The sequence below is a fragment of the Dipteris shenzhenensis genome, chromosome 7, assembly GCF_047967505.1.
Source record: "Dipteris shenzhenensis isolate YYH24624 ecotype China chromosome 7, Dip_SZ_1.0, whole genome shotgun sequence".
Taxonomy (NCBI): domain Eukaryota; kingdom Viridiplantae; phylum Streptophyta; class Polypodiopsida; order Gleicheniales; family Dipteridaceae; genus Dipteris; species Dipteris shenzhenensis.
The window spans coordinates 29713752-29785840 of NC_141602.1; the positions used below are offsets into that span (position 1 = coordinate 29713752).

The 72089-nt window shown below is 41.2% G+C and overlaps 1 protein-coding gene and 1 pseudogene across 1 annotated transcript in view; both read right to left on the reverse strand.

Annotated features, from left to right (window-relative positions):
• LOC147900200 (putative serine carboxypeptidase-like 23) overlaps window positions 1-4634 on the reverse strand; it is a 9946-nt gene extending 5312 nt beyond the window's left edge. The window contains exon 1 of the mRNA XM_087376599.1: window positions 4587-4634. Coding sequence (XP_087232725.1) covers window positions 4587-4634 — 48 coding nt within the window. The remainder of the gene's footprint in view (window positions 1-4586) is intronic.
• A 12946-nt stretch (window positions 4635-17580) lies between these two features.
• LOC147900201 (uncharacterized) lies at window positions 17581-43446 on the reverse strand (annotated as a pseudogene).
• Between the last annotated feature and the right edge of the window lie 28643 nt (window positions 43447-72089).

Genomic DNA, 72089 nt, shown 5'->3' on the forward strand with positions numbered 1-72089 from the left:
CAAGTTAATTTAACATTTTAACACTAATCCCACTAATGGCTCCCCCATGGGAGCTTTTCTTCCAAGTTCAACTAGATGCTAAGCTTATGTTCTCTTTAGAACCTTGGACACAAGCCTCTCATCCAAGAGACACAACTCCATGTGTCAATTGCTAGCCAGCCATGTTGGAGCACCTACCCACCCATGTTGATACCTTTGCCTCAATTTCTCGATAACATTTGCAATTATAGAAAATGAAGCCAGACATTGATTGCGTGACAGGGATGCCTATCTAAGAAGAACCGAGTGACAAAGTGCATATGGAAGTAGATGATTAGGCAATATTAGTAGGGTCAATGTTTGCTTGGGTGTAGCCAATCGCAAAACTATTTTAAAGGCCACAACACGATGCACATTTGGGTGAATATTTGAATTTTACGTGAACCCACGCTCTTGTCGCAAATTTTTTCAACATCATGAAGGCGCACTAGCGTAATAATGAGACGCAATCTATTTGTTTAAAACACTGCATAGCTCGACACACGGCATCTCTGCACTATTTCACACAGCGCAGTCTCTGGCCTAGGCCACGTGACCACTTATCATCGCGCCGCCTTTTGTCGCATCTTTGCCACCTGTCACTGGGCACCGAAGAGACCACCGCACTGGTTCTTGGACAATCTATCATTCTGAACACCGTTGTAGCGTAGTCTCTGTCCTGACCACCTGTCGTTGTGTAGCGTTTTACCGCATCTTTGCCCACAGCCCATGTAAATCATAGGTTGGCTTGGAGAGACCACAGGGCTAGTTTTTGGCAGAATAATGAGACACAATCTATCATCGCCCAGAATTCAAGGTTGTCTTAGAGAGACCACCGCGTTGGTTCTTGGAGTTATAGCTCTATTACCTTATTTTATGTATTAGAGGAGCAGGTCTATGACAACCAGCACGCTAGCAAATAGAAGGAGATCTATAACAGCCACCGCATTGGTCCTTGGAGTTATATATTTATGTACTAAGGAGAATGTATTCCGTTGTGTAACCAAGCAAAATACAATTGACAATATGGCCTTGGAGGGGTCCCTTGTAGGGGCAAGGACCATATCGACATGCATTATATAATATCCGGGCAAGGGCCATATCGACATGCCATTTCTATCTAGTGGTATCCTGGATATTATATAATGTATGTCGATATGGTCCTTGCCCCTAGAGTAAGGTCCATATTGTTAATTCTATTTTTTGAAATTTTTATTGTATTTTTCTAGATAGATCTCCATGCAACTACAACGGTGGGTCGTTGGAGTCATTTTAGTACTATTTTGATCATAAACCAAGGAAATCGTAGTCATTTTTTCCTGGTATTTTAGTCCTTGTTGCAGTAAATATAAATGAGGGCAAACGGATAATTTATCGAGTGAAAATTGAGAAAAAGAGATTACAATGTACATCTATATTGTCCAATAACACGTATTATAGAAATTAAAAACTTATACCGAGCAAAAATTGAACAGAGGATCTTACATTTATAAAACTCGGCAATTGCTGAAAGCCTTAAAGGCACAACTAGTGACCATAACCATTCAAATATAAAAGTTAACAACAGTGCATACTAAGAGCCTCAAATTGAACAAAAAGAGATTACATAAATGTAATAAAAACTCAGCAATTGCTGAGAGCCTTAGAGACCAAAACATTACATCCAATGAGCAAAAAGATTGTTGAGAGCCTTAGAGGCCAAAAGATTAATCCAGCCATTGCTAAGAGCCTCGTCTGAGCAAGAGGGAACTTGTACAACTCAGTTTTCCACCAGCCTAGCCTGTTACATTAAAACAATTTAGGGATCCAAAGGAGGATATGATGGAGAGGCCGAAGACCCTATGCACATTGCCAGGACTCAAATTACGGTCCCCCCAACAAGTCGAGAGTACTATGCTCTGAAAATACCGAGGCCTTCGTTGACATCTAGGGGAACCCATACAACACAGTCATAAAGAGGCCCTCTGTGAGCATGTCATCTAAAGTGGTGACATGCAGATGTGGGGGGAATCAACTGTGGGAACGAGGGTCTCCACTAGTGCTAGCATTTCTACTCCAAGTGAGTGCAATGCAATCACCTTATATGAATCGAAGGCAAATAACGTTGGGATTATAGAGCATCGATGGGGGCTGGTGGTACACATGGTGATGATGAGTGGGTGAGTAGTAGATGAGCAAGGGAGCATATGAGTGATCAGAGTTGGAGGAAGGAACATGGACCAAAGTAGAGCAAGGGCGGAAAAGAGCAAGAGGAGGGGTGTGGAGCAAAGTAGCAGAGCGTGTGGAGAAAAGTAGTAGAGCATGGGCAAATGAGAGCAACGTAGTAAAATGCTAAATGCCACGGATCTTATATATTAGAAAGTTCGAGCCACCATGGTGGCTTTAGCCCGGGGTTCCATCCATATTAATTGCAGGCTACCACAGTGGAGTCTTAGGCACCACCTTAGATGGGCTGGTAATCATGAAGCCATGTGGTGGGTAAGTAGGCCACTCCGGTGGCTGGTAGTTCACTGCCAGCCTGGTGGAATCTTAGCCACGACAAACATGGCTAATGAGAGCCACCACCATCGGGTAGTAATTCCCACAAAGGTAAATCATGAAGCTCTAATCACTCATTACCATGCACTCTAGTTCTATACTGAGCATGTGAGCTCGGTGACTGGTAATTTTTACTACACTCGTAGTGATCATGCATGCTTAAGCCCGATGGTGGGTAAGCAATGGCTAGTAATTTTAACTGCCAGCCCAGTGGAATCATAGCCACGACATACGTGGCTATAATCACTCATTACCATGCACTCTAGTACTCTACTGAGCATGTTGATAGTGAAATTGAGAGAGGGAGAGAGATAGGAATGCACATGATATAGCTACCTATACACTAAGTGTATTGACAATGAACATGAAGATATACATGTGAACCCCTTAGGGTTAGGGTTTGCCCCTATGCCCTATGTGGATAGTGCAATTTACACTATCTTTAACACCCCCTCTTAAATTGCACTGGGTAAGTTGAGGGTATGCACATGTACAAGACCTTTTTGTGGATTTCGTTTGGTGCGTATGCTAGCATCCAAAACTGAAAAGAAATCAGAGTAGTATGTGTGTATGTGAGCACAGTGACTATGTAGCGGAAGCATGTACAATGAGTACAACTTACGATCCTATACATAACATGGATTTCCCTCTCTTAAGTTGTGGGTCATCCTTCGCCTTTGGGACTAAAATGCAAAAGATAAGCCAAAAGTAAGAGGTAGGAAATATGCAAAAAGTCAAGTCCACTTGGATCAAAGGCTGGTCGATCAAAAGATGACTGCGTGAATGACAGTATGGCTGTGTGCTGAACATGTCAAGGCTGAACATGTCATAAGTCACCTTGGACTATGCAACTACTATGAGGCATCTGGATGGGAAGCTAGTCGATGTACTATGGCGATGTGATCCAGGAGGTTGTGACATACAAGGATGTCACCAACACAAAAGAACTGACAGAAATGTGCAAGGTATGCTGCAGTAATATAATCTCTGTCGAATGATGCGGGGTCAAAGAAGACAACATAGTCAGTGTGGACAGAGTGATCTAGGGGTAGAAAATCTGGGGCCGAATGTGCAAGTATGATACACTGCTCTGTGGAAGAATAGGCCCATAAAACTGACAAGGTATGGTAACCTGTCAAACCTATATACTCAACTGGCATGAGCTAAAGGTCATCTGTTGTGTGCATGGCTAAACATCTGGAATCGGCATGGGATGCAATGTCTGTCATAGGCGCGTCGAGAAGGATCTGACAATAGAAAGGCCTAGAAGCCTAAAATACAATTGTGAAAGCATAATATGTCCCTAAGGCATGCGTGGTGCTGAATGCTAATGAAGGGATTGATCTGTAGTCCTAGATCCAACCACTAAGCTACATCAAGTATGGACTGTATAAGACAGCCATAAGTGCATGCTGAAACACTAAGTCTCCCCCCCAGGTTGCGCTATGGCTGTACCTGCTGATGTACACTGCACTGATGGAGGACCGCACTGATGCATAGGTGTCCTCGTGCTCATGAATGATATGCTGATCGAAAGTGGTGGTGGTGATAACTGGATCCAAGGATGCAATGCGGCATGAGTGAGCCGATGCTAATATGTCCTAAAGACTGATCTGCTATTCTAAACTGCTGAAGGGAGCTAAGTCCATGTTATGCTCCATGTCAAAGGTGAAAGCATCAGTCACCCGATGCTGGAATGGAATCACCTGAAGAGATGAATGCGCTATGGCATTTATCTCTGCATCCATGCGAAAGAAGATGGGAGTGCCTCTTACTGAGGACTTACCTGCTGAATAACTGCATGTTCATAGGTGAACTCCTACTAAATATTTGCATTTGTGTCAAAAGATGGAGTCGGATCCATGCATAAATGTGATGGTTATACATCACTAGAATCAGACTGTGCTGATGTAGATGAGACCGTATTAGGAAAAAAGGGAGCTCATTTTGGGGCCCTGAGAGAAATTCACGATTTTTTCATTTTTCTTTCCTCTAAAACAATAAAATATGACATAACCCCACTGACGTACGGTGGCTCTCCGGGCCTTTTTGGCCTTTCCCGATGTCCGAGAGCCCATTTTCGGCGTTTCAAAAGTCTTTTTGGGGGTTTTGGCCCGCTGCATCAGTGATGTCAAAAATACCAAATTCTGCACCGTACGTCAAATATAATAAAGAAGCCAGAATTTATAGCAACCTCCGCTAGATCCACATGTACAGATTTAGCCCCTAGCTGATTTAGTACAACCTCAGGGTGTGGATGAAGTTGTCAGGCAAGAAATTCAAGAGATACACGCAGCCAAAACAGTCCCGAATTGGTTGCTTCAGACTCTCAGGGAGAATAAGCTTGAGGCTCCATTGCCTGGCAGGACTCGTAGTGCAGTAAGGCACGCAGGGGGGGCTCTTTCAGTTGAATCAGCTTATGCAACTACTCTTCTTGATGAGGAGGAGCTTGAGACATTTGAAGAAGCAAAGGATAATGTGCATTGGATGAATGCCATGCGCGATGAATTGCAGTCCATTCATAAAAATCAGACTTGGGATGTCATGGATTTGCCACTAGGCAAGAATGCCATAGGTACACGTTGGGTTTTCAAAGTCTAAAGAAAGCCATATGGGTTTTCAAAGTCAAAAGAAAGCTGTTGGATGCCTCTTTTATCTCTACAATACACGACTTGATATTCAGTTTTCAGTTTCTCAGTTGAGCAGGTATATGCACAGCCCAAAGATTATGCATTGGCAGGCTATAAAACACATCTTCCGTTACTTGCAAGGTACAAAGTCTTTTGGCTTGATGTTTCCCAGGGGGTGACTTGTAGAGGCATGCTTACAATGACTCAGATTGTGTGGGGGTTAAAGGTCACTGTGCCTTAACCCCAGTTATGTACAATACTCAAACACATATATAAATGAATGAAAAAGAAGATTAGGGTGGTTCTGCACCCACCAAAACTTGTGTGGCTCTCTGTCTCTCTCTCTCGCTCTCTCTCCCTCTTCCGTTCTTGCTTCCGTTGAGAGCACTCTCAACTGGTATCAGAGCCGGGGTGATCTAGCTGAGCGTGCGTGAATGCTGGAAGCTCAGCAGCTCTGTGGGAGGAAGGAGAAGCTCTGTGGGAAGCTTTATGGGTGACTTTACTTGCATCCGAGTGTGCAGAGACCTTGTAGGAACCTTTGGAAAAGTCACTTTGGCTTTGCGAAGTGGTTTCGAGAGCCTGTTAAGAGCTTTCAAAGAAAAAGTCGTTTTTTTAGCTTTTCCCTGTTCCGTTCGATGACAGAGACTCTGTATTGACTTGTAGAGGCAACTATTGCTTGCTTTTGGTGTCCACATTACTTCAGGAGCTTGGAAACACCTTCATTCTTGAATCTGGGATCATTTCAGTGGATTTCTGACTCACTGTATCAGTTCCTGCGTTTTTTGCCCGGGTGTTGGAACTCAAGTTTGGAGCAACCATTTGCAGATCTGTCAGTTCCGGTGGACTCAGGAGGTCCTAAAACTTCTATGTTGCTCATCATTCGCACTCCGGTGGAGTTTACAGATAGCTCTGTTTCCAAAAACGTTTTTCAGTCCGTGTGTTGGACCCAGTGATTGAGACCACGGTTTCCAAAACCGTCTGTCCCATTGTGTTCCGGATGCCCAAAAACCCCTACCTATCAGTTCTTGCGTGATTTGGTGGAGGATTTTCAGAGTTATAAATCTCTGTGTATTCGATTTCGTCTCTCTGTTGATTTATGCCACATGGCAGTGGATAAGTGTTGACTCCCATTTCTCACTCATCGGTTGGGATTTTGGAGTTCTGGCAGAAGAGAGATATTTGCAGATTTTCTTGCTGATTCCGATTATGCAATGGCGCCCATGTTTTGAGGCATCTCAGGTCCTATTTTCAGTAGCGCTCATTACCGTGGGACTATGATTTCTTGAGCATACCTTATGCAGATCACTCTGGTTGCAGTTTGAGCAGTGTGCGCTCATTCGTGGTATGCATTGGGTTGCAGTGGATGATTTACAGGCCATTTGGATGCATTGCGGTCCTTGTTGGATGCGCTGATAGGCCCAAATTGCCTTGTGGGATGCTATTTTTTATGGACGCTTTGCACATGGATGCTATTTTAAGCTGAGGGACAGCTTTGACACATTGCAGGTGATGCACTGATAGTGCTATGCTCTCTTGGATGGGACATTATTGATGCATATGCCAGTGGACAGTGTTTATGCTTGAGTCATTTGGCACTTATTGGCATTTTCTTTTGGGCCAGATTTGCTCATATGGATGCATAGTATATGCACATGAGTCAGATGCATCTTTTGATGCTTTGAGCTTTGAATTTTGGTGATATTTCAGTCTATTGTGGCATACACATTTGGTGCACCTAGTATTTGGTGTGATTCTCTCTTGCAGGTACTAGCATTTGGGATTTTGCTTTATTTGCATCATGGCATCCTCTTCCATGCCTGAAAAGGAGTTTTTCAGCATTAAAAAGTTTGATGGGATAAACTTTTCTTTGTGGAAAGAACAAATAAGGGATGTGCTTATTCAAAAGAAGCAGATTAAACCCTTGGCAGGGATTGAAGCTAAGCCTGCAAATATGTCTGAGGATGATTGGAATGAGTTGGATGCATTAGCAAAGTCTACTATTAGACTTCATCTTGCAGAGTCAGTTTATTTCACAGTAGTAAATGAGCAGACTACGGAAGATTTGTGGAAGAAACTGTGTGCCACTTATGAGAAGGAAACTGCCTCTAATAAAGTTTACCTCATGAAGAGGTTGTTTGAGCTGCAGATGAAGGAAGGGGTCTCCATTGCTTCTCACTTGAATGAATTCAATATTATTGTCAGCCAGCTTCAGGCTCAGAAAATGAATTTTGATGCGGAGACTAAGGCAATATTTCTCTTATGTTCATTGCCATCCTCATGGGATACCTTCCGTACAGCTGTCAGTAACTCTGCACCTGGTGGAGTACTGAAATTTGATGATGTTGTGGTAGCTTGTTGTCCGAGGAGATTAGACGGAAGTCTATGGATGGCAACAAGCAAGATGCAGCCTTAAATGTGCAAAGGGGCAGATCACAGTTCAGGGGGAAGTCCCAAGAAAGAGGGAAGTCTCGTAGCAAATCCAGGGCACGGAACATTGAGTGTTACCATTGTGGCAAGAAGGGCCATATGAAAAAGGATTGCTACAAGCTGAAAAGAGAGCAAAAGGATAAGAAAAAGAATGCAAATTGGGGTGCAAATCAAAAGGAAGAGAGTCCAAGGGAGGACAAAGGAAAAGTGAAGATCGAGGAGATCAATGCAGTCACACGTGATAGTGACAATGATGTTCTCTTCATGTCTAGTTTATCTGCAGAGTTGCTTGCCACTTCAGATGATGCATATTCCCAGGATTGGATTTTGGATTCTGGTGCTTCATTCCATGTTACTCCCCATAGGGAATGGTTCTCCACTTATGATAGTGGAAAGACAGGTTGTGTGCATCTTGGAAATGACTATGCATGTGACATAGTGGGAGCAGGTGACATAAAGTTTTCTTTTGCAAATGGGTCTGCATTTGTTTTGAAACATGTGAGACATGTGCCTAAGCTGACCAAGAGTCTTATTTCAGTGGGTCAGCTAGATGATGTTGGTTTTCACACCACTTTTGGCTTTCAGAGTTGGAAAATTCAGAAGGGCTCTATGCTTTTGGCCAGGGGTGCCAAGTGTGGGACTTTGTATCCCTTACATGTATCAGGGGTATTTGATCATGTTGTTGCAATAACCGAGCAGCCAAGCACTTCTTTGTGGCATTGCAGGTTGGGGCACATGAGCCAGAATGGAATGAAACTCTTATGCCGTTTGGGTTATGTACCACATTTGAGTTTCTCTGATTTTGAATTTTGTGAGCATTGTCTCTATGGGAAGCAGACTAAATCAGCCCATAAAAGAAGGGGAAAGAAAGAGTTTGAAATGCTTGATTTGGTGCATTCAGACGTATGTGGTCCCATGCCTACACGGTCATTAGGCGGGGCTGAATACTATGTGACATTCATTGATGATGCAACTAGGAAAGTGTGGGCTTATGCTATAGCTCGGAAGAGTGATGTGTTCCAGGTATTTCAGAAATGGCTGGCCTTGGTTGAGAATCAGTCAGGTAGAACGCTTAAATGCCTACGGACTGACAATGGTGGAGAGTATCTCTCTCATGACTTTCAGCATTTCTGTGATACTCGTGGGATTAAGAGGGAGCTTACATCCCCTCGTACTCCAGAGCAAAATCCAGTTGCAGAAAAGATGAACCGTACCATTCAAGAAAGGTTGCAATGCATGCTTTCCAATGCAAGTCTTTCTGGTGGTTTTTGGGCTGAGGCAATGAAGACTGCAGTACATGTGATCAATAGATCACCTAGTAAGAGTTTGGATGGTGGTATTCCTGAAGAGGCATGGAGTGGCAAGAAGCCCTCTTACTCTCATTTGCATATATTTGGGTGTGAGGCATATGCACATGTGCCAAAAGAGCTTCGAAAGAAGCTAGATCCTAAGTCTAGGAAATGCATCTTTCTGGGTTATGGTGAAAGTGGAGAGATGGGCTATCGTCTCTGGGATCCAGAAGCAAAGAAGATCATACGCAACCATGATGTGGTCTTCAATGAGAAGAAGATGCATAAGGCACCCATGAAGGATGTGGAAATGAGGAGAATCACTTTCCAGGATATGAATCCACCTGCATATGTTGATAGGCAGCAAGCTGTCCATGCACCAAATGTGCAAGAAATGGTACAACCAAGTACTCCCACAGGTATACAATCAAGGGTAGATGATGGATCATCTATTGGTGGAAATGATGAGCCAAATGTGGCTGATATGCAAGTGGGACAGCAAGCTGAAATGCCATTGAGAAGATCATCTAGAGTGTCTAGACCGCCTGATAGGTTTGTTCCAGGGGTAGACTATGTGATGCTTACTGATTGCGGGGAGCCTTCTTGCTACAAAGAGGCTATGATGCGTGAGGATCAACGCAAGTGGGAGTATGCTATGCAATCAGAGATGAGTTCACTTATGAAGAATAAGACTTGGGACTTGGTTTCTTTGCCACATGGAAAGAAAGCATTGCCATGTAAATGGGTCTACAAAATGAAGGTCACAGGTGATGATGTGCCTAGGTACAAGGCCCGTTTGGTTGCTAAAGGGTTCAAGCAAGAGAAGGGTGTGGACTTTGATGAGATATTCTCTCCGGTTGTGAAGATGACCACACTTAGATGCATGCTTGGACTAGTGGCATCAGAGGATATGGAGCTTATGCAAATGGATGTCAAGACAGCTTTCTTGCATGGGGATTTGCATGAGGAAATTTACATGGTGCAGCCGGAAGGCTTTGAAGAAAAGGGCAAAGAGCATTTAGTTTGCAAGCTAAAGAAGAGTCTCTATGGTCTTAAGCAAGCGCCTAGAGAATGGTATCAGAAGTTTGATGCTTTCATTCGGTCCCAGGGTTTTAGGAGGAGTGAAATTGATCACTGCCTCTACACTAAAAGGGCTAAGGATAATAGCCTGATAATCTTGGCACTATATGTGGATGATATGCTATTGGCTAGCAAGAATACTTATGAGCTAGATGCATTAAAGGCCAAGTTGCATGAGGCCTTTGATATGAAGGATTTGGGATTTGCAGGTCATATTCTTAGTATGCGCATCACGCGTGATCGGAGTAGGAAACTCCTTTGGCTTTCACAAAAAGAGTATGTCACAAAAGTATTGCAGCGTTTCAATATGGAGGGGGGGAAGGCAGTGAGTACTCCATTGCCTCCATATGTGAAACTGAGTCATACAGATAGTCCCAAATCAGATGAGGAGAGGGCCATGATGGCCAAGGTTCCTTATGCATCAGCAGTTGGGAGTCTTATGTATGCTATGATAGCTACTAGACCAGACATTGCATTTGCAGTGGGAGTTGTTAGCTGGTATATGGCTAATCCAGGAAAGAGGCATTGGGAGGCAGTTAAGTGCATCATGAGGTACATGAAGGGTGCCAAGGAGATGTGCATTTGCTTTGGTAAAGGAGACATGCGTGTACTTGGGTACACAGATTCAGACTATGCAGGGCATGTGGATAGTAGGAGATCCACTTCTGGTTATGTGTTCACCTTTGCAGGTGGTGCAGTGTCGTGGATGTCTCGCGCACAGAAGTGCGTTGCTTTGTCTACCACAGAGGCTGAGTATGTTTGCAGCCACAGAGGGTTGCAAGGAGGCTATATGGCTTGATCGGCTAGTGGGAGATTTGGGGATTCATACAGGTGTACCGACATTGCATAGTGATTCCATGAGTGCTATTCAGCTAGCACGGAATCCAGTCTTTCATGCAAAGACCAAACACATTGAGGTCAGGTACCATTTCATCAGGGAGGTACTTGAGGACAAGCGCATAGAGCTTGTCAAGGTTCATACAGATGATAACCCTGCAGATATGCTGACGAAGAGTCTACCTAGTCAGCGGTTTGAGTATTGTCGTGTATTGATGGGCATTGGATAGTATGCTCACTGGTTGTTCTCCCTTAAAGGCACATTGTCCTTTAAGTGGGAGGTTGTGGGGGTTAAAGGTCACTGTGCCTTAACCCCAGTTATGTACAATACTCAAACACATATATAAATGAATGAAAAAGAAGATTAGAGTGGTTCTGCACCCACCAAAACTTGTGTGGCTCTCTGTCTCTCTCTCTCGCTCTCTCTCCCTCTTCCGTTCTTGCTTCCGTTGAGAGCACTCTCAGATTGGGCTGGAGACTATGATACTAGGCAGTCCACCAGTGGGAATTGTTTCTTTCTAGGACATGCTAGCATTTCTTGGTTGAGCAAGAAACAATCTACAGTGGCTACCTCCTCATGTGAAGCTGAGTACATGGCAGCTTTCACAGCGACAGTTGAATGTGTTTGGCTGCATCATTTGTTTACTGATCTTCATCTTTCATTGGAGGGTCCTTCTCCAATTCTCATTTCTTAGTCAGAGTGCTATAGCAGTGGCAAAGAATCCTGTGTTTCATGCTCGCACGAAGCACATTGAGGTTCACTATCACTATGTCAGAGAGAAGTTGCATGCAGGAGAGATCAGTATGATCTATGTGTCAACACATGACAATGTTGCAGACATCTTCACCAAAGCACTTCCACGTGAAAAGTTTGAGGCATTTCGCAGTGCCCTGAACTTATCTCCTGCCTACGATGTGCAGTGTGGTGTCAAATAGTGCTCCTAACACAGATGAAGTTGCAATAAGGGGAATAAGAAGAAAAAAAAGAACAATTTCTATTGCAACGAAGTGCCCCTAACCTACTTATTACATTGCACTGCTAGCTAACCTACTTATTACATTGCATTGGTCACTCCTAGAATATAATAATAATTCTAACACCCCCCTGCAGTGCAAATGTCATGTACAAGGAAATGATCAATCACCAATTGCAGTCATCTTTATACAAATCTGCTATTTCATTCTCAAATTCTTGCAGACTTTTGAAGTGACAAATATTGTTGCCGCCCACATGACGGACACAATATCGCCTTCGAATTGACAGACATGCCTCTTGGTATGTCCATACCCTTGTGTGCCAACGTGAACCCACATCTACTAAATCCATCCCTAGACGTGGTTCGTGCCTCGGTGCCATAGGACTCCCTACATCATACAAAAAAATCACGGTGTCCTTTGCATTTGCATAAATCCATCCCATATGCTTCATCGTCTCCTTCACTTCTACTCCGTCATGCTATGCAATACACACGCCATCGTGCCACACATATTCTACTCCCGCTGCCATCAAAATTTCACACATCTTCACAATATCGCCAACTCTTTGCCAATGTGTGTCGTCATGCTTGCCAGGGCAAGGATCCCTTGAACACCGTGCTACCTTTGCAAAACACGTTGATGCGCATTCGCAGTTGAAGACACTGTAGACATCCACGCCAACAGACGTATGAGACAAGGCTGTGTAGCCTGTCGGTTCATGCCAATCTCTCAACACCACTTTCTTCCCTTCTGTTGTGACTTTACAGTCGATAACTCGAAGCTCTCTTGGAGGCCCAATGCTGCTCACGAAATCTCAGATGAATTCAGCTCTGTGTCAGTCACCCATAACACATCCCAAAAACAGATAAAAAACTCTGATGAAAGACCATTCAACCCTAGGGCCTTACCCTTCTTCATTTTTTGAAAGAGCTTCCCAAAGATCCTTTAAGGAAAAATTAGCAAATATTCTCTTTCTCTACAATTTTGAAGCTTACAAATGAAAACCTTCAAGGGATTCCACAATAGCCCTTTGCCACTTGTCATCATTGCACAACCTAGGAGCCCATACGATCACGTAAATGAGTTAGATAAATGCGAGAAATATGCCATAACTCTGTCTCCAACCTACTGGATCCTGGTCTAGGACTCTGTCAATGGTTTTTCACTATTGCTTCCTTTTTGCAACCTGGAAAAATAATTTTGTGGGACAATCTCCTAGCCTCAAGCACAACTCTCTACTACATAATCAGGTTAAGGATTCCTCCTCAAGCTACTTCGACTAAATTTCCTGTTCAATCTCAACAAGCAATGTTGAGGCATATGGGTCTTAAGGTACAAAACTTAGGGAAGCCCTTAAGGATTTCCTAATGGATGTGAGGTCTTTGAACTTCCAACAGTTAGCTCTAACCTTCCTTTCTAAGGTTATAGCCTCCTGCACTACTACCCTAATGGCATGATCCCATCTACAAAACAAGGGTCATCAAACTAATTGCTCACTTGCAACCACACAAACTTAATGTGTACACAAAAGGTAGACAACGACAAATAATTTTTATTAAATTTAAAAGGAATATCATAAGACCTTCCAACGTTGAGTGGAATCCAGAAACCCGGACCAAAGGAAAATGGTCTGAATACAATATTGGATACTAGATATTCACCCTTCATGGGGCTTGCATCCACCACACAATCTCCTAGCACTAAACTCCCCCCCTTCCTTTTGTTTCTCCATGATAAGCCATCCGATCCAACTCTAAATAGTCAGTCAAGCCATGATCTATGCATAGCTCCTCCCACACTTTCGATCCAATAGTACAAGTAGATCTAGAGGGATGGGAGTGGTCCTGCTCTCCTTCAGTAAATTTCAAATCACCACCCTTCAACCAACAATCACAAAAAATTTGTGATCCTCAAAATGTGGAATTATGTATGTCCAACCATAAAAATGATATCCAGGCCTAGTCAAATTATCATACCAATTAGACACAAACACATATGCGGATCATACCGATTGGACACAAACATATATGTTGTATCTTAATCTATTCAAGTCCTTTGCAATGTATCATATTCATCAAAGACAGACTTGCATATGCTAGAACCACACAGATGCATACTTTCAACTCTCAAGCACATCAACCATGGTAAGAAATGTAAAGATACACATGCTTAACCATGAAAATGATATCTAATGAGTATATAATCCCACATGATAATTTGCAAGAAAAAGTATAATACTCTCATTAAGGCCTATGCACAGAATCATACCCATCAAACACACACACACATATGCTAGAAACACATCCATGCATAATTTTTGCACTCATGCATGATGCATCCTAAGAAATGTGAAAATGTGCATGCCTAACCATGAAAATGATATTTGATCCACATAAAACTTTGCAAAAACAAGGATATTTCTCTCATTAAGGCCTACACAAAGTATCATACCCATGGGAGATAGACACATATGCTAAAAGCACCCCAATATTCATTTTAAACACTCATGTGTATGATACATGGTAAGAAATGGAGAATACAAATGTCTGACCACAAATGACACCAAATCTGCATAAAAATCTTTAAGCACAAGGAAACTACTCTGACTTAGGCCTATGTATAGTATAATACCCATCAAACACACAATGATAAAGCCACACTGACGCATATTTTTAACACTCCTACATGATGTGTGGTAAGAAATGTTGGGATACGCGACGGATATGCATGCCCAACAATGCAAATAATATCTGATACACATGAAACTTTGCAAGAAAAAAGATTATACTCTCATTAAGCCGTGTGCAAAATATCATACCCATCAGACACACACATACATTCCAAAAGTGCACAATGCATATATTTAGCACTCGTGCATGGTGAATGGTAAGAATTGTGGAAATATGCATGCCCAACCATGAAAAATATATTAAATCCACATAAATATTTGAAAGAACAAGGATTTTACTCTCATTAAGGCCTAATCAAAGTATTTTCATGCACAAGGCATACACATATATGATGGAAGTACATTGATGCATATTATTAGCACTCACGATGCATGGTAAGAAATGTGGAAATACACATGCCCATCCATGAAAACAATATCAAATCCGTAGACAAATATGAAAGAACGAAATCAAATCAATAGACAAATATGAAATATTATTACTCTCATTACAAATTTGGAAAGTATCATACCCATCGGACATACAGACATATGCTAGACATATGCATGACCAACCGTGAAAATAATATCCAAGGGTCATTGTTTGCTTGGGTGTAGCCATTTTTTGTGAGGTTCAGGGAATTTTTTGTATAAAGGTATCTTGCATGACCCATAACTTATGCATTGCTCAACACAATTTGGCAAACTTTGTCTTCAAGTTGTAGTACATTCCAAACTTGAACATGAGAGCAAAAAATTATGGAATAAGGATATGGAACGAGACCATTAAATCATTACAAGTGCTATGTTGCATGCATCTTGAAGACTATAGGATATAGCAATTTATTCCAAAACATCAAAAATTTTGTTCTATACATACATGCAACCAAGTAATCATTCAAAAGTACACTACGTGAGCTTCTTGTCAACCCAAGGACACACCTAAATGAGAACATTAGGCATGGGTTAATGGGCCTCTAATGTTGTGCCAAAGTGATGTATACCCATTTTAGGCCTCTCTCCATAACTTTTTTTTTATTTGTTGAAAACCAAAACGGATTGAAAATTTGGAATCCAAACTAGTGGGAGTACTACATGGTGTTCTTAAAACAGTGGTGGTTGTTGGTATTGGTATTTAGATTCACCCTAAAATGGAAGAAGTTGAAAATGTGCAATTTGTGCATGTGCAAAGATCTTTTAATTAATCCAACACTATTTACAATTTTGAATTGTTTCTTTTTCCATGCACTTGCTTGCTATATGGCTCATAAGCATGCCAAAAGATTATTGCATTTCATAATACATAGCCATCAAACCCAATAGCATGCCCTTTGGCCTATTTGTGTTTTCAAAAATTTTAGGCCACATTGCACTTGGTTGGGATGTCCAATTCTACTGACATGTATCATCGGACGAGGGAAAATCGGGGGCTGAAAATTTTCCTACTCCCATGAAATTCAAATTTCCACACCTTCGGCCCATCAAATCTTGGAAGATTAAGTACCTGCAACCTGCCCTCGCCTTGCAAACACCCTGCAATCTGCATGCACCTCGATGTGACCTTGTGTAGACTTTGGTTTGTCATTGTCTTCTTTCGGGTAAGTTGTCTTCCATTCTTTGCTTGCCTCACCAGCTAGCTTCTCTGGGGCTATTTTGGACTGATCGTGGCCATGGCATCAATGGAAACATGCAGCTCACCATGGCTTGCAAAAGAAGCAAACAGAGGCTGCGAGACATGAAAATTGAAAAGCCAGGTCAAGGCGGCACAAGAAAGAGATTGCGGGTCGAGGAAAGCACATGCATAGTATCGAAACGGCAACAGAAGAAACTTTTGCAACATCTGTGAAGGGAGAAACAACGAGAAGAAAGAAGACTCCTTGTAAAGCAACAACAGGAAGTGGTTGTAGATGCACACATTCAATGATTGCCATTGGAGCAAAGAACGCAAGTTGTGGTATCACAATTGGTGGGAGCATTTGAGGCAGCAACATCAAGCCATTTAGGTTATTACCAGTCTCAAGTCTTCACAAGCTTTAGCCTGCATCCTAAAGTTTGTGGAGTAATAACCTACCAACACCTCGGGAGATGCACGCCCAAGAGCTGATGCTCTCTAACCTGAGAAATGGTTTGGAGAAAGTGAAAAGCGTGCACATCTTAGATCATCTAGCTGCAATGAGGGTGACATTAGCTATGTTGGTGTCCCTTGAAACAAAGGAGAAACGGCTTGGGTACAGAATGTCGAAGATGTTGTCAATAAGGAGAACCAACATGGGTCCAGCAGTTGAATGAAGAGTAGAAGCAATGCACGATCATACCGATCCGAGAAGTCTGTGGGCTTCAACAAAAGAAAAGAAAAGGAGAGACAGCCTAAGTGCGAAAGTCATTGTTACAGTGACGATGTTTTGGCATGAAAATACGAGAGTTACTCCAAATAGAAAGGACATCTGTAAAAAGCGAACGGGACGCAAGGTGTTTGAGGAGCACATCATACACATGCTAGATACAAGGCATGTCAGTGGTGCCTAAACTAGCCCGGTGGTTGTTTGTGATTGAGCTTTGGGATAGTTTACTTGTTTCATTTCTTAAACCATGCTTGGACTAAATGTGATTGTCCTAAACCATCCCCGTGGTTGGAACATCATGCAACCGTAGGTTGGTTCAACTCAATTGCCAATTACATGATTGTCTTGAACTAGCATGGTTGAACAAACATTAGTTGTTGTCCAACCCGGTGGTGTGGTTGAGCAAAAATTAATAGCAATATATTAGAAAAGGAATATATTTTTATTTTACTAAACCAGCCTGGTGGTTGGAACATCATGCGATTGTGGCTAGTTTAGCTCAAACAGCGAGTTATAAAAAATGATAACAAAATCATGCAAATGACAACTCAACTCCATTTTGTGGAAAAACACCAAAAAGTGTACCTTTATTCATAATTTTGGGACAAAAGATGTACTTCCATTTTTTAAAAACCACTACTTTTTTGAGAAAAGAATGCATAAAATAGTACTTTTGTTTGATTCTAAAACCTAAAAATGCTAGAATTTTGAATTACAAAAAGAGTTGTATTATTCAAATCGGAAAACATGACAAATAACAAAGAATAAGAATCTCATCCATTGAAGTAGGAGAGTCCTTCCACCTTTTGCTTTAAAATATCAATGGTTTTTAGGCGCAAATGTCCAGAACTTTTTAACTCAAACCCATACACAAGAATTTCTACATCTTGCAAATTAAGAATGTCCACATGGCAATGTGTTTCACTTTTCTTTCCTTTTTTTCTTTGTTTAATCATCTCTGGATCATACTTTCCCTTTAGTGCATCGTTTTTTAAGACCCTTGAAAAGTTTGGTGCTAATCCGATGGTGTGGTATACGGATGTCGGTGTCCATTGCACATTTTTCCTTCATATCGCGTAGCATCCACGTGTGAATATGTGCATTCTTGCTCCTGGTGACACAAACGGCATCCGATCCACCTGATACTTTGGAAGGACATTAATACCAATTTTTCTAAGACCCTTGAAAAGTTTGGTGCTAATCCGACGGTGGGATATACAGATGCGGATGTCCATTGTGCATTTTTCCTTGACATACATAGCATCCACATGCAAATATGGGCATTCTTGTTCCCCGGTGTCACATCTGACCATTTTGTTCCTTTAGAACTATCCATTGTCTAAACCCATAAAGAAATTAGCATATACATAAATTAGCACATATGAAGAATTTACATTAATAAACGTGCAAATTCACACTAATAAATGTGTAATGCTAACCCACAGGATGCTGAAACCATGCACCAAGAATGCACCCATATGTCCACAAAGATCACCATTTCCTATGGTGTCATGATTGCCCTTACCATCTTACACCACATGGATATAGAAGCAGGGCACTCCTACATCTAGTGGTAGTGATGTTTGCATAAACCAAATCTATCACTTCAACCTTAAGCATGCCATAATTTTAAGGACAAAATTGGTATTGGAATACTCAAACTTATGTCTTATATCTTGGGTTATAGTACATCTAAAAGTGGTCCTCACAAGGCTTCTTGAAAGAATAGAGAAAAAAAGGAGAAGCAATGGAATGCTCATATTTTACCTTTCTAAAGGACAAAAGGAACCTCAATATGAGGGTTATGTGGCTTTTGATATTGAATTGAACCTTATAGATCAATCCTTCTTTCGTAAACATTATAAGGATTTGTCACTATAACATTGGCATTTTTGCAAGTTATGAAAGTCATAATTTTACGCTTGATTAGAGTCATCTTCCATAAATGATGATAGTTGGTTTTGCAAATTGGTGCATGAACTCTTTGACTATATTCTTGAATTTATACCTTTCAGCAACAATCTCTCAGGTGTAGTAGTTACCATGGGTGATGCCTCCATGGTGTGGACTTCTTGCTTTGGTATCTCTCCCTTGTTCATGTAATCTGATCTTGAGGTTGAGATGGATGTGGTAGAATTAGACATGGAATTCTCCATTTTGTTAAGCTTGATAACTACAAGTCGCCTTTAAATGGAATGTCTCTAATCCTCCAATAGCTTATAGCTCCACTAGATATAGAGAGCATCCTATATATCCTAGTGTCAAAGAAATAAAGGAATTTTGTAGACAAAGGGAGAAGTGGCTATCGGAAAGTAATAGGAGGCCTAAAGAAGATTCGGGGTTATTGACTGGGTGGAAAAGATGGTCAATATTTTATACATTGCCATATTGGGAGGTAAGCACATGCTTCTACATGATTAAAAAACTTAAAATACATTGTTTTATCTTCCATGAAAAATTAAATGTTGTATTCTTTTCCATGCAACACCTTCTTGTTCGTAACACTCTTGATGTCATGCATGTGGAGATAAATATTGTTGAAAATGTTTTAAAGACACTCTTACAAGAATCAAATAGAGATTCATTAAGAGTTTGTCTAGACATGAAGGATATGAAAATACGACTAGAATTATGGCCTCAAGTAGTCCATGGAAGAAATGACAAGTTGAAAATGCCAGCTGCGTCATATAGATTTACAAAGAAGGAAGAGGATGATTTTTTTGCATTTGTAAAGAATATCAAAGTTCCAATAGGGTACTTAGCATCTTTGCAAAAGCATGTTCTTAGCGAAAAGCTACAAGGAACAAAAACACATGCTTATCATATTTTCCTTCAGCAGATACTGCCACTAGCAATAAGACATTCTTTGATTGATTCTATTCGCTCCACTATTATGAGACTGAGTCTTGTGTTTCGTAGAATATCTACAAGAGCTTTGGACATGACACAATGGGATGCATTATATGAAGAAGCCATATATGTTTTATGTTTAATGGAAAAAGTATTTCCTCCTTCCTTCTTTGATATTATGACACACTTACTCATTCATGTAGTTGAGGAATTGAGAGTTTGTGGACCTATTAGTATCAGATGGATGAATCCTTTTGAGAGAAATATGAGGACTTTGAAACAGTATGTAAAAAATAAGGCAAGGCTAGAAGGAAGTATGGTTGAGGGATATGCAATCACAGAAGCTATGGGATTCTTCTCAGAGTATATTAGCGAGTTTGATGGAGCATGCAGAAGAGTATGGGATGAACCCTAGCTTTGTAGTTCATTGTTATTGCTGCAATTTCATTCCATCTTGTTTCAGCTCCGTTCTCTCACCTCCATTTCCAACAACTTGTTTCGAAATAAAAGGCTGTTGGATGCTTTTTTTGTTGTATTGTTCTATATTTTCAGTGATTAGGAAAATTGAGTTTACTTTTCTATTTTGACTTTCACCTAAAGTCTGATGGTACTCTTTGTGGTGAAGCAAATAATGAGCTCATTTTTTCAACATGCCTTGTTTTTGAAGTTTCACGATAGTTTTCTAAGGACCTATATGTTGTAATATCTGATTTTATGAGAGGATGTGTTGTAAGTACATGTCTGCACTCTTATGGAATGAACAAGCATATTGTTTCCTTGATTGTGGCATAGGGTGGTCCATGTGTATTCAAGAATTGTGGATAAAGAGGCTTAATCGCAAAAAGGTGGATGGCAACCACCGTGAGGTTTTTTTTTTGAGACAGTGAACATGTTTGAGCACTCATTAAATTCTCTTTGCCTTGTTTTTGCTGGATGCGGCTGTCATTTTAGACACCAAGTTGTATGCAGCTGTCATTCTTTGCTTTCTGAGGGTCATAACAAGGTTTTTGGAGCTTGAATTGTAGGTGTGGACGTCTTTGCTTATTGGTCAAGTGATTCTGAACCATCCTTTTCCTGTGTTTGCATTCAATACACTTGCAACAGGCATATGTGTTGAGTGGGCGCTTTCAAGACTCTTTGGAACTATACAAGGTTTTGTATTCTGCTGCCAGTTGTATACTGGGAAACTGTTTTTTTTTTTAGTGGTCTAGTTCTCCAACTTAAAGAGAAAACATTTTGAATTGTTTCCACAGAAAGCATTGCGGGTTCACCCACATTGCCCAGCTGCTGTAAGGCTTGGATTAGGTTTCTGTCGCTATCGATTAAGACAAACAAGAAAATCTCGTTAGGCCTTTGAGCGAGTTCTGCAGGTTTGCTCTCCTTATATTTCTTTTTGTGGTTGAAAGAAAAGCGATGTGTAAGTAGCCCTCATCAGAAACCTTTAATCTTGTCTTTCATTGATTAATACAATGTGCATATTGTATGCTTGCTCTAAGCAGCCCACTAAAGCTCCTTGGAGCATGCAGGCTGACAGTAGATCGAAGGCACCAAGAGGAGGTAGAAAGCTCTGAAGGTGCCAAGGGTCCACATCTAGTGTTACGCTCTAGCCGAGGTAGCATGACCTCGGAAGAATCAGTCGACGTTTCCCTTAAAGGATCTATCTCTGTAATATATGTGTTTGCGCTTCATGTAAATGATCGGGAGGGATTTAATGTCAAGGTCCTAGGTGAGGGTTGATAGCACCAGACTAGATAGATCTAAGACCAAGGGCCTAGTGCTGAGATATTGCCTAGGGGCAAGGAATTAAATGCATCCCAAGAGAGGGGTGAAATGTTGCATTAGGAAGGCCCTATATAGATGACATGTGGCATCTAGATCTATCTAGGGATTTGGGGTTTGCTAAGGCTAGAGAGAGAAGAGAAGAGAATGACTCACGGGGATTTTGGTAATGTAGATCTCTGCCTTGCTTGTGAGCCTTAGCAAGAATTGGATGGGAGGAGAATCATGGTGCTGCTCCCGTGATCTGCAGTAGAGGCTAGAGTTAGGAAGAGATTGGTGACAATTGGTATCAGAGCAGGTTACGAAAGGGGAAAGGTGGAGCGCTGGTGGCGAATCACCCGACGGTGACGACGAACAGGCTAGGCAAGTGAGAAGGCTGCAAAATATCAGACCAGCGTCGAAGGAGATCCAACGTTGCCGACGATGTCCGTGAGGAGTGGCGCTCACGTGGAGATTCTTGATTGTTGGTGAAGCGATGCGTTGATCGCAACGACGTTGTGCAGCGCGTTGACCCACGAACGGGCTTACGCAAGCAAGTATCGAGAGTTAGGAAGGTCCTTCAACGTGGGTAGTCTGTGATTGACTGCGGATCAACGGAAAGCCTGGCATGGAAGTGTGACGTGCGTGGAACGGGACACGCAGGTGATTCGACGAAACGAGGGATGAAGAGCGCAGAAATTGGACGATGACGACGTGTCTGAGCGTAGCTCTCCCGCACTGATCATAGCTTGATCGGGCCTCACAGAGAAGAACGGAAAGTCCAAGGAGCAGCAGCAGCTCGTGAGCGGCGAGCAGGAGCAAATTGCTCAGGTGAGCACGTAGTCAGGATTTGGCGCAGCGAGCACGACGGCATAGGACCCACAGGCTTCGGGATATCTGGCTACCTCGACCCGTGCCAGTTTTCGATTCCTTCAGACAGATTTCGATCAGAGTTCATAGACCAGGGGGCTCTCTGTCACTTCTGTCAATGCTGTGTTTTGTTTCTCTTGTTTTAGCTTGGTGATGCTCCGCTTGCATATGAGTTTCCAGTATACGATGCTATAGGGACAGATTATGCTTGTGCAGATGCCTGTATACTTGAGTCTGAGTTAATTTGCAGAAATTTCCCTAGTATAGGGAAAAGCGGGATTTGAATATATGCCTGTGTCAAGTGCGTAGTTAGTGTGCATGTCAGATTGCAGGAATTCCCTAGTATAGGGAATTGTGTTCAGAGTGTCAGTACACTGAATTGTGTCAGCTTGTGATTACAGTGTTCTAGGGGTGTTTAAAAAAAGAAAAAAAAAAAAAAAAAACCCCCAAAACAAAACACCTATTGAACTAAATGGAAGCAGAAGAAGGGGCTTCCAGGAGGGACCCTGGTGAATCAGGAGTCCGGACGACCCAGCAGGGATCGTGCCCAGTAGCTCACACTTTATCTGGCAGGATTGCATTGCTCCATGGAGGATGCCTTGCAACAGTTGTTAGCGCAGCAATTACAAGCCAACGCAGGGCAATCTGAACTTAGGAGAGCATTACAGAGTATGTCTGCCAGATCTTCTCGAGAAGAGAAGGGTAAGGCTCCAATGGAACTGGAGTCTAGTTTCCATACGGTCGAGCCTAGGAAGGCTAAAGTGCCAAATATTGCCAATTACAGACCGGAAAAGTATTCTGGTCGGATGAACGACCGTAGCTCCGATGTCATTGAGACCTGGCTACACAAATGGGACGAGGCGTTCGCCATTTGTGAGATCAGAAATGACATCAAAAAGATCCGCGAGGCCACCCATATGTTTAGTGAGGCAGCGGATCGGTGGTGAATTAAACAACAAAAAGATGGCATAGCATCCACTACCTGGGAGGGGTTTAAAAGAGAGTTCAGGAAACACTTCTTACCTCCTGACGAAGCATCCCGAGCTTGGGATCAATATAGGAACCTTCGTCAGAGAAATTTATCAGTGGTAGAATACACTGATAAGTTTCGAGAGAGTGTAATGAAGGTTGATGAACCCCTGCCTCAATCAATCCAAGTGAAAGATTTCATATTTGGATTGAATGATCGAATAAAAATGGAAGTTCGGGCTAAGTACGCGAACACGCTAGATGATGCAATAGCTATAGCCCTGAACTACGAGGATGCCAAGGGCAGCAAGCCAAGTGGGTTTGCACAGGTCGGAACCCAGTATGGGTATCCGAAGAAATCTGGGTTTAAGAAGAAGTGGGCTAGTAGAGGGAGTGGTTCGCAGCCGAGTGGTCAAGCCAAGCAGGCGAGACCGGCTGAAACTCCTAAACCAAGTACCACCATTGGAGTGAAGAGGAAAGTAACTCCAATGGCAACCCGGGCTTGGTCTAAGTCTCCCTTGAACCCAGAACAGCGGGAAAAAGCGAGGAGAGAAGGCTTGTGCTTTGGTTGCCTTCAACCTCATCAGTGGAGAGATTGTCCACGTAATAAAGATCGTCGGACGGCTGAGATGGTGATCTCAGAGTGCGACGTGGAGATGCAGGGAAGTCCCAGAGCGGAAGAGATGCAGATTCAGCTAGCGGGATCTTCTCAGAGGTTAGTACCTTATTTGTTCTGTGTGTCTGTTGCTAAGTTAGTGACGAGTGCACCTGATAACATCCTATCTAAGCCCGTAGCAACGGGGTATACAGCCTTCAATGATACGGAGTTAATTAAAATGAAAGGGCAAGTGGCCAGTGATGATGTCATTGTGTTGTTTGACTCGGCGTCAACTCACAATGTGATTAACTCCAAGCTCGTGAAGAGGCTGAAACTAAAGACAAGTCCATCTGACTATGCGTATACAGTCAGGATGGCCGATGGAAGTTCAACTGAAGTATGGGACCAAAGGGTTACCCAGTTGGAGCTTCGGATTCAGGACTATGCTGAGAAGCTTGATTTTGAAATAACCAAGCTTGCTCATGCGGATATAGCCCTGGGAATGGCGTGGCATTCTAGGAAGAATCCAGCCATTGATTGGAAAAAGCACGTATATCAATTCAAGATGAATGATGTGCTTTATGTCTTGCGAGGTGAAAGAGATATACCTCAGGGACCGTTGGTTTCCGTGATGGAAATCAGAAAGGCTCAAGTAGAGTTTTTATACCTTTGCACAGCATCGGTAGAGTCGGTGAATGATTCTTCGACTAGCACTGATGTTACGCAAAGTGCTGAGATGGCCAAGCTGGCTAATCTTATAACAGAGGAGTTCTCTGAATGTTTTAGGGATGAACTACCTTATGGGTTACCTCCAGAGCGGAAAGTTCAGCATAAGATTGAGCTGATCCCCGGGGCAGAACCTGTAAATAGACCTCCCTATAGAATGAGTTTTATTGAAGAAGCGGAGGTGCGTAGGCAACTGGAAGAATACCTCAAGTTGGGGCCGATTCAACCAAGTTTCTCACCTTTTGCTTCACCAGTGATATTAAAGAGGAAAAAGGATGATACGTTTCGCCTCTGTATAGATTACAGAGCATTGAATAATATCACTGTTAAGCACAGGTATCCGATGGCTCAGATTGATGATTTGCTAGATGCACTACATGGAGCCGTGATTTTCAGCAAGATAGATCTTAAGTGCGGCTACCATCAGATCCGGATTAGAGCCGAGGATGTGCATAAAACCGCTTTCAGAAGCAAGTTTGGTCATTATGAGTTTTTGGTAATGCCCTTCGGACTTACCAATGCTCCAGCGACCTTCGTCATGCTTATGAACGATTTACTACGTCCGTATATCGGAAAGTTCGTAGTACATTTCATAGACGATATCCTAATATTCAGTAAGAGTGTTACTGAACATCGTGAACACTTAAGGATAGTGTTCAGTACTTTGAGGAAAGCCAGTCTTTATGTGAATAAGAAGAAAACTATACTGTGTATGGTTAGGCTTGAGTATTTAGGGTTCATAATTACTCCACAGGGGGTAGAAATGGATCCGAAGAAAGTGGCTGCGATACTGACTTGGCCAATCCCTCAGAGTCTGACCGCGTTGCGATCATTCTTGGGATTTGTCCAGTTTTATAGAAGGCATATCAAAGGATATTCCGGAATAGTATCGCCATTGACTGATCTGACCTCCGATAAAGTACCTTTTGTTTGGGGACAGAATCAACAGGAAAGTTTTAACACCATAAAACAGGCGGTGGTCTCAGGACCGGTGTTAAAAATAGTTGATCTCCAGAAACCGTTGTTCCTAGAAACCGATGCAAGTGGCATTGCGGTAGGAGCAGTTCTCCTTCAAGAGGGAAGGCCAGTAGCCTTTGAAAGCAAGAAGCTTTCTTCCTCTCAAAGGAATTGGCCAACTCATGAATTGGAGTTGTATGCTGTTATCCATGCTTTGAAAACATGGAGGCATTATCTGTATGGTTCAGAGTTTTATGTGGATGTGGATCATGATACTCTGAAACATTTTTGTAAACAGCCTGACTTGAGGGGCCGCCAAGCTAGGTGGGCAGAGCTCATGCAGGAGTTTAATCTAACGATTCGGTACCGAAGAGGAAAAGACAATAAGGTTGCTGATGCGTTGTCTCGCATTATGCACAACCTGAGTTTCACGGTATTAGAGAGTGCTCTAATGACCGAGATCAGAGAAACTCAAAAGGTGGACGAGTTTGTCCAGAGCTTATGGCCTAAGGCTCATGTGTTAAAACCCGGGGAAAATGAAAAGGATGACCTGGCATCCAGAAAAGGCCAAACTTATGCAAGATATACCATAAGGGATGGTATGCTAGTTAGAAATGGCAAGGTTGTAGTACCTGGTCAGAATGATCTCAGACAGAGAGTCATTCGACAATGCCATGATAGCCCGTGTGCGGGACATCCAGGAGTCGAGAAGACATATGATCTCGTGAAGCGAGATTTCTTTTGGCCAAAGATGAAAAAGCATATTCATGAGTATGTGACACGGTGTTTCTCGTGTCAGGTAAGTAAGGCCGAGCGGGTGAAGCCACCCGGACTTTTACAGCCCTTGGAAATACCACTAAGTAAGTGGGAGAGCATTTCCATGGATTTTATTGTAGGGCTACCTGCAACACAAGGAGGGTATAATTCTATCCTTGTGGTGGTTGATCGTCTAACCAAGATGGTTCACTTCATTCCGACTAAGAGTCTGTTAGTGCCCCGCAAGTGGCGGATTTGTTTATGAGACATATATTTCGTCTGCATGGATTACCTAGATCCATAGTGTCAGACCGAGATGTCAGATTTACCGGTCATTTCTGGACAGCGGTATTCGAGACACTGAGGACTGAGTTAGGAATGAGTAGTGGGGATCATTCTGAGACGGATGGTCAGACGGAGAGAGTCAACCAAACTTTAGAAGATATGCTGAGGGCATATGTGTCATTGAGGCAACATACATGGGACAAGTGGTTGCCATTGTTGGAGTTTGCCTACAATGATAGGAAACATTCATCTACTGGGTTCAGTCCGTTTGAGCTGAACTATGGTTATAGGCCAGCCAATCCAACTATAGTTGGAGTACCTCAGAAAGTGCCTAGTGCCGCGAACTTTGTAGTTCAGATGCGGGAGATGCTAGCACTTGCGAGAGCTAATATCCGCCAGGCTATGGATAGAGCCAAGGTGTATGCGGATGAAAATCGGTCTATAAGAGTATTTGAAGGAGAAAAAGTTTTTCTCAGAATTCCTTCGCACTCGAAGTCGTTGACTTCAGGAGAGTGTGCTAAGTTATCACCTCGATACTGTGGGCCGTGGTTAATTCTAAAGAGAATAGGCAGTGTAGCCTATAAATTAGAATTGCCACAGGGGTGTAAGGTGCACCCGGTTTTTCATGTTTCACGTTTAAAGAAATTTTTACATACAGGTGACTCACTGATCGAAGGTGTGGTTTTGTTTCAGGAGATAGAGGATATTGCAAGGCGCAAACCAACAAGAATCCTGGACCGAGGAACAATGCAAATACGAAATCGAAAGATACCCACGGTGTTGGTTGCATGGCATGGTCAGCCTCTATCCGAAGCTACCTGGGAATCCGTATATCAGTTGCGGAGAGTGTTCCCAGACTTTATCATCGAGGACGCTGATGTCTGAAGAGGGAAGGAATGTTACGCTCTAGCCGAGGTAGCATGACCTCGGAAGAATCAGTCGACGTTTCCCTTAAAGGATCTATCTCTGTAATATATGTGTTTGTGCTTCATGTAAATGATCGGGAGGGATTTAATGTCAAGGTCCTAGGTGAGGGTTGATAGCACCAGACTAGATAGATCTAAGACCAAGGGCCTAGTGCTGAGATATTGCCTAGGGGCAAGGAATTAAATGCATCCCAAGAGAGGGGTGAAATGTTGCATTAGGAAGGCCCTATATAGATGACATGTGGCATCTAGATCTATCTAGGGATTTGGGGTTTGCTAAGGCTAGAGAGAGAAGAGAAGAGAATGATTCACGGGGATTTTGGTAATGTAGATCTCTGCCTTGCTTGTGAGCCTTAGCAAGAATTGGCTGGGAGGAGAATCATGGTGCTGCTCCCGTGATCTGCAGTAGAGGCTAGAGTTAGGAAGAGATTGGTGACATCTAGGTAGTATTGTGCATTGTTCAAGATCTCTGTCTGTATCTATCGCTATATACAGTAGTGTGCACAAATGAAGCACTGTGTGATTCTTGGCCTACTTTCTATGTGTTCTTCCCCTGCGGGAATGTTGGATACAGCAAGCAACCTCCGTCTCTATTTTCTAACATGGTATTAGAGCCTTGAGGAAGATTCACAAGTGCGTGGAGATTGGAGGTGAGAATTTTTGAAAGGAGATCTGAGTTCAGTCTTGTTGAAATTGAAGCCAACTCCCATGTCTAAAGGACAGGTACCTTTGCGAGGAGGAAGGTAATCAAGATTTAAACAAGTGTGCCTCAGTTTGTATCAGCTGCATTTATGTTGAGTCTATTTTAAAGAACTTCAGTAATGGTAACACATGCGCCGATTCGAGGGGTGGGCAAACTAGATGTGGATAAATAGCTTATTTGGAAGCTGAAGCTGCGAAGCCACCTGGTGGCAAGGAAGTTGTGGAAGCTAATGACGGAAGAATCTGAAACCTGAAGATGTAGTGGATGTGGATCTATATGAGGTGGAAGAATGGGAAGAAAAGGATGCCGAAGTGCTATCAATGATATGTATTGAAATGAACAAACTTACGGGGATCATCAATCTGTAGAATCAACTGTTTACCACGAGGATGGAGGAGGAAGATACCAAGCGAGACTACCTCATGAAAGTGAAGGTGCCGAGAGTGTTGGGATTATTATGGTGAGCTCCCCACCTGTGAGCCTCCACTGAGGAAGAAATTTGGGGGGGGGGGGGGGGTAACCGACAGCACCTGTTGGGACACAGAAATGCCACATGGGCAGCAAGGAAAGCTGCTACGGGGGCAGATCTGACAGGGGTAGCAGGGCTGCTAGTAGAGGTGTGCTCTCTGCCATGTGAGCAGCAAGTATCTCTGTAGGGAAGGGCTGCCTAGAAGGCCCTGCAAGGGCAGGTCACATGGGCTGTAAGGGCTGTTGTATAGGCCCTGGTGCTGGCCAACAGATCTGGGACAGTGCAACAGCAGGTCGGAGTTGTACCAGACCAGGTCGGGTCAACAGGTTGGCAGTCTGGTGTTGGGATGTTTTGGGGTCATCCAGCCCCTATATAAAGAACCCCAGCATCGGGCTCTCTCTCATTCATAGAGCCTCAGCATTGGGTGCTTGCAGGGCAGCAGGGAGGCCATGAGTCTTCCTTTGGGGCCTCAGGTCCAGGCTACAGATCCAGCAGTAGGGAGGTCCAGAAGTACATGCAGAGCATCACACATTTGCTGCAGTTCTAGTGGCAAGGAGGCAAGGAACCAAGGAGCCTTGTGCCTACAAACAGTACCTCACCTTTGGCTGTCCACCAGAGGAGCAAGGTCTGTTTTAGGGCATCTACTCAGCCCACTTAGGTCTTGGAGAGCACGCAGGCTGACATAGTTTTGAAGGTGCCAGGTGGAGGTAGGAGAACAGTTTTGTGGTGCTAGGGGTCCACGTCTGGGTAGTACTGTATCTGCTAGATGGTGGCAGACTGTGCACACCTTTGTACAAGGTTTTGTCCATCTTTGGAGCAATACACATTTATTGTTTCTATTTCATTAATGCCTGCATCTGTCTATATTCACTTGTGTACACAATAAGGAAAAGGATTGAGATTTGAGTTAGCATTGTGTGATTTTTGGGCAACGTTTTCACAATCTTCCACTGTTGGAGTGTTGGCTACAGCAAGCAACCTCCATCTCTATTTTCTATCAGGGAGATCAAGTCAGAGCAGTTAATCGTAAGGTGGACCTTATGCCGAAGAGCTTCAGAACCTTTCAAACTGGCATTACACTTCGGAAAGGTCAAAGCTGGTCACTTTTGAGGAGGTGGGGGCCTATGTTTGTCCAAGAGGAGGCTAGGGCAGGGACAAAGCCTTTGTTGCACAAGGCAAGAGTAAAGCCACAGGAAACGGCAAGCCTGGCAACGATAAGTCCGACAAGAAGAAAGAAGACATTTGATGAGGAGGAGGACTTATCTGGAGGAGGAGCAAGAAAAAGAAGAAATGCTTCTAGTGCAACCAGCCTGGATGTTATGTGGGAACTGCAAAAAGAAGAAAGCTGATCGAAAGAAAAAAGGAGTGTAAGTAGGAATCAAAACCAGCGGCAAACATGGTGATGGAAAAATGAGAGCTTCTCTTGTTGATGACTCCGTGTGTTGCTGAGATCAGGTATGCAGATCTAGATGGAACTGCTATAATGTCTGACATTTAGAGATGGTCTGATGAGCTAGAGGGATAAGGAGCCTTTGTAGACCGAAGGTGACTGCATGGAATCCTTGTCAAAGTAGGTGAAGCTTCCTACTGATTTGGAATTGAGTTTTTGGAGCTTTGTAGGTCTTGGTGAGTACTATAGTAGCAAGGCCCATGGTTTCAGTGAGTACAAACATAGTTGACAGCAATGCACTTTTTCCTTAGAAATCTATTATGCAGGGCTCTATTCGATGCCTAGGATGTGTTATAGCTCCCAGAAAACTTGAGTTTAGAAATGTAGTTTATATACAAGTCTCCATGATCTCATACACATGCTTTTATTCCTCTCTCATGTTCTATTTTTTCGCAAAGTTAAAAAAGAATATCTGACTGAATGTTTTGATGTAGCTTGTTACAATAAAACACATTTTTACAGGATATGCAAATGGCCATGTCTTATGTTATATGCACTATTTCTCCAGAGAGGTAATAATTGTTGTACTATTGCTGATAGTGAATTATTTGTTACTCTTTTGATGTATGCACGGATGTGAGTACCCCTCTGCTCATAGAGGTGGACCAGATTTGTCATCTAGCCTGCCCAGCATCACCTATCTTCTACAAATATAACCCTGTGAAGGTGAAATGAACCCACTTTACCGATCTTGCTTGTCTTCTTTAAAAGTTGTACCATTTGTGTAGTGTTTCAGTGGGAGAGTTAGCTTAGGGAATTTTCTCCAGAGACTTGTAACAAATGGATACCATAATCTGTCACAAGTAGTGTCTAGAGAAATCCATTCAGAGGATGCTTGCCTTCACACACACTTTTTAAAGTTAAACTCTCTCTCTCTCTCTCTCTCTCTCTCTCTCTCTCTCTCTCTCTCACACACACACACACACACACACACACACACTTTTTTTTAATAGTAATACACACACACACACACACACACACACACACACACACCCCTCTTTTTTTAAAATTAATCTCTCTCACATACAATACTGCTTTTAAAATTAATCTCTCATACACACCCACATCTTTTTGTTTTAAAATTAAAATCTCTTTTAAGACTAAAAGCAAAAAAAAAAACGTATTTGTTTAATTGAGAATTAAATCCAATCTATTTTGCATAATTGAATACAAGATCAATGAATGTGCATCATTCTCATGTCCTTATGCATTCTTTGATTGCAAAACGCTAGAGCAGGTAACACAACTAAATCGTCATGATTACATCTTTGGTGGGGTAAGAAAAGTGTCGTGATTACATGTCTAAATCCAATGTCCTCAATCTCGTTTGAGACTTCCATAATGGTGTGGTTGTTGTATCAAATCCTCCGGTTGGGTGGGGTAGGACAACATTATTGTGGTGGTCTCTTACAACTGATATAAAAGGTCAATAGTAATTGTCATTAATCTAGTTCGAGGCTTCCATCATGGTGGTTGCTCTATCCAATCCTTAGGTTGGGTGGGGTAGGAACTCATCGTTATGGTGGTCTCTTACACTTTGATGTGAATACCCAATGTCCTCAATCTCGTCTGAGGCTTCCGTAATGGTGTGGTTGCTGTGTCTAATTGTCAGGTTGGGAGGGGCAACAAAGCATCGTTGTGATGGTCTCTTATACTTTGATATGAATGTCCAATTGTCATTAATTGAGTTCAAGGCTTCCATAATGGTGTGGTTGCTCTATCCAATCCTCATGTTGGGTGGGGTAGGAAAGCATTGTTATGGTGGTGTCTTACACTTTGACGTGAATGCCCAATGTCCTCAATCTCGTTTGAGGCTTTTGTAATGGTGTGGTTACTCTGTCCAAACCTTAGGTTAGGTGGTGCAGGAAATCATCGTTGTGGTGGTCTCTTACACTTTGGTATGAATGTCCAATAGTAATTGTCATTAATTGAGTTTGAGGCTTCCATAATGGTGTGGCTGCTCTATCCAATTCTTAGGTCGGGTGGTGTAGGAAAGCATCGTTGTGGTGGTCTCTTACACTTTGGTATGAATGTCCAATAGTAATTGTCATTAATTGAGTTCGAGGCTTCCATAATGGTGTGGTTGCTCTATCCAATTCTTAGGTTGCGTGGGGCAGGAAAGCATTGTTATGGTGGTCTCTTACACTTTGATGTAAATGTTCAATGTCCTCAATCTCGTTTGAGGCTTTCATAATGGTGTGGTTGCTCTGTCCAATGCTCAGGTTGGGTGGGGCAGGAAAGCATCGTTATGGTGGTCTCTTACACTTTGATGTGAATGTCAATGTCCTCAATCATATTTGAGGCTTTCATAATGGTGTGGTAGGAAAGCATCGTTATGGTGGTCGCTTACACTTTGATGTGAATGTCAATGTCCTCAATCTTGTTTGAGGCTTTCATAATGGTGTGGTTGCTCTGTCCAATCCTCAGGTTGGGTGGGGCAGGATAGCATCATTGTGGTGGTTTCTTATACTTTGATGTGAATGCCCAATGTCCTCAATCTCATTTGAGGCTTTCGTAATGGTGTGCTTGCTCTATGCAATCCTTAGGGACATGAAAGCATCGTTATGGTCGTCTCTTATACTTTTATGTGAATGCCCAATGTTCTCAATCTCGTCTGAGGCTTTTGTAATGGTGTGGTTTCTCTTTCCAATGCTCAGGTTGGGTGGGGCAGGCATTGTTGTGGTGGTCTCTTACATTTTGATATGAACATCCAATAGTAATTGTCATTAATTGAGTTCGAGGCGTCCATAATGGTGTGGCTTCTCTATCCAATCCTCAGATTGGGTGGGGCAAGAAAGCATCGTTGTGGTGGTCTCTTACACTTTGATGTGAATGCCCAATGTTCTCAATCTCGTCCGAGGCTTCCGTAATGGTGTGGCTGCTCTATCCAATCGTCAGGTTGGGTGGGGCAAGAAAGCATCGTTGTGGTGGTCTCTTACACTTTGATATGAATGTCCAATAGTACTTGTCATTAATTGAGTTTGAGGCTTCCATAATGGTGTGGTTGCTCTATCCAATCCTCAGGTTGGGTGGGGCAAGAAAGCATCATTATGGTGGTCTCTCACAATTTGATGCGAATGCCCTATGTTCTCAATCTCATCCAAGGCTTCCGTAATGGTGTGCCTTCTCTGTGCAATCCTTAGGTTGGGTGATGCAGGAAAGCATTGTTGTGGTGGTTTCTTACACTTTGGTAAGAATGTCTAATTATAGTCATTGTCATTAATTGAGTTCGAGGCTTCCATAATGGTGTGGTTGCTCTGTCCAACCCTCAGGTTGGGTGGGGCAGGAAAGCATCGTTATGGTGGTCTCGTACACTTTGATGTGAATGTCCAATGTCCTCAATTTCGTTTGAGGCTTTCATAATGGTGTGGCTGCTCTGTCCAATCCTCAGGTTGGGTGGGGTAAGAAAGCATCGTCTTAGTGGTCTCTTACACTTTGATATGAATGTCTAATAGTAATTGTCATTAATCTAGTTCGAGGCTTCCATAATGGTGTGGTTGCTCTATCCAATAGTAATTGTCATTTGATGTGAATGTCCTTTGGTAATTGTCATGAATCGAGAGGCTTCCATAATGGTGTGGCTGCTCAATCCAATACTCAGGTTGGGTGGGGTCGGAAAGCATCGTTATGGTAATCTCTTACACTTTGATGTGAATGCCCAATAGTTTATGTCACGTGGTTGATGGTGTGGCTTTCTTCAATGGTATTTTGAAATGTGTTGCATACTAGGTATGTGTATTTCTATCTAGTAAATAATCTAGCAAATCCTTGTTTTTTTGCTATATAGAGAATGGACAAAAGTTCCTTGTGATTGTCTTTACATGACATTCATTTAGGATTTGAATAGAAGACATCATTTTTATTATGATTCACTTTTGGGATGTAACAATGGAATAAACTTTTATTTTCCTCACTCTTATTTTTTGTTAGACTTGTTACTATATAGTGAAGTTGTATTAAAATAAAAAATATAGTATTAATATATATTGAAATTGTATTAATTGTCTTAATATTTAGTGAAATTGTACTAGTTGTGTTGATATATAATGAAATTCTATTAAAATTAAAAATTGAATGTTTTTACTGTATAGTTTAAACCTTATTTTCTATCTAGGAAAATTCTATGTTTTCATTATATAGTGAATGTTTTTCCTATATGGTAAAATTTTATGGACTATTTCTCTATATAGAGAAATTTTCTCTCTATATAGTAAAATTCCTATGGGCCAAATTTCTATATAAAGAGATTTTCTATCTACATAGTGAAATTCTTTCTATCTAGTAAAATTTCTATGGGCCAATTCTCTATATAGAGAATTTTTTACCTCTATATAGTGAAATTCTCTATATATAGTAAAATTCTGTTAAGGACTCTCTATATAGTTAAATATAGTAACATTCTCTTAAAAACTCTCTATATAGTGATTTGTTTTCTGTATATAGTGAAATTTTCTTTAGATACCTATCTAGAGAAAGTCTCTTTTTCTCTAGTCTGGACTTTTACCTGGACTTTTACTATATATGTGTATTTCTATCTAGTAAATGATCTAGCAAATCCTTTTTTTTTTCTATATACAAAACGAACAAAAGTTCCTTGTGTGGATCTTTCATTGCAATCAATTAAAGTTGTACCGATCATTCAAAAGGAGGCAGTGAGAAGATATGTTGATGTAAGGCTTGACTTTTTCTTGATATCTTTCGATGGTCTTATTTTTAAATGTTTAGTATTTAAAATTTCTTTTATATTGATGAATACTTTTATGTATATTTAATTGTATTTGCAAGCTCGATATGAATGTAATATCAGTGACAAATGTTGGAAAACTAAAGTCTCAAAAGCATTCAGAGTGAACAAATAGGCAGTAGGTGAATTTTGTAAGTATTCTATTAAAAACTTGTTTACTTTAACATTGATTTTGTTGAGTTTTTATTAATGTGTTGTTTGTTATGAGTTGATGCTAGGCTTATAGTCGTTACTTACGGGATGGAGATGATGCACAAAAACCAACATGGCTACTAGATGATGTATGAGAAAGAATAAAGACACTGGTAAATTCAGAGGAATTCAAGGTACACACACAGAGACACACACACACTTAATTGCAAGTATCATATGTTCTTTTTTAATTCTATTTAACATAACTACATTTTGATATTATTTTTCAAAGATCTAGTGAAAGAAATAAGAGAAATAGAAAGGCCCAAGAAAACGTTACAAATTTAGGTCGAAAGGGTTATGTTGGAATGAAACAAGAACTTGTAAGTTTAATAGTTTTCTTACTTTTCATAATTCATGTTTTTATTTTAGTACTCTTTGATAAATCCACATGTATGACAAATATTTTAAACATGTAGATCTCTAAACTTCAAAGGTCTCCTTCATATTGAGAGGTGTTTTTAGAAGCTCATATGTCCAAAGGATATGGGATGAAAGGAAGAGGAATACTATTTGAATATGCATTGTTTAAAGAGACCAATGGTGGTGTTTCATTAAAGGTACTTCATGTTCTCTTTGTTTTATGAATAGAAATGATTAATTAATGAAATATAATATCAATTTGAAATATTTCATGTTTTTTATTGTGTAGGATCCTAATCCAAATGACAATGGGGATAATAACATTTTTGGTCTAAGACTGGTTGTACCTACTAAAAAGACTACTTGTCGCAAAACAAATTTTGCAATCGTTAATTTAGACCAAGTGATATATGAGAAGACTGCTAAGTTGCAAAGAAAGCTTCATGACAAGGATAAGGCTATGGATGCCTTGCAAGAACAACTTAATGATTTGAGAAAAAGCATTTCTGCTCTATCTTTGGTAAATTTCATGCTTAGTTTATGATAATTTTCACAAAAAAGATGATTCATGCTCACACAGACACAGACACACACACACACACACACACACACGTGTGCGCGTGCGTGTATTGTAGATATTGTTTTGAAAAGGTTTAGGGATCTTTGAGTAGAGTAGAAAGCATTCACATGAAGTATTATTAAGTATCATATTTACTTTATTTTAAAAAGGTTCATCAATCAACAATTGGAGTAGAAAAGACAGCAGCACAAACAAATGACATACGTGTTTTCCAAGTAAGTTAAATTTATTTATATTTCTTAATTATTATGGCAATGATCATAACATTTTTGGATATTTTTTATAAAGATATTTTAAACAAATATTCTACTAATGATCTCTTCAATGTATCTTTGTAGGTTGATGCTTTTCAAAGGGGACAACGACTAAAGATCTTACATAAGGACTCAAAAGACATAGTTGGAATAGGAATAATAATTAGTTTGGATACTTCATTTAGAGTAAAGGTCTTACATAAGGACTCAAAAGACGTAGTTGGAATAGGGACAATAATTAGTTTAAAGATGCTTGTATATTCAAAGCAAATGATGAGATTCAAACATTGGGTCAAGCCGTAGGCTTGAATGTTGCTTGGAAAACTCTTCATGTAATGTCTTTATAATCTTGTATTTTATTTTGTTATGTAAAAACTGAATTATTTATTTCTCAATTAACTATCGAATAATATTTGTTATCAAGTAAAATGTGTGTGTTATAAAAGGTAAAAGTTATCCTTAGAATTTTAGATGACTTCTTCACACTGTGTAATATGAGACTGATGCACTTAAGACATTTGATTAATCTTTCACACTTAGACAATAAATTTCATTCATGGATACCAAGTATCAAATGTAAAATCTTAGTCATTTAAGATTCCAATGCCATGTAACTTTTTGGCCCATTTTAAAAGCTAGTAGAAGTTAAATGTTTTTGCCCATTTTGAATGCTATTGTTTATAAAAGAAGAAATGGCAATTGTGATTCCATTTCTTTCCATTTGTAACATAATAACCGGCATTTTGTATGTCACTTTATTTCAATTTTCAACATGAAATCTTGCAAATTTTAAGTCATCTTTTACCATTTCGAATATAATAAGTGACAAACTTTTACCATTTCTTTCACAGTTGGTCTCTATTGTAGTGCCATTTCATGCATTAAAAATGGCTAAAATATATGGTACTTTTGGTTGCCATTTTGATTGTGGAAATGGCAAAACTATATGGCACTTTTAGTTGCCATTTCATACGTAAAAATGGCAAAATATACGGCACTTTTGGTTGCCATTTCAGACATCAAAATGGCAAAAATATATGGCACTTTTGGTTGCCATTTCACATGTGGAAATGGCAATACTATATGGCACTTTTAGTTGCCGTTTCAGACATCAAAATGGCAAAAATATATGGCACTTTTGGTTGCCATTTTTCATGTGGAAATGGCAATACTATATGGCACTTTTAGTTGCCATTTCATACATAAAAATGGCTAAATATATGGCACTTTTGGTTGCCATTTAAGACATAAAATGGCAAAAATATATGGCACTTTTGGTTGCCATTTGCATTTGGAAATGACAAAACTATATGGCACTTTTAGTTGCCATTTAATACATAAAAATGGCAAAATATATGGCACTTTCGGTTGCCATTTTAGACACAAAAATGGCAAAAATATATGGCACTCTTGGTTGCCATTTTGTATGTGAAAATGGCAAAACCATATGACACTTTTAGTTGCAAAATTTCATGCTTACTTTATGATAATTTTCACAAAAAAGATGATTCATGCTCACACAGACACAGACACAGACACACACAAACATTCGGCAAGTCCTTTTCTTTCATAGGATGGACCAACTAGTCAAAGTGAAGCTAGTGTTGAATACATGACGAGCAAGTCAAGCAAGATGTTAGCTTATAAGAGAGAAAGAAATATTAGATCGACATTTTCTTTTGCATATCAAGCACACCTACATGATATTTAGCCTACTCCAGATCATATACAATGGATGGCCTATAGGCATGCTTGATTAACAAAGATGAAAGAGAACCTGCTTTCAAAATCATAAGATAATCAAAAGTAACTCTCACCTTCAAAATAGCATAAAACATTTAGGAAATCAAAAGTAAATGATAAGATAATTGAAGAAAATCTAGTCTTCAAAACAATACAAAATATTTTGGAAGCTCCTTTGAATCAATCAGCTCATGCTGAAAGTAAAGCGTGATATAGAATATTTGGCAAGTCTCTTTAACTGATATTTATGGAAACTTGAAGCTGTAGCTAAACTTGCTAGCAAAACATAATAATACATGTACTATCATTGTGAATAAAGCTCCAAGCATATGAATGTAGTGGAACACAAATAACATAACCTTTCAAGTAGAATATCAAGAACAAAGCATTGTATTGAACTACGATGATATCATGGTTCCCAATCATGTACAACATTAAAGAAAGTTGGTTTATCTCTATACCAATAGGCAAAGAAAAGCTCCAACACATAGATGTATGTCATAGTGATTCCTGAAAAACAATCAAGTTTTGTGAGGCACCTGAGTATAGATATTGATAGAGCTCTTTGGTTGAAGGACGTTCTATGAATGTTGAGTAGCAAAGCACTTACACAAAGACTCAGCAAGCGATGAACTAAATAAAAAACTGGTCAATAAAGGATGCACTAAATAAAAACTAGCTTAAAATATGTGAAGCATCATTGGCTTTTACTTTTGCAAAAGCAGCATAAAACCACAAGTGCTGAAGTGCTAAACCCTTGTGTCTCTCTCCTCTTTCTCTTCCTCTCAACATGGTATCAGAACATGGTTTCATCTCTCTTCTTCAAGTTAGGGCAAGCTATATATAGCTTGCCCTAACTTGAACTAGGTCTCACCTATATATGTGTAACTTGTGATCAATATGAATCAGTCTTTGGGAGTCTAATTGGTGTGTTTATCGTCTCTTCTTCTTCTTCTGATGATAGTGTTGATATTTAAGTTGATTTGCCTATTGATTTTGAACATGGTTCTACTCATGATTGTGTTGATGTCTTTGAAATCATTGATCATGCAATGGTTGCTCATGAAGACCCTACTACTTATACAGAAGCTATCTCTTCTGCACAAAAGAGTCAATGGCAAGGGGCAATGGAAGCTGAATATGATTCTTTGATCTCTAAAGGTACATGGGTTCTTGCTGAACTACCTCCTGGTCGCACTCCTATCAAATGTAAGTGGGTTTATAAAACCAAAACCAAAGTTGATGGTTCTTTTGACAAGTTTAAAGCTCGTTTGGTTGCAAAAGGATACTCACAAATTGTAGGAGTTGATTATCATGATACTTTTTCACCCGTTGTTCGTAGCACAAGTATACATGTACTCTTGGCTTTTGCTACTCAATTTGATTTGGAGATTCATCAAATGGATGTGAAAATTGCTTTTCTTAATGGAGATCTTAAAGAGGAGAATTATATGGAGCAACTAGAAGGGTTCATACTTCCCAATCAGGACCATCTTGTTTGTCGCCTTCATCGTGCTCTTTATGGTCTAAAACAAGCTTCTCGTTCTTGGTACATGAAAATTGATCAGTTTCTAACATCTCAAGGTTTCAACTCTTGTTTCTCTGACTCCAACTTATATGCCAAACGTGATGGTGCTCTTTTTGTCATTCTTGCTCTTTATGTGGATGACACCATACTTGTTTCCAACAATCTCGATTTCTTGCAACATGTCAAGAAAATCTTATCCTTAGCATTTGATATGGTTGATCTTGGTGACATTCATTCATGTCTTTGTATTCAAATTCAATGATTTCGTCACAAAGGAATTCTGCTACTTTGACAAACAAAATTCATTTAAGATGCAGTTCAAAAGTTTGGCTTGACGAATGCTCACTCTGACCACTCCTTGTCTTGTGAGCTCTGTCAAAAATACTCGATTGACTCATGATGTTGAGGTTTCACATCAACCCTATGCCAATTCTGTTGGTTGCCTACCGTTTGTCGGTTTGAACACTCGACCAGATATTCTTTTTACTGCCAATTTTCTAGGTCAATATCTGGCTGCTTCCTCAATGCAACATTGGTCTGTAGCAAAACGTGTTCTAAAATATTTGAAAGGCACTTCTGATTTTGGATTAGTTTATCGACGTCATACAGGATCATCTTCTGTGATGTCTCTTGATCTTTTGGGATATACAGATGCAGATTAGGCAAGCTCTCACTTCTCTATGCAGTCTACAAGTAGTAATTGCTTCTTTATCAATGGTTGCTTGGTCTCTTGGGCAAGTAAGAAGCAACGTTGTGTTGCTGTTTCTACCATAGAATATGAGTATGTAGTGGCTTCTCTAGCAGCTCGAGAATTGGTTTGGCTACGACAATTGCTTGCAGATATTGGTCATCGTCCATCATCCAGTACTCCTCTCAAATGTGATAATCAAAGTGCCATAAGTCTGGCTAAAGACTATGTTCAGCATAACAAATCCAAACATATGTTCATTACCATTATGTCAGACATGAAGTGAAGAAAGGGATGATAATGATTGAACATTGTCCCACTTCTCAGATGATTGCAGATATTCTCACTAAAGGACTTAGTGAGGCACGCTTCACAGTGCTACGATCAGAACTTGGAGTTCTTGCAGCTTCTCTCTTCCAAGATTAACACCTTATGGGTGACCTTTTGTATATAAATGCACATCTGCATTACATACTTGTAAATAATTGTACAAATGATCAACTTGTATACTTGTATATAGGAGCTCGGGTTTTTCCCTTGTGCTCCCTAAGGGTTTTTTCATCCGTAGCTAGAGACCTTTGTTTGAGTGGGGGTGTTAGAGCTATATATAGCTTGCCCTAACTTGAACTAGGTCTCACCTATATATGTGTAACTTTTGATCAATTTGAATAAGTCTTTGGGAGTCTATTTGGTGTGTCTATTGTCTCTTCTTCTTCTCTCTCACAACTTGTTAAACCATATATAGCTCTAATACCATGTTGAGAGGAAGAGAAAGAGGAGAGAGACGGACACAAGAGTTGTGTTGAGAGGAAGAGAAAGAGGAGAGATACCAACACAAGAGTTGCTCCCAAGAAAGTGATTCTATTCATAGATCATAGGCATATATATAGTTGAGGACTAGGATGAGTTAGGGCAAGCTATATATAGCTCTAACATTCTATACCAATGTACTTCCAGAGCAGTAACAATATTGCCCTCATAGATAAGCTTTGTGACTTTGGCCAACCAAAATGGATGATTGTTTTCATCATCGGTAGCAAGAACTGCTATCATTGTGCCCTCATTTAGCTCATTTACATTACCCTCCCACATTTCCTTTTCTTGTAGATGACGTTTGATTGATTTTCTATGGCCAACATACATTCCCCTTGTTTCTCCATGGACCATTGCTAATAACTCTTCTCCAATTGGCATGTCATTGACTGTTGCACTACAATCCATGGTGCTTGTGCTAGAAACTTCAATTTCACGCCACACAAATGGTACATTGAGCTGAATTGCATCATTTCTAAACTCCTCAATGAGTCTCTTTTGCTAAACAAAAAAATTGTGCCACCATTGTAGTGTACTTGCTAGAAAATATGCATGTGTATCCATCATTGCCTCCTTAATTTCATTGAAGCACTGAAGAAAATCCATTGAATAATTATCTTTTTGGGACCTTGTTGTCTCACTTGTGGAAGAGAGTAGCATGTGCTTAGCTCGAACTATTGCACGTGCTAGAATGGACAATAAGAACTTGAGTCCCTCTTGTGGGAGCCTAGTTTCCAAGTTGATATATTTTTTGCTCCACATGAGAGTATTTTCATCCTGTTTCTCTATTTTAAATTGATGTTGAAAGCTATGATCATTGAGCTGCACAAATGATGCATCATAGACACCTTGTCCAGTTGCATATGATCTAAAATCATATGTCTCCTCAATTACTTCAATGGTAGGCATTGGAACATATGCATCTTGTAGCACACTGCAAATTTGCGAAAGATCGAAGGCACTTTTCTTTGCAAGTTTGATGGAGAACCTACTGGACATCTGATCAATCTGATCATGTGTGTGTCAAACCAATAAGAACCCAAGTTTAATTTTTTTGAAAATCCCTCTATGCACTAGCATGTTCAAGTATGCAAGTAGAACTTGATTTTTGTTCTCTCTACTTGTATTGTCAAGCTGCAAGTAAAGAATAGGTGGTAATTAACCAGGCCATCCACCAATGATCTTTTGAAGTATTGTAAATGTCAAGTTTGGATCATTATGAATGTTAGGAAAATTGATGAACACTCTTGATGACAAGACACCGTTGAACACCAATGCTCCAACAACATGCAATTGGATGAAGTTTCCTCCTTCACATTTTTTGGAGTGCATATGAAGTGAGGTAGCGTGGTTTTTTTTAAATCCATACCATCAATGACCAAGCCCAAGTAATTTTATTTCTTCTCCAAACATTTTTTCCTATGCTTTGCCAACTTTTTCCTTTCTATGCTTTGTTGTTCTCTATGAATATGTAAAGCTTTTTGAATTTGCTCTGCAATGTATGAGAAAAATGCACAAAAGATGAGAATAATTTTTTAATTTCAATTATGTACCCTAAAAAAAATATTAAAAACTCTTAAGAGAAACTAATGTACTCACCCTTGTCTTCTTTGGTCTTTGTGGTGTCTCTTTTTGCTTTCAGCTCTGCACAAATTTGACAAATGCCCATCCTGTTCTTCTTAGGAATTTTTACATGAGAGAAATATTGCCTCCAAACTCTCAAGAATGAGGGAAGGGAGAGAACCTCTGCATACTCTCCTTGAATGTATCTACATAAATATTGTAGACTTCTTTCTTTGTGAAACTATTTGCAAATGAGTAAATGTAGAATTTGGGAGGACTTCCCCATTGAGCAAGAAAAAACTTTGAAGCCATTGTCTCAACAATGAATGTTGTGGTGTTTCTTGAGAGCCATAAGTTGGATGAAACTCCTCAAGTCCTTGGCTTGAAATTATTTTCCCCATTCTTAAGTATCCAATGGAAAACACTTTGATGAAGCTTGCTCTGCAAACCATCATATCACTAATAAAGTACTTGGTTGGCAAGTAGGAGGAGGCTCTCACTGAAGTTCTCAAAAAGAAATTTTGTTCCTGTCTTTTCAACCCAAAGAAATGATGCCTTTCTTGCTTGATTTTTTTAAATCCTAGTGACCTCAAGCAATTCTTTCTACAACAAAATACTCTACTTACATCACGTATGGAAATTCTTGAAAGTATCCTTTCCTTCCTTGCACCTCTTGAAGTTCTTTGCTTAGCATTGCTGGTGTCGATGCTCAATGTGCATGCTGATTGCCGAAATGGAAGCCTCTTTGAGGAGGGGGTGTGGTCGATTTCTTCAATATCCTTGCTAAAAGTGGAAGTTTGTGAAGGAGATGGACAAAAAAGGGAGGACTTGCTAGGATTGCTCATGAGCTCCATGTTACCACTCTATCACCAAAGACAAATAAAATATTGCACCTTGTAAATGAGGCTTTAGAGACATGGAAGAGTTAGTGTAACCTTTGTTTATGGAATTTAATTACTTAAATTAAAATAATATCCAAACTTTCTAAAAATAGAGAAAAATTGCTTTAAAAGGAGGTGGAGGGCCTCATTTCTCAATTGCAAGAGTTGGAATTGGAGCTTAAGAGCACTATAGAGGCTTGCACACATTTTTGTACAACTATTGAGCAAAGGTTGGTCTTTTACTTGTCTTGTTTAGTTTACATTCTAAAAATATTATTTTTTAGAGAACATTAGGCAATTTGTGATTAATGTTTTGGGATTCCACGAAGGTAGTTTTTATGAGAGTGCGTATATTTGGAAAAGATAAGGAACAAATTTTGCTAGTCAGAGGTATAGAGTTAGTTATGAGGAGATATTCTTGTTTGTAAACTTTGGGCCGATTGTTAATAATTATTGAAACACAATTACACGTGAAAGTACACAACATCCAAAGGGAGGAAAAATTTTATTCTCAGGATGAGTCCTCCATTCCAAAAGGAAAATAAGTTAGGATTCCAGAATCCAAACCTTGGAAGTCTTATTTTTAAGAAATGGTTCTTTAGAACTAGCGAAAAGGAAAGTAGGATTCCAGAATCCACTTCATATGAAAATTGGGATTTGGAACCTAACCTTAAAGCTTATATTGGTAGTAAAGAAACAAAATAGCTCTATTTGGGATTCTGGAATCTCAAAGTTTGGGAAGAGTGGACTTCTAGAGTCAAACTAAGATGTGAAAGATTTTGGAATCCCAAACAAAAACCCATGTAGTGGAAGCTTTTTTACACTTCAAGCATCAAGGGGGGTTTTGTGGCAGTTTCCCTGATAGTAGCGGGTTTGAGGGCCCCGAGGGGTCTAGGGGCAATGCCTCTAGTGCGGCGGGGTCTGGGGGCAACGCCCCAGCGATGGTTTGACCAGTTTATGAATTTTCACTCCTTTGCTTGGGGAGTTCCTCTTCTATTTTTAGTAATTCGGATTCGAGAATCCGTGTTTTGTAAACTTGGGATAATAGAATCCCAAAACGAAACACAATTAGTTGGAACACAATGCAAAATCACGAAAAGGGTCATAAAAGCGCGTTCGCCTTCTTTAGGCCTATTGTTTTGCTTTGAAGTTGGATTCCACAATCCCAATTCTCTGCACTTGGGATACCAGAATCTCGAAAGACAACATGGTTGTGTTGGGGAGAAACATATTCATTTGCAATATAGTGCAAAAGTCTGAAAAGTGCCATAGAAGCTACCTTTCCTTCTCTGCGGCTGTTGTATTTCTTTGAAGGTTGGTTTCTACATTCCTAGTTCTCTAGACTTGGGATTTTGGAATCCCAGTTCTCTACACTTGCGATAATGGAATCCCAAAAATGAGCACAATTACGTTAACATCAGCACAAACAACTTTTATGTCATGCAAAAGCTTCAAACTATTGTTTATTGCCCTCGTCTATGCCCCTTTGTTTTCATGAAATCAGATTCTAGAATCCGAGTTATCTATACCTAGGGAAATGCCTAGCAAGTTATGTGAAATCTTGCAAATTGTGTCCATAAGAGAAGAAGAAGGGAAAGTGGTTATGATCGTGGATCCTCTATTCCTTTCACCTCTCCAATGTATTCATGAGTCTTAGTGGATCAAATTCCATCCTTCAATTCAGATTCATTGATTCTACATTCAACACACAAAAACCCCGTTCAACAAACATAATTTTAGCACTTCCTTGTGCTCAAGTTCTATCCATTGACGCTCTTTACAAAGAGGTCAGAACTCCCAACAAGAATCATGTTTAGTTTACAAATTCTATAAAAGTTGAAATTTCCTAGGGTTTTCTTTAAAAAAGTTCTCTATTTGACATTTTTCTTGCTTTTTTAAACAAGTGGAAGCAATGATTTCTATGTGTTTAAAATGAGAAAAGTGCTCTTTTTGGTCATAATATTGCAGTTATTATCTCCCAATTTCACTAACTTTGTTTCAATTTGGAAAGATTTCACAATGTTCTCTTCAATTTCTATTTTTTAGATGTTTTTAGGTAAATATTGCGCTTTCATATTTCTGTACCATTCAAACTATGATTTTGGAATCCTACCTCTTACATTTGCAACACATTGTTCTTTTACAACACTCTAGGTTTCATCTTCCATGCTACTTTCCAAAGAGAGGAAGAAGAGGAAATAAGAGGGGGAGGGAAAGAGGGGGGAAAGAGGGAGGAAAATAGGAAAAGAGAGGAAGAAGAGGGAATAAGAGAAGAGAGGGGAAGAAAGGGTTCCTATGCCCATCATTGCAGCTAGCGCTTAAAGTGCTAGCTGTAGGCCAATGCAAATAACGAAAATAAAAGAAGGAAAAAAGAGGAAGCACTTTCTTACCTTAAAAAGTCCCGCTCGGTGTTTCGTGGACTGGCCCTACAAAAGAGAGGAAACATACCATTTTTCAGATAACTAGTTAGAGAAAGGAGGAGTTTGGAGAAGCAACTTTCCAAAGGAATTGGATTGAGGGGACAAGCATAAGCCTATAAACAAGGAGAAGGGTAGAGAGAGAGAGAGAAAGAGAGAGACGGAAGGGTAGAGAGAGAGAGAGAGAGAGAGAGAGAGAGAGAGAGAGAGAGAGAGAGGGAAGGGGGGGGAGGGGAAGGTGAAGAGAGTGGAGAGAGCAAAGGGAAGGGAAAGGGGAGGAGAGACAGGAGGAGAGGTCTCTTACGCTACCAAAGTAGCAATAGTTTTAACACAAAAAAGGAGGAAGGGGAGGGGAGAAATGATTTTTTAATAGAAATTTCAAAAACATAGGAGAAGAAGGAAGGGGTGGGTGATGGGGGGAGGAAAAGGGGTCGCCCTACCATGGCAACCTTTCTTTTTGTCACTACTACACCCCCTTGTGTTGCCCGGGCAAAGCAATGAGGGTGGGGAGGCAGAGTAGGAAAGGGTGGGGAAGAAAGGGAGGGAGAAAGCAGAGGAGAAGGGAAAGAGAGAGACAGAGGGAGGGGACATTAGGGGAGAAATGGGGTCTCAAAAGGGCGTCCAATCAGTGTTTCCTAATTTCAAGGGATTAGAGAGTGATTTGAGGTGTACCAATGAGAGTGCTAGAAGGTGTGGGGCAATGGTATGTTGAGGTGGAGGGTGGGCAGGCCTGCAGAGAGCCCCTATTGGTTGCTCCCTTTACACTAGGGACCACCCAAACCATCCGCCCCCCTCTTAACCCATGTTTGACCCTCCTACTAGGTGCACCTCCCCCACATGAGCGCAAAACTACCTTCAATGGGATGGTAGGGCCCTTTTGGTGAATTTTCCTTCTCCCCTCGCTCTTTCTAGGGCCTCTGCCCCGATTGATTTGGTCCAGCATGCCAAATCCCTCCATTTGAACCAAATCCCATGCATTTTCCCTCTTCCCCCTCTTTCTTTGCTCCCTCATGCTCTGGCCTGCTTGCTACAGCCCCTCTCTCTCTATCTCTCCCCTCTCCCTCTCCTGTGCCTCTGTTGGTGTTCCTCTGTCCTTCTCCATCTCCCTCTTTTGTGCCTCTTTTGGAGCTAAGTTTGTCCCTCTCCTTCTCGCTCTCCTATGCCTCTATTGCTGTTGCTCTGCCCCTCTCCTTCTCCCTCTTTTGTGCCTCTGTTGGAGTTGCTCTATCCCTCTCGTTCTCCCTCTCCTGTGCCTCTGTTGCTATTGCTCTGTCCCTCTCCTTCTCCCTTTGTTGTGCCTCTGTTGGAGCTGCATTGCCTTGTGTAGGAGTCCCATTCTTGCTGTTGCAACCTCTCCAAGCATGGCAAGGAGCAAGGCTACAAGACCACGCAACGTTGTGACCTCTTGTGTCTTTAGCAACACCAGGAATGCATTGGATGAGTGGATCCCTTGCACCTATAGCTTAAATTACTAGATAGTGATGAAAGAATCAGCTAAAGGTCCACATAAGCTTCCCAAGAGCAAGAGAGGTGACATCTTGCATGAGTGGAAGGGGCGCATCTTGAACTTCAAGTTTGGGAAGAAAGGATGGCTCAAAAAAGTGCAACATGTTTACATGGGAAAAGATATGCGGCTTTCTCCATCATTCAATCAATCTAGGATACCATCACACTGTGAGCCTTTTTATCTATGTACCTTTTTCACCTGTAAGTGTAATGAGTCCATTTGGAAATTTTGTGTTTGGTTTCTAAGAGCTCTTATTCATGTTGGCAGATGTTTTCCCTTTGGACTTTGAGGAGTGGGAACCAGTTATTCATAAGCAAGTTCACTGCGATTCATGAGGATTTAGGTAAGCAAATGCATGCCAGGGAGAAGTTGGCTTCCTTGTGAATGAAGAATGTGTATTGGTATAATGGAACATACATCACTCCAAGGACATCATCAAGTTATGGCCATTTGCAAACCATTGCACCACCACAACTTCAAGACATGGATTGCAGCAATGTGGACTCGAGGACATTGCAATCGTACAAGGACAAGACTTCAAAGGATGTGGGCATGGCCATGAAGCTTATATTTGGATCCAAATGGGCAAGGTTATCTTGATTTATGCCTCTGCACATTTTTTCTTCTTTGTTTTAGGATATACATATGCATAGAACAAAAACTATGTGGTCTTACAAGCGTGTAGATGAAAATGCTCTTGAAGATTTACTTGGGATGAATTGGGGAGCCAGGTCAGGTGACCAAAAGGGTGATGTGTTTCAATGTCACGCATGTAAAGACAATGTGGTTATTAGATGCCATTTGTCACACCAAATATTATATTTATCTTTTCAATACACGCACTGGAAGAAAACAAATGGCCGTTGGCTTCCCCTAGACTCTAATGATGAAGACAATACGAGGGTAAGTTTGTCTATTGATGTTGAAGAGGGAGATGTCAAGAATGTGAATGTCACATTGCAATGGACTCTAAGGGATGTGCGAGAACACCTATTGGTCATGGAGGATGTCATGTCAGAGTCCTTCTACTTTACCTTAAATGGTGGTAAGATCAGCTGCCGTGTGGAGAAGTGCATGCATAGTGCCGATTTCATTCCTCCTGCAACTTTGAAGATTGCTAACAATGTGTTTGACTAGTGCAACATTTAATTTTTTGTCTGTTAAATCCTAGTTATTACTTCAAAAGATGATGGATAATTAAATTAAAATGTTATTTCTTTTAATGTTTTCTCCTTTCAGTTCATGGTAAATGTTTTTCAAAAAATTTAGGGAATTTATGATAAATTCTAATTTTTAGGGTTTTGATATATATTAAGGGGTAAGAGACCTTTTTACATCACATTCTCACTTTCACATTTAGAGAGAAATAGAAACTCCCGCCCTCAAAATTTACTCTCTCCATTAGCTGCTATTTGACATGGATTTAGCTAGAATTGCGTTCCATGACTTCATCTCACGAACTACATTTGCAGATCATGAGGAAGAGCTATTTTTAGTGTTTGATCGGACTTCAGATGTCCTAGGTACATATATGTGAGCCAAGGATGACTTCTCAGATCTCATCCTCTACATGCAAGATAATTTCTCAAATTTTGCTTATACACTTGACCACTCTTCAAAGAGATGGGTTCCCATAGATTACATAAAGTATCTGTTCCTAGAGGAACCCAAGTTTGTAAAGCACTTAACTCGCTTTTGTGACAACCTTACAGAGGAAGGGTTTAGGATGGTCGAAGTTAAAGACATCCTAGACGCAGGGATCACAAGAAATACAGGCACAAAATTCCTTTCATGGGAGATGACATTCATCATTCCTTCTCTAAGAAGGAAATTTAGAGGAAGAAGCCTCATCGTTTAGCACCCCCTCTAGTAGAACTGTTGATCTACTCGTCCCTAGACTAGACTTGGACATGTACATGGAAGAGAATCTTGATGATGCAATAGAGGAGATGGAAGCAGCTCAAGCATTGAGCCTACTTCAAGAGCCCCCAGTAGAGCAAGAATTGACATCGGAGACTACTGACCTAGAATCAAAATTATGGTCCTTGTCCCCCCTCATCATCAATGGAGAAGAGTACATATTCCTCCATAACATATAGGTTCTTTTTGGACTACGAGAGGATGAGGCACTCAGAGTCCTATCTGGGTTTGATGTTGACACAAGTGTCAAAGATCCCAAGGTTTTAGGTTCTGAAGACCAAACAATGGAAGAGTTTCTCTTAACAATGCTAGTTTCAATGAGGGATGCAGACATGTCCGTATATGATGCACAACCCTCTCATGCAGAAGCTTCCACCTCCAACACAGGTCAGGAGAAAGCGTCCACCTCCCAATGGAACATTACACAGCACCTGGTTCCATCAACATTGCAAACAATATTTTGTATTTTGATGTTCTTTCGGTATAATTTGTTTTATTGGTCTTCTAATGTTTGTTGAATTGTTCTAGGACACGTTTGAGATTGATGAATTCTCATCTCGATGGGGTAATGCTCCCAACGCATTTGGGTGAGATCATTCTTTGGAGTCCAGAATGCCCAAATTCACGCCGTGGCAAGTTTTAGGCTTTCTAGGCTCCTGGCGATGTCCCAGACACTTTTCCCTTCTGTGCGACGGTGAAATTCCTTCAAGATTTGATAGAATTCAAAAATTACATTTAAATGATCAATAATTTCAGTCATAAACATGGAGAATGCACAACAATGCGATAGTGTAGAGAATGTGGATATATTTTCTTAAAAAGATTGGTCCTTGGGCCTTAGATACAAGATAGTGCCTTCAAGGGTAGGGGGTGGTCTAAGTCCTAAGAGTGGGCTGCAAGAAAATCTAGGGCTTCAAGCTTGGGTCACTCCGTAGCCGCTTTGCCAGAGCCATGTCATTGTCCATGACCATGACGTGCTTTGCGTGGATGGCACACAAGTTGGTATCCTCGAACAAGGCATTTCTCCGTAGCCTCCTGGAGCACCCCAATAGGTCATGTGCTGAATCGCACATCATCCTTGTATCCATGTGCTATCTCCCATACCACATGTTGGAAGTAACACACGTTGGAAGGGAGCAAATGGGATCAGGTTGTCAGTCGTCTTTTGCATCTGTCTGATCTCCCTTAGGGCCTGTGCTCCTGGCTTTGCTCTGTATGGCTTCCTGACTCTTGATGGAGGCTTTACAAGTACCCGAACACGGTCCCATGGCCTCTTGTCTGCCTTGAATTTCTTGCGCTGCTCTTCTCTGCATTGATCCTCCTCCAAATCCCCCTCTCGTAGAGATCTTAAGCTTTGTCCTTCTTTGGGATGGGGCTTCCTCGGCATCTACTTTACCCTCTTTATGGGCACATGTACCATTTCCATGATGGGCTCTATCAACGGGAGAGAGAAGATTGTTCTCTTCCTAGCAGTCTGATGGCTCTCAGGAAGCCTCTCTATATCAGGGAGGTTATCGAATACATTTTGCTCATGCAGGGGAGTACTCTCATGGGGAGGGGAAGGCTGAGGGGAAGGGAGGTTCTCAAATATATTTTGCTCGATCGAGGGAGTGCTCTCATGGGGAGGGGAAGGCTGAGGGAAAGGTTGAGGGGAAGGCTGAGGGGAAGGCTGAGTGGGAAGGCTGAGGGGAAGGCTCATGCTCTTGGGGCTTGGGAGTGGGCTCACGAGACTGGGGAGTGGGCTCACGGGACTTGGAGGAGGAGAAGGCTCACAAGACTTGGGAGTGGCTCAAGAGACTTAGGGGAGGGCTCACGAGAGACTGGGGAGGGCTAACAAGCATCAGGGGAGGGCTCACGAGAGTTGGGGGAGGGCTCACAAGAGTCCTAGGAGACCTCATGAGAGTTGGGGGAGGGCTCACGAGAGTCCTAGGAGACCTCACAAGAGTTGGGGGAGGGCTCACGAGAGTCAGGGGAGGTGCCACCGGACCCAAATAGGTTCGTGTGCATAGATGCCATGGAGGTGGTGGAGCTAGAGGAGGAAGGGTGGAGACGAAGTCTTGTGGGTCTAGCAGTGTTCTTCACTCTTGCCATTGAATAATGAGAGTTAGGGTTTTTTTAAAACATTTTATATAGGCCCATCATGTTTTGACACCCCTTTTAATTATGTTTAGGGTTTCATTATGCCCCCCGCCCCTGCCTAGCCCCTCCAACCCCCCCCACCCTCGTCGCCCTCCCCCCTGTTGCCCTCCCCCCTACTTGAACCGCCCACACATGTCGCCCTCCCCCATCTCCCCATCCCCCCCTCCCCCCACCCTTGCTACCACTCCACCCCTCCCCTTGCCCTGCCCCGCGCCCCTTCCTTCTCTCTCCCCTCCTTCACCATGTCCCCACTTTCCCCAACGTCATTACCTCAAACAAACCTTGGACTCCAAGAGTGTATACAAAAATTGTGGTCAGAATTAGCAAGATATTGAAGAGTGAGTACAAAAATTGTGGTCAAAATAAGCAATATATTTATTTCATATTTGTATACAATTACACCATAGCTTCTGTTGCTGGTTGGACCCATCTGTTCCCTTCTCTCACTCTAGCTTGCAACCAACGTGTGACTCCTCGACTCCCTATGGATGCTTTCCAAGCACTATTCCTTCTATTCTTTGGTACAATTTGAACTACTTTTGCAAGTTCTGATGCCTTTGCCTTTTCACACTTCAAAGTCCTTCCTAGTAAACATCTAAAAAACCAGTCGAACATCTAATGCAATTTATTGCTACGAGTGGCCACCATGCCTTGAGTTCTTGAAGTAGGCTGCCTTGGCTCGATAGTGCGACTTCTCCATGCCTTGTGTATTCCAAATGGACAAAGGGCCCCAATTTTGTACAAACCATAGTCCGTGTGCATAGAGAATATGTTGCAAACATGATGAGAATCATTTCAGCAACAAAAACGGTTTTATAAAGCAAGTGCTTAGAAATATTACAATGGTGCCAAGATTACCATGTAATGCGTAATGTGTGACTCCCCCCATGCTTTCACCATTAATTGCATGAACTCTTTCACAGCCATCTTGAACCTTTCATAATACATCTCATCGATTTGAACTTAGCGAAGCAATTTTATCAATGCATCTACCTTGGTCCATACTTTAGCTTTTAAAGTTGCTACTTGAGGATGAGAAGCCTTATTGGTTGTGCATTCACACAATGCTTTCCAGTATTCCTAACTTAAATTGCTTTGAGACAATGTATGTTTGTCTTTGTCGAGATTGTGGTTTGATAGGAATCTCCTTGCCTTCCCTCCACCCATGGACACTTTTGCAGGAAGATTTTGTGTTGCCCCAGACATTTTCTTATCCTCAAGTTTAACATGTCCTCCATGGAATCCCATCTCTGATAGCAACTTCTCAGCTTTTGCAATGCACCGTGCAGATACTTCTTGCGGAATTAAATTCCAAGCATAAACAAGATGCAAATACAACTTATCAAGTGCGTGTAGTTTTGCGTGTAAAGTACATATGTGTACTCTCTCAAGTGGGATGGGTAAGATGGGATCCCACTTCTTCTTGTCATGATTGGGAGCTTGCTTTTGGCTGCAAGATAGAATGCCATTCTCCCATTGTAAGCCAGCCTTTTGCTTACGTTGCAAATACATGCAATAAAGGCATGTGTTCATTACATTTGCCCCTGTATCACAACCATGCAAGCACTTGAGGGTTTTCAAATCATCAGCAAGATGCCATTCAACTTGAAATGTTCCATGGCCATCGACTGGCAATGTTTGCCCTTCCTCTTGTCTTCGGATCGTTGATGGGATTCCTGTTCTATCTAGAACCCACTTCAATGTCTCATGGCACTCTTTCGGAGTCTCAAATGTTGCAAGCCTCCATATATCTTTCTCTGATTGCACTGAGAAATCTTGCTCTACTTCTTCATTCCCTTGAACAAAGGCAACGCTTTATTCATAATGCAGATGCTCACTCTCTCTAGTTTGTGTTCTTTCACCAATTGAGCTTCATCCATTTTGATGACAAATATGAGCTTTCCATTGCAATCTGCACAGGGTCTTAGCATGGGAAGGTGACACAAAAAGCACTGTCTGGGATGTTTACTACTTTTAGTGGTATAGGACACCTATTTCAAACCTTAACAAATTATTACAATGATAAAATGTGCTTTTTGACTCTTACAATATTGTAAGTTCATTAAAGAACATCGATATTTAAAGAAATTCATATATTAAGGTACATAATTTGTGCTATAAGTAATGTGCTATGTGCTTTCATAAAGCACAAAAGCATGTCACCTAACCATGCTTAGACCCTACAACAAAAGAGAGAAATCGTTAGGATAAACATGATATAGGAAATGAACTAAGTAAAGTGGAATTCTATAATGGATTTCCTCTTGCCATCTTCTCTCATGCCATAGAATTTGACCATTTCTTGTTGCAATTTCTCAACATCTAAGTCGACATTGTTGAAAGCATTCATCTCAAAGGTTTGCAAGCTTAATTTCTTTTTCTCTTCCAAGTCATTGTGCCCGTTATGCAATGGTACCCTGCAAGCATTTCTCTTGCACGTTGGTTTGTTTCTTGCTGTACACGTCTCACAGACCAAGATGTGGGTAGGGGCACTGTAGACTTCTTATACTTTTTCGAAATAGCAGACTTGAAAAATTTGAAAATAGATGTGTAAGCTTCATGACTTACACCGGCAGTATCACAAGCTGCAAGCATCTCCTTTGCATCCACATATCCTTGAAGTCTTTCATTGCCTCTTCATAAACTTGCACACATAGGCACTTGTGTCTTGGGTCCCTTAGTATCCCAATGACATTACTTCACTTCAATAAACTAGCTAGAGCATATGAACAATCAATATCATCCCCGTCCGTTCTTCCCATCACATCTTCCATGAAGTTCCTAAAGAAGAACACAAGAAAAAATTAGTCACAAACAGTGTAGCACAAAAGATTGTAATTTCATTGGAAATTTTGATAACCAACCTTCTAGCCCAGACTCTCCTCTTTCTAGCATTGCCAGTGGGTGCCAATGCATCCATGTTATGTAAGTACCTTCTTTTCCTCTCCTTCAATCCCAAAGGTGTTTCTTTCATCTTTTGTACTCATTCTTCTGCCTTCTCCCGTTCCTTCTCTATGGCTCGTCGAACTTGATTGTATATAGATCTTTCCAAGACTTTTTTGGACTCAGCTACTTACAGAGTGACTCTTATAATTTATGTCGCTCCAAGTCCAATGCATTACGCTCCAAGTCCAATGCTTTGCCTTTATCATGAAGATCTTGGTTCTTCCTTTGATGATCATGCACAGACTTATGCATTGCAACAATGGTGCTATTTTCTAAATGTGCTAGCATATCTGCTTGGGATTTGTGCATCTCGCTTGCTTGCATAGCCATTGACTGAGCATTCTTTAACTGATTACAATAACCAACCAACCCCGCATGTCCATTTCCAACAAACCGAACTAGCTCATGCATTGTATGTAAAGGAGGGCTCTTTTGGTTGGCAGTATCTAAAGGATACAAGGATCCTTCCACCCAAAGGTCGAGATGCTTCTTTGCTTGCGAACGAAGACTGTGGATTTTGGAAGCTCCCCTCAATCCTAGACTACGTGTGCTTGCATATTCAGCCTCCAACTCTAAGTGAACATGGTACTTGTTGGAGACGTCCTCGAATGGTGCCATGAGTAAAGGAGTGTAGAGAAGGAGAAGGTGTGGAGAAGCAGGCTTGAAGGAGCAGCACACAGGAAGAGGGAGGGCAAGGAGGAGGAGGGATGGGGGAGGGAGGACCAGTAGTTGAAGAGAAGGGAAGGGGGGGCAGCAAACCAGTAGGTGTGGAGGGTGAGCAATAGGCATGGAGGAGGAGGGAGGGAGGAGCAAGGGAGGGGGAGGAGAAGCAGTGGTGGAGGAGGAAGGAGGGGGTGGGGGGGAGGAGGAGTAGGCATGGAGGAGGGGGGGAGGCAGGCGTGGAGGAGGGAGGGAGGGGGAGGGTAGGAGGAGCAGGCGTGGAGGAGGGAGGAGGGAGGAGGAGAAGCATGCATGGAGGAGGGAGGGAGGTAGGCATGGAGGAGTGATGGAGGGGAAGCACGGGAGGAGCAGGCGTGCACGAGGGAGGGAGGGAGGGGGAGAAGGAGGAAGGGCGAGGAGGGAGTGAGGAGGGGGAGGGGGAGGAGGGGGGAGGGGGAGTAGGAGAGAGGGGAAGGAGGGAGTGAGGAGGGGGAGGGAGGGAGGGGGAGGAGGAGCGAGGGGGAGTAGGGAGTGTGGAGGGGGAGTGAGGGAGGGGGAGTGAGGAGGGGGAGGGAGGGAGGGAGGAGAGAGAAGGAGGGAGGGAATTCAAAGTTCAAATTTTGAAATATTAATTTGTTGGTTCCCACCTAGGAGTAAGAGTTGTGTAAGAGGTGTAAGAGGTGGGGGTCACTTTAGGGCTTAACCCACCTAGGGGAGGGGGGTTAGGAATTTTTGGGACCTACCTTGGCCCTTTGATTAGGACTAATCCATATCCATTCCTTATGAGGCCCTTTTGAGACCCCAATTCTCCCCTAATGAGGGCAAGGGGGAGAAGGGAGGAGAATGGGAAGAGAGAGGGAGAGAAGGGAGGACAAAGGAGAGGGAGATGGAGAGGGAGAAGGGAGTACAACACGAGGGAGAGGGAGAGGGAGAGGGAGAGGGGTAAGGGAGCGCAACTTGAGGGAGAGGGAGAGGGAGAGAGGAAAGGAGGGGAACACGATAGGGTCGAGAGTAGAAGGAAGGATGTGATTGAAAATCAATTATGGGAGAGGTGAGAATCAATATATAGCCCTCAAGGAATTCAAACTTACCTCTCTAGAATTCAAACTTCCTGTCCCTCCTTCTCTCCCCCCCCACCTCTCTCTCTCTCTCTCTCTCTCTCTCTCTCTCTCTCTCTCTCTCTCTCTCTCTTCCTTCGCCCCCCCTTTTCCCCTTTTCTCCTCCTCCCCTTCTCCCCCTGCCCCCCTTCCTTTTCTCCTTCTTCTCCTCCCCCCTTGCCTCCTCTCCTCCTACCCCCCCTCTCCCACCTCCCCCCCCTCCCCCTTCCCCCTTCCCCCTTTCCCCTCGCCCTCCCCCTCCCTTCCCCTTCCCCCCCTTCCCCTACACCCCCCCGGGGAGGGGAGAGAGAGAGAGAGAGAGAGAGGGAGGGAGGGAGAGGAAGAGAGAGAGATACAGAGAGAGAGAGAGAGAGAGAGAGAGAGAGAGAGAGAGAGAGGGGAGGAAGAGGGGAAGGAGAAGAGAGAGGAGAGAGGAGAGTGAAGGGAAAGGGGAGGGGAGACAGGAGGAGAGGTCTCTTGCGTTAACACAAAAAAGGAGGAAGCTTGGATGGGAGAAGGAAAGGGAGGGGAGAAATGAACTTTAAATAAAAATTTCAAGAAGATGGGAGAAGAGGGAAGGCATGGGTGACGAGGGGGAGGAAAAGGGATTGCCCTACCATGGTAGCCTTTCTTTTTGCCACCGCCGTGCCCCCTTGTGTTGATGCAATAGAGCGATGAGGGTGGGGAGGCATGGGAGAGGAGTAGGAAAGGGTGGGGAAGAAAGGGAGGGAGAAAGGAGAGGAGAAGGGAAAGAGAGAGAGAGGGAGGGGAAGAGAGATGGGGATAAGGGAGGAGAATTGGAAGAGAGAGGGAGATAACACAAATAACCCAAGTGACTAGTGGTTCAAGCTACAAATTGCCACAAATAACTGAAGTGGTTATTTGCCTCACGGGGTCCGAGCTACAAGTGGCCCATGATCGGCCTTGCCATACAGGTTTGGAGCCTCAAATGGCTTAGGACTCAAAGGTGTGAGGCTCACACAAGCGCTATTTAGCGCTCTTATATGGTTAACACAAGTGCTATTTCTGACACACAAGAGTGAACAGTAGAGGAGAGATGGAAAGGATAGCAAAGATGCGTGGGCACCCTACGGGCCCAAGAGCCTTATAGATGTAAAGGAAGAGAGAATACTAAAAGGAAAAGGGTTGGACCTCCCTTCAAAAGGTGACTTGTATAAAAGACCAAATGGTTGACTTTGGTCTTCATTGTTGTATGCACAAGTTTGGAATACAAGCTCCCTTTTCTCTTCCAAGAGTGCCTTTATGTGTTCTCTTGTTTCCCTTGTAGTGCCTTTGTGTTTGCCACTCTATCCCCCTTCACTCTCCTCTTCCCTTCTCCTTCTCCCTCCCTTCTCCCCTCTCTTCTTCCTTCTCCCCCTTTCCTCTTTCTCTCATGGAAACACATTGCAACAATCTGGGAGCTGCTTGAGTGACACATGTGGATGGCTTGTGCTTTGCATTGCTCTCACAAGGATTAACTTAGACTAGAGGCTCCATCGGTATTCCTTCAAGATCCCACGAAATGTGAGTCATCGTAGACACCACACAAAGGTCATTAGACATGCATAGATCACACCACAAAGCATAAAAGTATCAATAAGAATGCACAAGCATGTACCTATGCACTCCCCATATCTTGGATAGTCATGCATTGTACACATCCAAATTCCCCTAATGGAAATGTTTGTGGCCCACCTCAAAGATCTAGAAACATTAAAGACACGTACACCCCTTCAAAGGGTGTGAACCTTCTCAATCAAGGATGTCATGTACATGTCCACATTCTTGGCCTTGTACTTGCCTAGCATAAGTAGGGCAAGTAGGATGTGTCCCTTCTTTATTGTTATCCATGGTGGGATACTGTAGTTCACCAAGACTATGAGCCATGTCCACCAAGATTTCTAGTGTAACCCAAAAGTGTTCACACCATCCATTGCGAGTCCGAGATGGAAATTGTGTGGATCCCTCGCAAAGGCTGGCCATATGTTGTCTATGTGCTTCCAAGCAGCACAATCTGTAGAGATACTCAAAGTGTCATCGATGGACTGGTGTGTAGCATGCCACATCATCAGCCATGCAATGGACTTGCATTTGAACATGTGTTGTATTATCGGGATAATTGGAAAATGTCTCAAGACCTTCTTTTAGATCATCTCACCCAGCAAGTTGTGTATGTAGCACTATGTCCCACACTCTGGACAATTACCCAAATCTCCATAGTCATGATAAAGAAAAATACAATCATTAGGGCAAGCATGGATGCTGTCATAATCCATCCCAACCATTTTCAACATCTTCTTTGCTTTGTCTCTAGAATTGGGCATGGTTATTGGGACAAGCAACATCTTCTGGAGCAACCTATTGCACTTTGCATATCCAAGAAAGCTTAAGAATGAGATACTAATTAAAACAATTAGGAACAAGATACTAAGAATGAGGAACTCTAAAAAATTAAGGTCAAAAAATAATTTGCAATAACCTCATGTCAAGGCTAAGACACTTGTTTCTGACTAGCCATACACTGCTTGCAAATTCAAGATCAAGAGGCAAGCTTGTAATTTTGTCATCCTCGCACCATCGTACAATAGTATTGATGCCTCACTAAGGCTGGCATCTCCCTTGAGTCCACCCAACCCCTTCCAAGTCAGCTTAGAGAAGAGATTTGGGCATTAGATGAAGCTTAAAGAGACACTCACTCTCTATCTTCTCAGATAAAAACAAAAATATAGATGTCAAAGGTGAGGTTGTACTCTAGCATTGGAAATAAGAAAGGCTAAGGGGAATCATTGATTTGAGCTAATCAGTCAGCCCCAAAAGTAAGGACGAGCCATTGTTGGAAGAACATCTTTTGACTCAACACAATGTGAACTGATGTGAAAGGCGTGAATTGATAGGGATGATTTGGCTGAATAGGATGGTTGGGACAAAACATAGATCTCGAAAAGACGAAGATTTTGATATCAGCTTCATTCAAAACGGAGCTTGGAATAGAAAGTTATGACGGTTTTACGAAAGGTTCTCAAAACTGCTCCAAACAACAGACCTAACCACTCGGACAACAATAACTTTTATTCTAATAAATGGAACAAATATCTAAATACATCAATAGATAGATCTTGAAAATACAAAGATTATGATATTGATTTCATTCAAAATGGAGCTTGGAATAGAAAGTTATGACGATTTTACAAAAGGCTGTCAAAACTATCCATACCCGACTGCAGTTATGGAAAGGGCAACGATCTCCTTCAGCAAAGAAGTAGCTTCCCAGATACATGGCAAATTGAGGTTGCCCAGGGGAGTAGAGAATACCCTTAACACAGATCTAGAAATGACTCACTCATGTGGGTACACTAAGCTTTAGAGCGAGGAGAGAGGAGATGGAAGAAGGATGAGGAAAAGAAAGCATGAACTTTATTCAAAACATCAAAAGCAAGAAGAGGGGTACAAAGTGAGAGCCTAATGCTCTAGGGGAAAGGGAAAAGATAGGCAAAGCTAGATACAAGTGATGGCATAACTATGAAGGGAAGAAACAGATGCTGGAGAGGGAGGAGAGAGGTCATAGACCAACCAGTCAAGCGACATGCTCGATTAAATTCCCAAAGGTAACTCCTCGGGTCTTCTCCTTCTGATCCACGAAACACTAGAATGTTGTACATCTTGCACAAAAAATGAGAACAAAGAGGAAAATCTTTGCTTGTAAACAAGATGAGATTGTGAGATTATGACAAGAAAATCCTAGGCAAAACCTACCCGGCGTCTCCACCAAAAGATGTGACACAAAACTGGGGGTTTGGTTTTGGTCACGTCTCAACCCACAAATTGAAGAAGAGAGAAGAGATTTGGACATTAGATGAAGCTTAAAGAGACACTCACTCTCTATCTTCTTTGATTAAAACAAAGATATAGACGTCAAAGGTGAGGTTGTACTCTAGCATTAGAAATAAGAAAGGCTGAGGGGAAGCATTGATTTAAGCTTATCAGTCAGTCCCAAAAGTAAGGGCGAGCCGTTGTTGGAAGAACATCTTTTGACTCAACACAATGTGAACTGATGTGAAAGGCATGAATTGACAGGGCTGATTTGGTTGAATAGGACGGTTGGGACAAAACATAGATCTCGAAAAGACAAAGATTTTGGTATCAGTTTCATTCAAAATGGAGCTTGGAACAGAAAGTTATGACGGTTTTATGAAAGGTTCTCAAAATTGCTCAAAACAATAGACCCGACCACTCAGACAACAATAACTTTTATTCTAATAAATGGAACAAATATCTAAATACATTAGTAGATAGATCTTGAAAAGACAAAGATTCTGATATCAATTTCATTCAAAACGGAGCTTGGAACAGAAAGTTATGACAATTTTACGGAAGACTGTCAAAACTATCCATACCCGACTGCAGTTATGGAAAGGCCAACGATCCCCTTCAACAGAGAAGTAGCTTCCCAGATACATGGCAAATTGAGGTCGCCCAGGGGAATAGAGAATACCCTTAACACAGATCTAGAAATGACTCACTCATGTGGGTACACTAAGCATTAGAGCGAGGAGAGACGAGATGGAAGAAGGATAAGGAAAAGAAAGCATGAACTTTATTGAAAACATCAAAAGCAAGAAGAGGGGTACAAAGTGAGAGCCTAATGCTCTAGGGGGAAGGGAAAAGATAGGCAAAGCTAGATACAAGTGATGGCATAACTACAAAGGGAAGAACTAGATGATGGAGAGGGAGGAGACAGGTCTCTTTTATAGAGTTATTCTCACCCTCCTTCACCTTGTTACATTTTCAGCTAGTAGATTCCTTCACCCCCTGGTGACATAAGGACATGGGTCACCATCAAATGTCCTTTTAGGTACATTTTGACAAGTGTCCCATCACAAGATCCTATAACTCTTTAAAAATTGAGAAAGTCAAGAGTCTTTCCCCTTGGAGCCCATAGGGACCCTCTCTTTTCCATATGTCAACGTCCTCCATATACCACCTTGGAATTCTAGAAGGATTCCTCTTGACTTTACATTCTTCCACACTCCTCCACATGCCCTCCATGTGCTTGGCATGTGCTCTCCATATTATTTTAGTACATTATGGAGGCCATGCAATCATCTGGCCCACTCAAAATACATGACTCATTTCTATTTTCCCAATTACAAAGCAAATAATATATCTCTCAAACCATTCTATCCCTATACCAAGGTATTTATAATTCATACCCATGGTATTTACAATGATGCACTCCACTCATAATCACATTTGCAATCATTTTCACTAATTATTCTAATTAGTGTCAAACCCACATTAATGATTACATGAAATAAAGTAGTCGACATCAAAAGATTGACAAGCCGCAACGAGAGTAGCTGCAAAGAGCCGTATCCCGCCACCAACTTCTCTGTCATGCTTCTTGGTTCTTTGTCTCCATGGCTAGCTTTTGTCACCTTGCGGGCCCCACAAATCCTCCCATAGGTTTTAAAACAAAATATCATTTTTTGTTGTCACATTGCTCTCAAGGGAAAATCTGAAAAGAGTTTCTCATACCATTGGAGCCTTTCCTCAAGCCCACCTTCAATCCTTAGCCTTGCTCTATGAACCTTCAAGCCTTTACCACCCATGGTGCACTACTGTGTAGCATGTATGGGAGCCATTTTCCCACCAAGGATAGATTTTTGGAGGCAATATCTAGTAGTCCTACACCACTGGGTTGTTTAGGGATCTACAATGAGTCCCAAGAAATGTAGTGCATTCTCCTTTTCCCATCCTCTTCTACCCAGAGAAAGGCTCTAAAGAGCTTATCAACCTCTTTCTAATGTGTTTGCTTAAAAGTCGACACTATAACCAGTGACCACATATGTGATAGACGCAGATAAGATGTGCTTCACAATTAATAGTCTTGCATTCCATCCGAGGCACATACCATGCCATGATCTCAATTTGGCTTTGATATTTTCTTTAAACCATTGAAATCTTTGTTTCACTGAAATGCCGAGGCCCGACTCCGATTGGGGCTCCCAAGTATCTCACGACTTCCCCTTGATCAATCCACTGAAGTGGCAATTCCCTTAACCAATCTACTGCGATTTCGTTGGTCAGCCTAAACCCATAAAACTTGATCCAATTGCATATAGAGCCTGAGGCCTAGAAGAATAGAGCCACTAGCATCCTACCAGTCCTCACACTGATACACCACCTGTTCCAACAAGCCTTTTAGATGCATTAGGAATACTTGGGCAATATGCCAAAAATCACTCACTATTCTAATATCTGGTCCCACCATCACCCTATCAATTCTCTCCATTTGGTTTTTCTTCTTACCTGCTTGAAAGAAGAACTTTGAGGGGAAATCCCCCAGTTTGAGCCAAGTATGTTTGGTGAGTGTCCTAGCCTTTTTGGCTTTTTCTAACTCTTGTGCACTTAATACCAGTTCAAGTTCCACCAACAAGGTGGTTGTAGTGGAATCCCTAGGGCATTTTTCAATTGTCTCCCTCAAGTTTATTCTCAGTTGAGTTAATTCTTCAAACTTCCTTTTGGCCCGGTTTTTATTCCTCTCCTAGTTCCAAGGTGTTTGCACCACATCGCTTACAGCATGATCCCATCTCATACTCAGGTCTTTCGACTATTGTAGGGCCTTTCTCCAAGTATCTTTTATTGTATGGCAGAACATACTTGATTGAAGAAAACTAGCTTTGAATTTGAAAGGAATATTATGCGACCTGCCAATAGCTAAGGAAACACCAAATCTCCCAACTACCAGCATATGGTTCGATATGCAAGTGTCCATTGACGAACCAAGGACACATACATTCCAAGCATGCATGTGTAGCATCGTGTGTGACTCCATATCTACCAGATTTTAGAGTTTTCAAACTCTCAAAAGGTGTTTGTTAATACCATTATGATATCTTGAAGATTTTAGAGGACTCTAATGGTAAATTAATGTCATGCATGGGCCATACATACATACATGCATGCATTCATACATACATACATACATACATACATGCATGCATGCATGCATGCATGCGTACATATAATATTTTTGTGCATTTAAATTACTTTTATTAATTTAAATGTAATTAAACTATTATTTTTTATTCAATTATTAATTTAAATTGTAATTAATTGCAACATTATAGAGAGATATTATGAAGTTTATTATGTGGAAAGGACAATGCCAAATAGTGAACTTTTGATTCTCAAACAACATTTTCATAAAGTAAACTTTCCATTTGGGAAGGAGTTTTAGGATTACTCCAAATGTAGACATGAATATGAGTCCAAAATTAATGAAGTAAGTGTTCTCTTTAAACTTCCAGTGATAAGTGAGGATCCAAGGATCATTTGAGAGTAGCTGGTTTAAGGAATTCCAAAACTTTAGTCTCTCCTGAGACTCGTTGGGGGTGTACATACTCAACATACGAAGTTTTAGGTTCTCCACTTGTACTAACACTACAACAAAGCATCCATTCTCATCCTTAAAAAGTTCTCGAGCGTTGAGATCAATCTTGGCTACCACCGCAACTCCCCCTCTAATACGAACGGGGCAATTAGAAGAAGTTTTGTACCCTGCATGCCCTAGAGAGTACCAGAACTGATTGTTCTCACCGCATTTAAGTTCCTGCAGTAGAATTATATCTGAGCTATATTTTATGATCAAATCTAAGCATCTCTATTGTTTGACGGGTAAGAAACACCCCCTTACATTCCAAGAAATACTAAGAGACTCCTTAGACCACTGACACCTGATTTTCTTGAACATTACTAACTAGAAAAGGCGCGGTATGCATCTTTAGGAAGGCTAAACTTATACTCCTTACCATAACCTACTGATTTGGCTGCTTCCTTGATGGGTTTGTGCTTTCACAATTTTTGTGTTGATGTCCATCGATTCGAGTGCTTGTGAGCAGGAAGATTGCCCTCCGATAGTCGCTTCTTATGATTGGCTTCTGGCATTTCCAAGTCCACCACTTTACATTCTTGAGGCATGGTAGCTATAGCAGTTTTAGAATCAGGGCCTGGGCGGGACGGGATCAATCCATAGGACTTTGCCGAATTAGAATGGTGAGCTGATTGCAGAGCTTCAAGTATAGGTTCTCCATGACCTGTATGACATGTCCTATGAGCCAAACCTGTGGGATTGGTGGAATCCACCACAGACACCTTTCCCTTACGTCCCACTAGCTTCCAAGGTTCCTCCGTAGGAGTATTTCTGAGCTCTATCATAGAATGGCGGGCTAAGGGAGGATCCCCGATCGGGGGGTCAGGTTTAGGACCTGCTTGTGAGAACCAAGAGTCTCCTTGTTCACCTGCCAACTTTGTGTTGCTAGCTTTTCTTGGACAGTTTCTGGCGAAGTGTGTAGTTGCCTTACAGATAAAGCAAGCATTGGCGAAGGCCCCAAAATGAACCTGTTGAGAAATCCTTTTTCCATCTTGGAGGTCGATGTCAATAAAGTCTAGACGGTTGACGATGTGGTCCCATAAGATCTAGGCTCTCCTGAGCCCTAAGAGAGATTTTGTGAGGGGAGCAACCAGTAGAAACCTGCCCAAAGCTGTCGCAAGCCTGTCCACAGAATCACCAAAGAGAACCGGAAGGTTGGGGAAGTTGACCAAGCTGGGCATTCGTGGTGTAGGAACTCATCAATAGAGAAGGTAGAGCTCCACGGGATGAAAAAAACTATTGCACCTGAGAACATGAGCGATCTCCCCGCCAATTCGTTCCTGAGGTTTTTTTGAGATAAACTGAATAAGGAAGAAGCCCTTTCCCATAAACTGAATAAGGAAGAAGCCCTTTCCCATAAACTTGGTAGAGTATCCTGAAGCAGTAATGTCACACTCAAATGCAATGAAGTCCTCAAGATCAACCATGGAGGGCACACGCCTAGCAAAGAAAAGGTATACACTGCCCTTTGCTAGCCAAGTTCTGGTTTGAGGTTGTCGAGCTCAAGTCTGCAACTTTATAGCATGCCATTTTCTTGTTTCATACCATGGCTTAGTAGCCACCTCTCGAGATCTTCGATCGGCTTCAGTGCTGAGGAGTTGGCGAGCCATCTCATCATCCAAAACTAAGAAATCTCCCTTCACTTTTTTAAACATGGGTGCTTTCTCCCTTCAATTAATTATTGGGTCATTGTTTGCTTGGGTGTAGCCATTTTTGGTGAGGTTCAGGGAGTCAACAGAATTCGACAAACTTTGTCTTCAAGTTATAGTACACATTCCAAACTTGAACATGAGATTAAAAAATTATGGAATAAGGATCTAGAATGAGATCATTAAAGCATTACAAGTTCTATGTTGAATGTGAAGCATGCATCCTGAAGACTATAGGATATAGCAATTTATTCAAAAACATCAAATCTTGTTCAATACATACATGCAACCAAGTAATCATCATAAAGTACACTATGTGAGCTTCTCCTCAACCCAAGGACACACCTAAATGAGAAGATTAGGCATGGATTAACGGGCCTCTAATGTTGTGCTAAAGTGATGCATACCCATTTGAGGGCATGCTCCATAACTTTTTTTTGATTTGTTGAAAACCAAAATGGATTGAAAAATTGGAATCCAAAGTAGTGGGACTACTGCATCATGGTCTTAAAACATTGATAGTTGTTGGTATTGGTATCTAGATTGACCCTAAAATGGAAGAAGTTAGAAAAGTGCAATTGCTGCATGTGAAAAGATATTTAAATAAATCCAACACTATGTATAATTTTGAATTGTTTGTTTTTCCATGCACTTGCTTGCTATATGGCTCATAAGCATGCCAAAGGTCATTGCATTTAATAATACATAGCATCAAACTTGATAGGGTGCCCTTTGGGCTATTTTTGTATTGAAGCATTTTAGGCCACATTGCACTTGTTTTCAATATCCAATTCCGCTAATGTGTATCACAGGAGGGGGAAAAAATGGCGGCTGAAATTTTGCTACTCCCGTGAATTTTGGATTTTCACACCTCCTGCTTATCAAATCCTAGAAGATTAAGTACATACAACCTGCCCCGCCCTGCAAATGCCCTACAACCTGCATGCAGAACCTGCACGCAGCACGCAGCTCGACATGACCTTGCATAGACTTTGGTTTGCCATTTTCTTCTTTTGGGTAAGTTTTCTTGTATTCTTTACTTGCCTCACCAGCTAGGTTCTTTTGGTCTATTTTGGAGTAATCGTGGCCATGGCATTAATAGCAACATGCAGCTCACCATGGCTTGCAAGAGAAGCATATAGAGGCAGCAAGACAGGAAAGCTGAAAAACCAAGTCAAGGCACAAGGTGTTGAGAGTTGTGGTGCCATGAGCACATAATTAGAGGCTAAGGTATGTGATAAGGAATGTATTAAAGTAGCCACCCTAGGATGTGGAATACATGATGTGGAGATGTAGATTGAGAATATCCACAAGGAGAGATGTGGACCAGAGGATCCCATATGTGTTGACTATTCAAAGGGCACTCTCTATATAAGAGGCCTATCATGTATTGTTGAGTAGAGAGAAATGCACACTCACTCAAGATTCTGTTTATGAGTCTAAGCTAATCTATCTTAGAGCCTAATTGACTTAAGGTACATGTCATGAGCATTCTCTTCATCATGTTTCCACATAGGTTCCATCCACCTTAGAGCTCTATGACATGAAGTTGGGAGTAATAAACTTCATGTACCTCTTCACTTCCTATTGCTTTCGAACTGAGTCATAGAGATATTCATCACTACGAAGGGGACATTAAAAAGAAGCTTTTATAATAAGAGACAACACCATACTATCCTCTCTTAGATGAGAATGAAGATGGTAACATCCCCAGTGATGTTGTACTCAAGCATAGGGAAAAGGAAAGCATCAGCGGAGGCCATAATCTCAGCAAGCCAGTCTGTGCCAAAGAGAAGAGTGATATGTTGTTGAAAGAAGATCTTGTGGCTCAACATGACATGAACTAATATATATCGAGGAGTTTGAAGGGGCTGATTGGGTGGGATGGGTAGCTTTCGAGGAAACATTGCACCTCCTTCATAGACACCTTTACACTTACCTCAAAACACTCTCCAAACTGTCATAAGACATAGAGACCCATAAATTTCAGTAGAGACATGATATAAAATATTCAATCACATTTTGAGATGCGGCTTGAAATGCGCTTCGCTTTGATATCAGTTTCGTAAGAAACAGAGAAGCGGTCGGAAAGATATGGGTAGCTAACTGGACAGGGGTAAAGTTTGTCTTTAAAAAAAATAGTCACACACAGAGAGTCATAGATTTTTGGTTTGACATCTAATACAATGATTGAAGACATAGGATGATGCTCCTTGAAGATAGCTTCATGATGATATAAGTTTCGTCCAAATCGGACCACCGAGTGAAAAGTTATGAGCAAAATACTGACATGGGGTCAAACTATCATGAAAAACACCTACTCCTTCTAATGGTGCCGACTTGGGAGAATACTACCTCCATGCTTAGACTTCATCAACGATCCAAGTCCAATAGAGGTCGCCTAAGAGGGAAGGAAGAGCCCCCTTTGTGGCTTGGGAAATAGATAAACCATGTATGCGCAATGAGCGGCCAAATAGACAACACTTTTGAGAACTTTGGAAGAAACACTATATTAGAGAGTTTGGGAAAATCCCAATTCCCACTTATAAAATATAGTCACTTCAAAAGTAAAATTTGATGTTTTTTATTGAAACATTAGCTCCATTGCCAAGTTTCAATTATGTTGGGGGAGACTAGACCATGCACAATACTTTCCCAATTCCTAGAACCCAAGCAACAAGCTTCCATATGTTGCTATGGAAAAAGGCCTTAATAGATGTGAACATGGCCCCATGGCCAAAACATTTGTTGATTTGCTAGTGAAAGAAAGATGTTTGTTGTTTCATATGCATCGAAACCACAAAAAAAAGCCAATTAATAGATGATGCGTTAGGAAGATTCATTAGAGTAAATTAAATTGCAGTATTGATATATGCAATAGGATTATTATAGAGCTTTGACATCCATCATATAAATGTGGTGTTCAAAAACAAAATTAAACTTGCAACAACTGTCAATTTTTATTTGGTATATTAGATGTATCAAATTAATGCCAAATGCATATGTTTCTATGTTGATAAATTGCAGTATTGACATATGCAATGGGGTTATGGTAGAGCTTTGACATCCATCATATAAATGTGGTGTTCAAAAACACTGTTCCATCACAATAGAGCTCGTGAAACTCTCCATCACAATAGAGCTCATGAAACTCAGAGACATGGTCTTGATAAAAACCTTTTTTTTAATTGCTTTCTTGTGCTAAATATAATCAAAACCATTGACATATAGCCAATTTTTGCAACTAAATTTTGCACCACATCGTTTAACACAATCATTAACAATTCCATACTAGTATTCATACTCACAAAGTAGCTCATCTCCGAAGGAGATATCCTTTATGGTTTGCACAGTAATGTAGCCATGGGCACTCAAATCTCCCTGTGACTTTTGAGCCCAAGGTGGTAGCTTAGGTATGTATACAAATATAACATTTGTTCTTTCTTTATAATACATTGAGCTATTTATATATCTAGCAATGTTTCCATACAATACATCTCCCACAATACATTTCACATGTGTCAATGGCTCAATGAATGGATCTTCGAACATTCCATAAGTCTTCATCCTTGGAAAAAACTTGAGGAGAGGTCTCCAAGTATCATAATCATACTTTGGACCATTATATACCATCAAATCTTGTTTCTTCTTAATGCTCGTATGTACAAAAAGACCATATCCTGCCCCAGGTATTGTTGATTTCCTTACTTCATAATGGATGCCATTCATTTCGAACACATACTCAATGGGTATGGGCAATTCATGTTTCCATAAACCATTGGATGCAAGATCAAAATTTGTAATAAGATAGCTCTTCAACTTTTCAGGACAATCTGCAATACCTATCATATGTTTAAAATCAAAGAATCATTCTTTTAGTGGAGGAATACAAACTCACATCACAAAGCACAGAGCATTTTTTGCACAAGGTACTAACTCAATGTCTATTAATTCTTTCACAAAACAAATTGAAACAATATAATGTTTTGCAAATCGAATCTAACCAAATAGTGTCCAAATATAAATCAGAATGTAGGTACAAATGTTTTAGCTGAGCATTTGTGTCTACAACTTTAATTAACAAGATCACTCAGATTCACTAAGGGTTGTCTATGCAATAAAATCGAATCAAGTTGGCTAAGAATGCCCTTGCAACATCGGCAGTGATTCCCCTTTCCTTGCATCCAAGAAGCATAGCAAAGCGTTTTGCCTCACTATCTTTCAACGGCCCCATTTTGGCAATTTTTCCTAGCATGCATTCTTCCTCTTCATTCAATGTAACGTGTTGAGCATGCACCATACTTCTTGTAGTAGGACAAGTCCCTCTCATTCTAGTTTTGGTTATAGGTGAAGCAATACCTTTCTTTGTGTCTTTTTTTGAACTACAAGTAGACATATGAGATTCGACATTCATCCTTTCGAGCACTTATTTGTTTTTTTCTTTGAATTCAAGGATCACTGGTTGAAAATTATAGAACATATCATGCCCTTCGACAATCGGGGCTTGACCAAATCTGTTAGAAGACTCGATGGCACTGCGCACATCTACTGCATCATCTAGCATTTGTAGGTACGACAATAACTCATGAAGCAAAATAGAATCACCACAATCTATATCAAAATTTTTAGGGAAAATGCAATTTTCTGTTGGATTAACACAGCCCGTGTAAGGTGAAACGTCAATGAACACTGTTCTTGCTGGTTTGTATTCCTCTTTAAAACAACACCACACTCTCATTAATGGTTTAAACTCCGCTTCCACATTCATCCTATCTAGTCAAATGATTCTACTCTTTGTATGCTTGTGGCGTGCCATTGCACCCCAAACCATGAAGAAATGTAACTTTTTGTTAACATGATGCTCCAAAATGGACAGCATGTGTTGCACCATGCCCTTTTCTCCTCCAATGGACCAAATGCCAACATGGCAGTGATCGAGCAACCATTGTAGAAACTCTAAACACCTAGGATGGAGAACAAGCCAATGCTTCCCATTGTGCAAGCTCATATGTTTGTTTGACTTCAAAAAACAATGCTCGAGCAATAACCCTTTCAAATCTATTATCACTACTAGTCATATTTTTGTTATCACCTCTTTTGACATTATTTCTGAGGGTGACATTATGTCTTCTCCTTTACCTTCTAATATTTCTTCCTGGACCTTGGCTTCATACAATGACATTGCATCTTCTCCTTTACCTTCTATGCTTGCATCCACATTTGTGAATGGAACATTAACTCTAGACATTGCATCCTCAACATTTTCAATCAACCATGTTGAGCTTGGAACTTGCATGCTAATGTTCAAATTAGGCACATAACGAATCATTGGATCAGTTTCACATGTACATGCAATGCTTCTAGCGATGTGAAATTGAGATGGCCAAGATCTGTTGATAAACAAGGAAATGAAATTCATAAGTAGAAACAAAGTGAAGATTGAGATGGAAAACCAAATTGTCAAACTTTAGGTTGTGTGCTCTCAATACAATTTGTTTGTGTAAAAGCATTCATGTTTTTCTTTTTCAAAACAAAATTGGATTACTAAAAAAAGGAAAGTATTCATGTTCATATGCTTAGTATACCCCCTAAAGTTGTTGAATCTATACCCTTTCAAGTTATTTTAATCCCCTAAACTACATATCCTTACAATGCCAAAAACCTTTGCATAATAGATATAGTGGAGTCCAACAATATTTAGCATTGCCCGAGTGTTCCCACTAAGGGGCCAAAACATATTTGAGCATTCATATGAAGTGAATAAGGATAGAAACAACAATTTACACTAATTCATTCATTACGATCAAGACTCAACACTCTTTTTAACATTTATGAACTCATAAATAAATTTGGATGTGTATCACACTCCATACAATTACAACATGCAAACACATCTTTTCATGAACTATAGAAAATTAAACATATTCAAGAATACATATGAATGCTTGAATTATGGCATTGAGATAGAAGAAATTTCCAAGTAATATCAAAAGATCTTTGGAACGAAATTAATACATCATATGGAGAATATAGCAAGATAACATATGGAAAACACGAACACCATATAAAAGGACAATTTCAAGGACCTCTTGCTTCCTCTTCTCTTTCCCAAAACTTTGAATTGTGTTTTTCTTGTGTTTTTGTAAATGCTCACGCTGCTCTTCATTGAAGGGTTGAAGCTCTTTTTGTCCTGGTATGGTATCAATTTCTTTATCCCCTCCACCTTCAGTTGTATCATCTTCTTTTGGTACCCCCTCTATTGCCAATATTGGTTCTTGCAAGCCAGCCCATTGTCGAATTTCATGATTACTGTAAGCATACGTGCAACAGATACTTTTCACCTTTGCCAACTCCTCATAAGTATCAACAAATGAAACAACATGTCTCTTACAAGAAAGACTCTATTGCAGCAAGCCCCTCAGAGAACAAGTCCAATACATACTCATCTTCTCGACAGAAACCCATGATCATGTATTTCATGATACTTGAATGTTTTCTTTTCAAGGACAATTCAATGTCAAATTCATCATCATCATCCTCGTCACTTGATTCTTCTACACCACTTGATTTTTCATATTTTTCATCTGCAACATATATTGATGGCTTACATTGTGCATTGGTATATAGCGCTCAATATCATTGAAATGCTTTTCCTTGCTTACCAGTACACAGGCAATTAAGCCATCCATAGATCTAGTGACAAATATATCTGCAATTTTAAAATTAAGGCAACCGAAGTGTATTTTATATTGTCCGCATGTCTTATTTAATGCTTTCTTCAAACATGATACATGATCCATGCTCAAGAACACCACAAGAAGGAATTGCACTGGGGGAGAAGCAATTGTC